The 72,089-nt window shown below is 44.2% G+C and overlaps 1 long non-coding RNA gene across 1 annotated transcript; it reads left to right on the plus strand.

Annotated features, from left to right (window-relative positions):
- Window positions 1–15,377: 15,377 nt before the first annotated feature.
- On the plus strand, window positions 15,378–28,857 carry LOC127567498 (uncharacterized). Its single transcript, XR_007955886.1, has 3 exons — window positions 15,378–15,571; window positions 17,571–17,762; window positions 28,752–28,857. It is a non-coding gene; the product is annotated as an uncharacterized LOC127567498 (long non-coding RNA).
- The last annotated feature ends 43,232 nt before the right edge of the window (window positions 28,858–72,089 follow it).

A 72,089-nucleotide genomic window follows, 5' to 3' on the forward strand; every position in this document is an offset into this window, starting at 1 on the left:
GCCAATTAACTTACCAAGCTGCATGTGTTTGGGATGTGGGAGGAACCTGGAGTACCCAGAGGAAACCCAAATCATCACAGGAAGAACATGCAAACTCCACAAGACGGCATTGGAGGGCAGGATTGAACCCAGACTGTTGGAGCTGTGAGGCAGCAGTTCTAATAGGGGCACTGTTGTGACACCCCATGTGTCTCATAGTTAATGGAGTACTTTTAAAGTGTGGGAACTCCAGTGCAGAAAACCCATCAGACATTTGCACATAGCCATGTCACACAGACAGCAACCAGATAATCTGTTTTAGTGACATCCCTGGATGGGAAGTATTGGCCAGGACATTGAAGAGAACTCCCATGCATTCGTTCAAAATAACGCCATGGGATAGTTTCTGCTCACTTAGTTTAATGTCTCCTCTGAGGAGTCCAGGCTGTGGTATCTGCTTGAATGATGTGCTGAAGTCTCTGGGATGGCGCTTAGACTCAACCATCTGACTCAGAAGTGAGAGTGTTACCAGAGATCCAAGACTTGACACCAGAAGTCTTTCAAAAGAACAACTAATTGGTTAGAATTTGAGGAAAGGATAAGCAGTTTCTGGCACAGTGTTCCGTACATTTCTTAACATTATGACACCACTGCAGATAGAGGCAGATAACAAGGTGCTAAATGTTTTTCCTGACAACTATATGCACTGTGCTATGTTTATATTGCCTAGAGTCTAATGTATTTTAAAGAGACATGCATGTCTTTGTGCTTCTGTGAAGGCATTACTTGGACAGAAATAAATACAAGCCCCCTGGGCAAACCCTTCCCTTGACCCCCACTCTACATCTTTTCATGGACCTGTACATCCCTTGGAGGTGCAGAGGATGCATTCCTGTATGTGACAGCAGAATCAGTATGGACCAGACAGAATATCCATTCTGTTCCCCTGCAAAAGCTGCAGGCAAATATTTCTGTTAATTCCTCAGTTCCAAAAACACCCATGTGCATTGTTGACATATCTTTGGGCTTTGAGGTCCGGGGAGGGGGGTTTCATTGAAGAGCTCAGAGGAACGAGGGTGGATGGAGGGTTTCAAGAGCATTTGCAGCTGTACTTACTGCTGTGAGTATGAAAAACAATCGAGGCTTGGAGTCTGCTATCAATCAGTGCAGGGTGAGGACAGGGAGTGCAGAGTACCACCACTTCCTCACTGAAAACAGTCTGTGTGAAAGAAACCTTTTCTTTAGTTTGGGTTTAAAGCAGTTCCAAATTTCAGATTAATCCACAACATGGAAATTTAGTGAAAACAGAAATGTCTGGAAATGCACAGTGCTTAAAGGAGAAAAGGGAGGAGGTTAACACTTCTACTAGAACACCTTATGGAGGCTGGAACTTTACAAAGAGAACTAGGCTTTGTCCCTTCTCCTGCCACACCCATATCATTACCATTAAAGCCCCTTGAACATCTATCCTTTGTCACTCTTCCTCTCAAGCCAATGTCACCCTAAGCAACATCATACGTGGGGCTAGCTTTCAATAATGACACTCAGCTTCACCTTTTCAAAAGCTGCTTCAACCATTCCATCCTGCCTCAACATTGTCTGACACCTGGTGACACAAAAAGATTGCAGATGCTGGAATCTGGAGCAACACACAAGATGCTGGAGGAACTCAGGGGGTCAGGGAATTGGACGGTTGACATTTGGGGTCGAGACCCTTCATCTGGACTGAAAGGTAGAGGGGAGATAGCCAGTAGAAAGAGGTGGAGGGAAGGGGTGGGGCAAGAAGTAGCAAGCGATAGGTGGATCCAGGTGAGGAGGGGAGAGTGGAAATATCATCAGAAGCTGGGAGGTGATAGGCGGAAGCGACAAAAGGGCTGAAGATGAAGGAACCTGATAGGAGAGGGGGAGGTGGGGAGGGAAGATGGAAACAGTGGGGGAGGGAAACCAGTGGGACGAGTGTGTCGCTGACGGGCAGATGGAGAGGGCGGGGAAAGGTGAGTGTAGGAAGGAAACAGGTTAGATCAGGAGGAGAGAGAAAAGGGACAGAGGAGGAGCAATTTACTGGAAGTTGGTGACATTCGGTGTTAAATCAGGTGCAAACTTTTCCATCTAAACATTTGTCAGAATAATGCCGCGTGGAATCTCACAAACAGCGAGGGTCCCGGATGTACAGCCCGACAGGATTAAGGAAAACCCCAAGGTGTTCTACAAGTATGTGAAGAGCAAGAGGATAAGATGCGAAAGAATAGGGCCTATCAAGTGCAGCAGTGGGAAAGTGTGCATGGATCCAGAAGAAATGGCGGAGGTAATTAATGAATACTTTATGTCAGTATTCACCATGGAAAAAGATCTGGGGGATTGTAGTGGGGACTTGCAGTGGCCTGAAAAGCTTGAGCATGTAGGTATTAGGAAAGAGGAGGTGCTGAAACTTTTGGAAAGCATCAAATTGGATAAGTCACCAGGGCCGGATGAGATGTACCCCAGGCTGCTGTGGGAGGCGAGGGAAGAGATTGCAGAGCCTCTGACGATGATCTTTGCATCATCAATGGAGACAGGAAAGGTTCTGGAAGATTGGAGGGTTGCGGATGTTGTTCCCTTATTCAAGAAGGGGAGTAGGGATAGCCCCAGGGAATTATAGACCGGTGAGTCTCACCTCAGTGGTTGGTAAGCTGATGGAGAAGATCCTGAGAGGCAGGATTTATGAACATTTGGAGAGGTATAATATGATTAGGAATAGTCAGCATGGCTTTGTCAAGGGCAGGTCCTGCTTTACGAACCTGATTGAATTTTTTGAGGATGTGACTAAACACATCGATGAAGGGAGAGCAGCTGATGAAGTGTATATGGATTTCAGCAAAGCGTTTGATAAGGTACCCCATGCAAGGCTTACTGAGAAAGTAAGGAGGCGTGGGATCCAAGGGGACATTGCAGTGTGGATCCAGAACTGGCTGGCCCACAGAAGGCAAAGAGTGGTTGTTGAAGGGTCGTATTCTGCGTGGAGGTCGGTGACCAGTGGTGTACCTCAGGGATCTGTACTGGGACCCTTACTATTTGTGATTTTTATAAACAACCTGGATGAGGAAGTGGAGGGGTAGGTAGTAAGTTTGCGGAGGAAACAAAGGTTGGGGGTGTTGTGGATAGTTTGGAGGGCTGTCAGAGGTTATGGAGGGACATAGATAGGATGCAAAGTTGGGCTGAGAAGTGGCAGATGCAGTTCAACCCAGATAAGTGTGAAGTGGTTCATTTTGGTAGGTCAAATATGATGTCAGAATATAGTCTTAATGGTAGGACTCTTGGCAGTGTGGAGGATCAGAGGGATCTTGGGGTCCGAGTCCATAGGACGCTCAAAGCGGATGAGCAGGTTGACTCTGTGGTTAAGAAGGCATATGGTGTATTGTCCTTCATCAATCGGGGAATTGAATTTAGGAGCCGAGAGGTATTGTTGCAGTTATATAGGTCCCTGGTCGGACCCCACTTGGAGTACTGTGCTCAGTTCTGGTTGCTTCACTACAGGAAGGATGTGGAAGCCATAGAAAGAGTGCAGAGGAGATTTACAAGGATGCTGCTTGGAATGCAGAGCATGCCTCATGAAAGCAGGTTGAGGGAATTCGGCCTTTTCTCCTTGGAGAGACGAACGATGAGGGGGGACCTGATAGAGGTATATAAGATGATGAGAGGTATTGATTGGGTAGGTAGTCAGAGGCTTTTCCCCAGGGCTGAAATGGTGGCTACAAGAGGACATATGTTTAAGGTGCTGGGGAGTAGGTATAGAGGAGATGTCAGGGGTAAGTTTTTAACTCAGAGAGTGGTGAGTGTGTGGAATGGGCTGCCGGCAACAGTGGTGGAGGCGGATACGATAGGGTCTTTTAAGAGACTGTTGGATAGGTACATGGAGCTGAGAAAAATAGAGGGCTATGGGTAAGCCTAGTAATTTCTAGGGTAGGGACATGTTCGGCACAGCTCTGTGGGCCAAAGGGCCTGAATTGTGCTGTAGTTTTTCTATGTTACTATGTTTCTATGTTAACCCTGGGACTTACTCTCATGGAAGTGATAAACTGCAGTCACAGCCAAGATGATGTGGCTCACTTCTGGTCAGCTCTTGTTCTTCTGCAGTGCTAATCACTGCCTCATTTTGCCATTGGTTGTAAAGCAGTCTGTGATGTCCTGAGAGGGATGTGATAGGTGCTACATAAATGCAAGTGTGCTATTCAGTCGTTAATCTGCCTCTCCTCAATTTCACATTCTTTCTTCCACCAGCAAGTTCATCTGAGTTCAAGAAACATCTCTTACTATACAGCTGTAGCCTCCAAGGAGTTTATCTATCATCTTTATGCAGCCTTTCACATAACCTATAGACCAGCCAATCTAGTATTAAATAATTGATTACTACTGCTATTAGATAACACAAGCACAGATTGGTCATCAGTCATCCTGAAATTTATGTGGTGAGGATATTGTGGAATTTACTAGTTGTGTTGGTTCTTTGATTTAAATTCTGGGCATGTAGAGAAGGAGTGATGCTATGGAAACATGCATTTAGCAAGAAATGTTAAACTGCAATAAATTCAATCACCTGTCCCTGGTGATTAGAAACTGGATTTTTCACACATATAATGGCAGTTCTGAAGGGCCACAAAGCACTATGATTAAAGCCACTACAAGTTATAAGTAAGATTTTGGTTAATAATACAGCATCAGCAGAGCAAGATAAATGGAAGTTTTGAAAGATGACGTTAGATCTAGGAAAATAAACCTCAATCGTGATTATAATATCAGATGTTGTTAAAAGCTGAACTGGTCACAGGAGCATTGAAGGAGAAAATACTCCCCTGGGAACAGTCCTTGAAATCACCATCACAATTCCAGTACCCAAGGAAGCTGGTAGACATTTTGTGGAGCATCTGCTCTCTGTCCATAATGGCCACCTTGAACTTATGGCTTCATCTCCCCTTCCCATTCCCACACCGACCTGTCTGTCCTCGGCCTTCTCCACTGCCACAGTGACGACAACCGTAAACTGGATAAACAACGTTTGTGTGGACGGCATGCAAATCAAAGTTTTTCATTGTATATCATTACATGTGACCACAATAAACCAATTACCAATTATTCCACTTGGGTAGCCTACAACCCAATGGTATGAACATTGATTTTCTACTTTCAGGCAGATCACACACTGTGTTCCTGTCCCCCTCCTACAGTTCCACCTTGGTTCTCTCATCCTTTGTTCATCTTTTCCATTTCCAACCCCTCCCTTCCTCCCACCCCATAACCTTCCCCCTTCCCTCCCTCAACCTGGCTCCACTGCCCATATTTCTCCTCATTTGTCTCCACCTATCACCCACCAGCCTCTGTCTCAAACTACCCCCTTCCACACCTGGCTCCATCTGCCCATCATCCCCCCCCCCCCCCCACCTCACCTGGTTACACCTATCACCTTCCAGCCTCTGTCCCCTCCTGCTCACTTCTTTATATTAACTCTCAGTCTTGATGCAGGGTCTCGACCCAAAACGTCCACCATCTCGTTGCCTTCACATATATTGCTTGACCCGCTGAGTTCCTCCATCAGTTTGTTTTTTACTCCCTCAGCATTGCCCTGCTGGGTCAGCCTAGATCCTAGACTCTGAACTACCTTCAGCTTAGTTTGTTCATGGATTTGATACATGAAAAGTGACTGCTCTGGAGGAGTGAGTAAGCAGCCCAACTTTAATCTGGCCCTCTTCGTTAAGCTAGGAGGAAATAGGGATCAGATTGAGCAATCTCTGCTTCTTTCAGTAAGCATTAATGATGAACACTAGCACTTTAATTAAAGGATGGCAGCTCTGTATACCAGCTTCTGTGCTTGTCTCTGGCAGACTGGAGGGGTGGACCTTCTGAAGCTGAATACAGTGCCTCAGGTCTGAGAAACATCAAATATTGGTCCCATTTTGGGTAAGATGCTATCGCCATGGCCACCCCTTGCTTCCTTAATGTGTTGTGTAACTTTCCACAGCACGTTGGCTCCTAAACAAACACGAGTCTGTTATAAATAGAATGAGTCAGGATTCTGTGGAAAGGAACATGAAATGGAGCAATAAAAATGAAAATGAGGTACCAAAGAGTAAACAAAATAGCGCTAAATCACTTTAAAGATTAGACTAAATAAAAACATCATTTATATGTTATAGACTTGCCCTGTATAAAGTACTAGGTTAAAAATGTTTCCTTTTCATCCAGGAACTCCTGATGTATCTGTGCTGGATTGTTGAGCACTCTTATTGAGAAAGTCCTGAATAAAAACATGAAGGTTCAGATTGGTGGCTTGGTTTTCTCAAACATCCAAATCAATGGATGTGCACAGTTTAAGAAGAAATACTCAGAGGTGTTTTCAGGAAAAGGAAAAGCATTCACATTTTTATCGTACATCTTTTTAGAACTGTCCCAAAGAGATTCACGGTCAATGAAGTACTATTATTTTTTGTAATACGGGAAACCCAATAACCAATTTACACACAGCAAGCTCCCACAACAAATAAAACTGTTTTCTAATAATGTTTTATGAGGGATAAATATTTGCTTGTACACTAATGTAACTTTCCTTTTTCTTCTTCCAGGTGGTGCTCTGGCATGTATTACATCCACCCAGGAGAATAGGTGGGGTGTCAGATGAACAGTTCATTTGAAAGCTAGCACCTCTGACAGTGCTGTACTCCCCAGTACAATGCCCAGTTGTTAGACAAGGCTTTGAACTACCTTTAGTCTACATAGGTTCCTCAGTCTGACTGAAGGTCCATGCACTGAGCACGGGGTGAGACAGCTTTAATTTATTCTGGGCTTATTTGTTAGGATGGGAAATTATCTCCCTCAATCACCTCTCTGATATACTGGAAAATCATTAATAATTTAAAGTAATAGTGAATGTATTTTATGAGCAGAAGAGCTACATTTTTACTGCAGCTTTCTTCTGAACAGACAGCTTCTAGGACTTTCTGCATACATTGCAGCAGCCCAGAGAACGTTCAGTCAATCCTTACAGGGATGACAGCGATAAAGCAACAACTATTGTTGACCGATCGATATTACATATCACACATTACCCTGCCAGTACTAGCTGTTTGAAATCAAAGAACAAAACCCAAGCTTGGTGTCAGCTCATCACAATTTTGAGCTTTACATCACCTTCTTTCACACTGTATTTAACCAGTATGTCCTTCTGCATTTGGATTTTGTGCTCACACTGGTTTTTCAACTACATGTTAATTTCTTCATCATGTATAAGATAAGATTTCTTTATTAGTCACATGAACATTGAAACACACAGTGAAATGCAGCATTAAAATAAAGAAAAATACTAAATCAGAATCAAAATATGTTTCCTAATTCTTTGTCGTTGCTCACAGGACCAAAAGAAGCTGGGTGAATGAGCTCACTTTAAATAATCCATCCACTGAGATTTTAAAATCCCCTCATTTCACAGCTCTGAATCTTTCTTGAAAGACTGCGGCATTTCTGGCCTTCATCATTCCTTCTGGAAATCTAGTTCACTTGCTAACCTCTACTGTGAAGAAGATTCTACCTTGAGTTCTGGAGTAAACCATCTCTTAAATCTGTGGCCCCTTGACTAACCCTTTCAGTGGATTGAAAGGAATATTCTGAATTTGCCTTTTCCTTTCCTTAACATCTTATAAGAGAAGCTTCTGCTTGGATTACAAACTTCTTCAGCGTTTCTTTGTAACTTGGATGTTTATCACCACAAATGGAGGAAAATTGTTTAGTCTCATTTTAAGGCACAAAATGATGGCCATAGGGTAAACTGCAAAGGACTGAGGCAATAGACTCTCCTTCAAATGATCCAAATTAAAGAGCGGGTTGGAATAATTAGTCTCAATCTACATTGCAAATTCCCCTTTGAGATAGATCATGTTAAAAAAAAGTTAACATTTATCTCTGGTTGTAGTCATGGAGTGTTGCGATAGGGCTACACAATATTAAAAAGGCCTGTCATGTAATGATAGTTTGATAAAATTAAATATACTACAGTAAGTTTGCCTTTTCACTTTCACCCGCATTCCATTCCCTGACCACCAGGTGGCTCTGCAGCAACATGTTAGGTATCAGTCCACAGTGCCAAGAGAAAATATCTTTTAACATTTTTCATTGCATTTCCTATTCATTCTTTCCACTAATGTTTAATCCTAAAAGGTAAGTTTGCATCCTTATCGAATTGAGGAGGATGCCACCGATTTAACTGGTCACGACTCACAGAAGAAAATAGGAACAAGAGTAGACAACCTCTAGCCTGCCCTGCCATTTAATGTGATCATGGCTAATCAGCCCCAGGCCTCAGCTCCTCTGTGCCAGATCTTCATTGCCCTCAATCCTCTGATCTTTCAAAGATTTATCTACCTCCACTGGGCAAGGAGGTTGGCATGGATGTGGTGGGCTGAAGGGCCTGTTTCTGTGCTGTGTAACTCTATAACTTGAAATACTTTCAATGAGCGAGCATCCACAACTCTCTGGGGAAGAGAACTACAAGCATTCACCGCTGTTTGGGAGAAGTCCAGCAGGCAACGCCTCCAGTGTCATAGGTTCAAAACCCCTTCCCTGAATTCTGCCACCCCTTCCATCCTCACCTCACACACTCCCGGCTCCCCACATACACACCAGCAGCCACTGAGAAGAATATCTGGGTGGTGAGAGGGTTGACAGGATCAGATTAGATTGCATTACATTAGTTTACTGTCATATACACCAGGGTACGATGAAAGTCCTTGTTCGCTTGAAGCTCAGGGTAAACTGCAGACAAGGTAATAATAAATACAACAATGAATACAACGATGAGCGCAAAGCAGCAGAATGGTGCAAAGATAGTAGTGCAATCTGAAGTAGTGCAAAGAAGAACTGTTGAAGTGACAACAACAGAATAACTGAGAGAGGTAGAATTAGGAGTCCAAGAAGGTGGCAGCACCACTGGGAAGGGGGTGACAGGTCTGGGTTTGACTGTGACCAGCCTGGGTTGGACTGTGACCGGCCTGGGATGGACGATGACAGGCCTGGGATGGACTGTGACCAGCCTGGGATGGACTGTGATGAGCCTGGGATGAACTGTGACCGGCCTGGGATGCTGCTGATGGAATCTCACCCTGACTGAGAGGATTTTCCAGGCCAGAGTGAAGGTACAGCTCACCCTATGTATCCCACTGCTGGGATCTCTTCCCAACTTCCTCCCTCCTCCCGTGAGAACACTTTGGTTACTGGGGGGCAGCTTTCACTCATTTCACCAGTGCTATCTACAGAGAAACTGCTTGTGCCTTGAGAGAAAGTCTAGCTGGAAATAATCTCCCCTAACCCCACCCTCACCAACTGCTAATTGCCCTAACTTTATCTTGCAGTACCATTTCCCCCCCATTCCATCTGCTCCAATTCCACTCCAGTGATGTTTTTACCTGAACTACATCAATGCACTTTGTACTGACTCAGTGTAACTGCACTGTGTAATGAATTGACCTGTACGATCAGTTTGTAAGACAAGCTTTTCACTGTACCTCGGTACAAGTAACAATAATAAACCAATACCAATTTGAGAACGAGGATCCAATGCAGTACGGAGGGGACGGTGCACGGTGGGGGGTGCTGTCTTGTCCTGAACTGTCCTAAGCACACTCGACTGTAGCCTCACTGCACTGTGCTCTGCCTTTGATATTCATTCCACTGTAGTCAATGGACTGAGTTTCAGAGGCAGAGTACAATGTGCTAATGTTCATTCATAGTGCAGTTTGCATGACTAACTAGTTGAATTACTTGTAGATGCCTGTTTTACAGTTAATGATTTGCTGTGCATAATATTCCCTTTGCTTTAGATTCTATTAACATATGATATTTCACACCACTCCCATAGGTGAGATTAAAGTCTCTGCTGCGGACAATGCTTTGACTTGCTGTATTATCATGCAGGCAAATTGTTAACATTCACAGAGTAATCCTTTTGGTTTACTCCTCCCTACTGGTTTTACCACATACCCTCACTTTGCCTTTTTTGACTTTGAGGAGCAATAACACAACACCAGGACGTGACCTAACCCGTCAAACTAAGTTATTTAATAATAAAATAATCAGTTACAATAAAAAGTGGTTCTTAAAACTCAAATCTCTCAGTCCAGCAAAGGAAAGGCTTTTACTGCTGCACGGAACTATGATGCTGCAAAACTATAGTACTATGAAACTATAATACTAAAGCACTCCAGTAACACAAGAGCGGTCTTGTCTTGCGCAGGTATCCATCACTGGTCATTAAATACTAGGACAGTAGGATGCTGCATCGTTCTCTACCTCCATCATTCATTCTATTGAAATCAATGGACTGAACTTCAACAGAGGGTACACAAAGTATGCAGAGATTAGCCCTGCTTGTTTCTTTCACGTAGGCAGTAAAGGGTCAGATGAGTGCATTTTGGCCAAGGTCAAATAAGGAGCAAGAGGGAGGGTGGGGTGGAGAGGCAGGGCTGGGAAAACGATGATGGGAGTTACGGAGGCCGAGAGTGATGAAGAGCAATGTAAAGTGGAGAGGGGAAGAAGGAAGAGGAAGCAGTTGCGTGGAGGAGAGAAGAAAAGCAGGTTAGGGTGAGGACAGGGACGAGGACAGGGAACCGGGACGGGAATGAGGAGAAAGAATCAGAATCAGAATCGGGTTTATTATCACTGTCCTATATGACGTGAAATGTGTTGTTCTGCGGCAGCAGTACCGTGCAAAGACATAAAGCTGATAAGTTACAAAAACAAATAGTGCAAAAAAAAGGAATAATGACGTTCATGGACCGTCCAGAAATCCGATGGCGGAGGGGAAGAAGCTGTTCCTGAATCATTGAGTGTGGGTCTTTAGGCCCCTGTACCTCCTCCCCGATAGTGGTAATGAGAAGAGGGTGTGTCTTGGATGTTGAGGGTCCTTAATGATGGATGCCGCCTTATTGAGGCACTGCCTCTTGAAGCTGTCCTCGATAGTGGGGAGGGTTGTGTCCTTAATGGATCTGGCTGAGCCTATAACCCTTTGCAGCTTTTTGTGATCCTGCTCATTGGAGGCTCCATACCAGGCTGTAATACAACCAGTCAGGATACTCTCCATTATACATCTATAAAAATTTGTAAGAGCCTTTGGTGACTTACCAAATCTCCTCAAACTCCTAACAACATCTCAAGAGGATCTATCCTGGCCCCAACACATTGATGCAATCACAAAGCCGCCTTCTTCATGATTGCATCAATGTGTTGGGCCCAGGATAGATCCTCTGAGATGTTGATGCCTACCAATTTGAAGCTGTTCATCCTTTCCACTGCTGACCCCTCAATGAGGACTGGTGCGTGTTGTCCCAACCTCCCCCTCCTGAAGTCCACAATCAGTTCCTTGGTCTTGCTGATGTTGAGTGCAAGGTTGTTATTGTGACACCACTCAACCAGCCGACCTACCTCACTCCTGTACCACCCAATTCTGACCCAGTCCCAATTCTCAACCTACAAGTGACGTAAGAGCAGAGCTACAACTGACTGGCAGGTGGATGCCCTGCCCACACACTATGTGTGTCCAGGTCTCCAGTCTCAGGGGTTGGGATGTGTACTTTGGTTGTGCAGGGACCCAAACTGCTTATAATGGAATCTAGGCACCCAGCTCAGGTGAAGACGAAGTTCAGAGGAGACTCAGGTGTTTGTCAATGATTTAGGTGAGCATGTAGGTGGCATGATTAGTAAGTTTGCAGATGACATCAAATTAGTTAGTGAGGTGCGCAGTGAAGAAGGTTATCAAAGGTTACAGCAAGATATAGATTAACTGGTAGAGTGGGCAAGGAACTGGCAGATGGAATTTAACTGGGACAAGTGCAAAGTGATGCATTTTGAGAAATTAAACCAGGACAGGATATGAACGGATTGGATAAACTGGGATTGTTCTCAGTTGAGTATAGGAGACCGAGGGATGACCACACAGATTATTTATAAAATTATGAGGGCCTGAGATAGGGTAGATAGTCACAGTCTTTTTTCCAAGGGTAGAGGAGTCTAAAACTAGAGGTCTAAAGTGAGAGGGGAAATATTTAAAGAAGATCTGAGGGGCAAGTTTTTTCACATGGACGGTGGTGGGTATTGGTATTGGTATTGGTTTATTATTGTCACTTGTACCGAGGTACAGTGAAAAGCTTGTCTTACAAACCGATTGTACAGGTCAATTCATTACACAGTGCAGCTACATTGAGTCAGTACAGAGTGCATTGATGTAGTACAGGTAAAAACAATAACAGTACAGAGTAAAGTGTCACAGCTACAGAGAAAGTGCAGTGCAATAAGGTGCAAGGTCACAACAAGATAGATCATGAGGTCATAGTCCATCTCATTGTATAAGGGAACCGTTCAATAGTCTTATCACAGTGGGGTAGAAGCTGTCCTTAAGCCTGGTGGTACGTGCCCTCAGGCTCCTGTATCTTCTACCCGATGGAAGAGGAGAGAAGAGAGAATGACCCGGGTGGGTGGGGTCTTTGATTATGCTGGCTGCTTCACCAAGACAACGAGAGGTAAAGACAAGAGTCCAAGGAGGGGAGGCTGGTGTCTGTGATGCACTGGGCTGTGTCCACACTCTGCAGCTTCTTGCGGTCCTGGGCGGAGCAGTTGCCATACCAAGCCGTGATACATCCAGATAGGATGCTTTCTATGGTGCATTGGTAAAAGTTGGTGAGAGTCAAAGTGGACAAACCAAATTTCTTTAGCCTCCTGAGGAAGTAGAGGCACCGGTGAGCTTTCTTGGCTGTGGCATCTACGTGATTTGTCCAGGACAGGCTGTTGTTGATGTCACTCCCAGGAACTTGAAGCTCTCAACCCTCTCAACCTCAGCACCATTGATGTAGACAGGTGCATGTACACCGCCCCCTTTCCTGAAGTCAATGACCAGCTCTTTTGTTTTGTTGACATTGAGGGAAAGGTTGTTGTCATGACACCATTCCACTAAGCTCTCTATCTCCTTCCTGTACTCCGACTCATCGTTGTTTGAGATACGGCCTACAACGGTGGTATCATCTGCAAACTTGTAGATGGAGTTAGAGCAGAATGTGGCCACACAGTCGTGAGTGTATAGGGAGTAGAGTAGGGGGCTGAGGATGCAGCCTTGTGGGGCACCAGTGTTGAGAATAATCGTGCCGGAGGTACTGCTGCCTATCCTCACTGATTGTGGTCAGTGTATATGGAGCATGCTGCCATAGGAGATGATAGGACCAGGAATAATTTAAAAAGCATTTGGACAGATGTAAATGAAGGCAAATGGGATTAGTGTAGATGGGTATCTTGGTCGGTCTGGATGATTCAGGCCAAAGGACCATTTTCCATGCTGTCTGACTCCATGACATTGTCAATATAAGAGAGTCACCCAGAAATTGAATTGAGTTCTGACGAAGCTTCTTGATCCAAAGTGTGGATCTCAATCCCACAGCGAGTGGTTGAGGTGAACAGTATTGATGCACTTAAGGGAAATTGGACAAGGACATGAGGGAGAAGAGAATAGTGAGTCATGCTGAGAGATTTAGAACATAGAACAGTACAGCACAGAACAGGCCCTTTGGCCCACAATGTTGTGCCGACATAGCTAATCCCTCCTACCTACAGACTGCCCATATCCCTCCATTTTCCTCTCATTCATGTGCCCATCCAAGCCCCTCTTCGATGAAGGATAATGGGACAATACTCCAGTGGCAGATAAATGCTAGCATGGACCATTGGGGTAAACAGCCTGCATTTGTGTCCTACGTCCTATAAAATCTTATGTGGTTATTGCTTGGAAACTTCACTTCCAGATTAGATTTTGACAGAACCTTTTGCTCTTTCCATTTCTAGCTCTAGGGAGTTAAGACCGTGGTCTATTTGTAAAAAAATAAAAACAGAAGAGCTGGAAATACTCAATAAATCAAGCTGCATCTATGGGGAGAGGAACAGAGTTAACGTTTTTGGTCAATGAATTTTCAGTTCCGATATAAGGTCATTGACTTGAAAAGTTAATGTTGTTTCTCTCCCCACAGATGCAGCCTGACCTGTTGAGTGTTTCATGTTTCCAGCACCTGCAGAATTTTACTTTTCTGATTGTAAAGGTTGACTTTACACCAAATTTTTGCTTATTTCCAAAGGTGAATGTTTATGTTCCAACCTATGCATCCAGATCATTTGAAAATGTATTCACACTTTCAGCCTGCCTATCTCTTTTTAATTAAGAATAATATGAACAGCAGGATTGTTCAATAGAGATTCTTGAGATGTCCCTATGAAAGAATACAGGTTTTGTCAAGACTGCACTTCACTTTCCAGTATTTTTGTACTTAATTGGAGTCAATTATAACACCTTTTTTCAGTGTGCTCTTACAAAGTCATTATTGGTCAAATCCTAATTGAAAGATGGGGGCAGGAGAAGGTAGGAATTATCTTAAGATCATGCTATTAAGAAAATGCTGAAAAACCTCAGCAGGTCAGGCAGCATCTGTGGAAAGAGAAACAGTCAATGTTTTTGCGACCCTTTGTCAGAACTGGGAAAGAGAGCAATGCAAACAGGTTCTCAGTAGGAGGGAATGTAGGGGAGGATGTGTAGAACAAAGAGAGAATTGTCTGTGATATAAAACCAGGAAATGCTGGAAATACTCAGCTGGTCAAGATGCATCATTGGGAAGAAAAACACAGTTAATGTTTCAGGTCAAAGACCCTCTGTCAGACTTGAGAAAGAAAGAATTTAATAATAATAATAAAAATATTAAATAATAATTATAGTATAGTAAAGACCAGCAGTCACAGAATCACTTCTGCATAAAACATATCATTCATCTTCCATGTAAGTCAAAGAGATGTGTGTTAACGATCCTGTGCCCTCTGTACTCTTCCCCATATATTCTGCTGGACCACATTGCAACTGAATGAGAAGTGCAATTGATTTCTTTTAAAACAAATTGAAAGGAAAGTGCAGAGAAAATTGCATTTTCAGAGCTTTTAGACAACATCAGGACATCTTATGGATGCATATCAAGATCCCACAAACAGCAATGTGGTAAAGACCAGATCATCTCTTTTAACCATGTTGATTGAGGGATAAATATTGACTAGTTCACCTGTGCAGGCAGCCATCAAGGTTCCGGCAGTGGTAACAGCTTTACCTCAGTTAAACATTAAACAGGTCTAAACATTGAATTTAGCACTGGGACATGAGCACATGGCGTCGTGTCACTGCTCATTAATTCATGAGTCATCTTATCAATTAAAAGATTACGTTTGGCTTTAGAGGAGTTTTTTAACTCTGATGAACTCTCCTTTTGCTAAAGGCAGTGACTCACAATGCAGCACAAATCAGCAGCCTCACCCCACGGTAACACACAGTGTGCATGAGCCCAGGTTGGTGAGAATGAGTGGTCAGTTCCATCCAACTGGGAAAGAGACATGAGGGTCCAGCCTTGATACACTATGTCCATACATGTGTGCTCTTCAGGCAAGCCTACTGGGCATTCACAGCAGCAAAACCAGCAATCTCTCCACTCCCAGGCCCAGGGCACCGACTCTGAATTGAACAAAACAAGGTTTACGGCAAGATGAGATGCATTACGCACCATTGGTGAGTCACTGTAAAAGGAAAATGCATAGATGTTCAACATAAATCGGTTAGCATCCTGCAAAATAGCACAGTTGTTTATTAAATTAGAAGTTATTGTTTCCAGAGTGTCCTAATTGTCATGAATTGTTTACGATCTTGAAAGATATAAGGATTTAGAGAACCATGTTGTGAAGATAGAAATTTGACTGCACCCTTGGGATGGGCATTTGCTGGACTACAATATGCCTCCTGTGAAGGATGGTGCAGGAGACACATGAGATTGGTACCAGCAGCTCATTCTAAGCAGTTCGATGTGTTGTTGGCACTCCTCATTGGATGCAAGAGATTAGAAAATTTAAAGGTAGTGTCGGATCCGGTTATTTTCAAATCCGCAGGTTCTTTCAGGAGTCCAGGAATGAGTTGAAAACAACTTGGTGCTTCACAAAGTTCTATTGGAAAAGTTTAAAACAAAGCAACAGTCACAGAGCACATGACTTTACCACTGGTAGATGAGCTGAGACAAAAGGAACTAAAGATGAACTAGGACCGGTGGGGGTGGTGATGGTTGGGGGGGGGCGGGGGAGGTGGGGGGGTGCAGGGGAAGGGAGCAAGAGGAGGATTAACAAAAAATGACACCTTTTATACCTGAGATAAGAGGTACTCCTTAGCTAACAATAGTCCAATCAGGAAACCTGTTAGATACCAGTGGCCAAACCAACCAATGAGAACACACATAGTCACCTGATGGACAAACCAATAAGCTAGGAAATGGCCATTCCTTGTGCGGCCACTTGAGATGTATTAAACATTATACATGTTAAAAAACTAATTAAAATGGTTGAATCCAACAGTAGCCAGCACTTCCTCAAGAGGAAGGCATTCTTCCTGTAGGCAGAAAGGAAGATGATAGAAGAAATGAATAAACAAACACGGATTTTGTATTTAATGTCAACTTTGGCCCCATAGAACAATCCAGTGAAGTACTCCAGAGAGGCAGTTACTTCTGTAATATAGGAGCCTCAAGAGCTCAGTTGCACACAGTATGTTCCCACAAACAATGCTGATAAAGAGATGATAATCTGTTGGTTGAAAATAAATGTTGGCCAGGACACTGGGAAAATTCTGCCTACGAGGACATAAGGTCCTTTGTGACCAAGTGTGAGGAAAACTTAGCTAAATGTCTCAATCAAAAAACAGCACCTTTAACAGTGACGCACTACCTCGGAATTCCACGGGAGAATTAACCTGGAATTTGGGGTCGGAGCTCTGACGTGGAAGCCCTGTGGAGGGGCCCTCAAAGTTCCTGTGAAGCCAGACTGGAGACAGTAGTCCAGGCAGTGAACAAAAGGAGGCAACTCCTGCTTCTCCCCAGGGATAGTGGGGGAAGCAAAAGGGTAACAAAACATTCTCCAATTCTGCCTCAGTGGAGAGATCATTGAGCTAATAGGTGGGATTTTATCTCTCAAAGGCAGGGCTGTAACGCTGAGACAAATTCAATGACCTTGTGAAGGCAAAGAACCTGCTTTTACTTTGTCCTCTTGTTCTGTTATTACTCACAATAATTCTCCCTTATTTCCCACACGTTCCGCTTATTCACTCCCTACTTCCACCACCATTGCACCACCCCCCAAAACACCTTAGACATTAAACACCAACTGTTTGAGTATAGCAGTCAGTGACCTCACGAGCATGTTACTAACACACTTCCAGAAGAAAGCTGGGCACAACATTTTATTTATTTATTCATTACTCATGAGGTGGATGTGATTGGCAAAGCCAGCATTTATTGTATTAATTGCCCCTGGCTTGCTCGCTCAGCCATTTTCGAGTCAACCACATTGCAATAGGTCTGGAATCATATATAAGATAAGATCTTTATTAGTCACATGTACATCGAAATACACAGTGAAATGCACCTTTTGCGCAGAATGTTCTGGGGGCAGCCCGCAAGTGTCGCCACACTTCCAGCGCCAACATAGCATGCCCACAACTTCCTAACCTGTATGTCTTTGGAATGCAGGAGGAAACTGGAGCACCTCGATGAAACCCACGTAGACACGGGAAGAACATACAAGCTCCTTGTAGACAGCGGCTGGAATTGAACCGGAGTCGCTGGTGCTGTAATAGCGTTACACTAACCACTATACTACCGTGCAGGCCACACCAAGTAAAGATTGCAGATTTCTTTCCCTTAAGAGCGTTAGTAAACCAGGTGGGTTTTCACAAAAATTATCCCGAAAGACTAGTTTTATTTTTGGAACTCCAGATTATTAACTGACTTTAAATGCCACAGGGATATGTGCCAAATGTGGGCAAATGGGATTAGCTTGGATGGGAATCTTGGTCAGCGTGGACCAGTTGGACTGAATGGCCTGTTTCCCTGCTGTATGACTATATGACTCGATGACTCCACAGCTGCCAGGGTAGGATTTGAACTCAGGTCTCTGGTAATTCAAACACTGCACCAGCATCACACTTTCTGTAGAGGAATAACTAGAGTGGGCTAGGCCTAGTGATAGAGGAAACAAGGCTAAGACCATTGGCAAAGAATGTGTTGTTGCAATGAGGAATGGATCAAATGATACTCTTTTGGATGAGCAAGAGATCCTGGTGGTCAGTGGTGCTCTCAGTAGTGGGAGAGGTTGATCCCGCAAAGATATGTAGGACGACTATAGACGGATCATGGATGCACTATAAAAACTCCTGTCGATTGACCTTGGCAGCTGAAACATTACTTGAGCATGCTTGCTGCTTGATAATGATTCACGAGGTTCTTGTGGATTCCTGATAGGAGCCACAAGACTTGGCCTAATAGCCAACCTGTATCCTGACGGTCTCATTGGAATAAAGGAAGCACGCAAGGCTAGTGCTGATGGAATAAATCATGACTGCTGCCAGGAAACTGGCACAGACCTGCACTGCCTGTGGTCACCAACAAGCGGGGTATTGAGTGAATGAGTAAACTGCTGATGGAGACCATATGTTTCGAGTTACTGTTCCTCCTTGGGGAAACCTGCAAAACTGAGCCCTTCATACTGATGTGGTGATCATGAAAGCACATCAGTGAATGTACCTTCTTAGGTGTCTGAGAAGCTTCGGCTTGTCAGTGAGGATTCTCTCAAACTTCTACGGATGTGCTATAGAAAGTATCCTGTGGGGTTGCATCTCAGCCTGGTATGGCAACTGCTCTGCTCTAGACTGACAGAACCTGCAGAGAGCGGTAAACACTGTCCAGTCCATCACAGGCTCAGGACTTCCTTCCATCCAATCCATCTTCACGGTGTGCTGCTTCAGGAAGGCTAATAGTATTGGCAAGGATGCCTGTCCCCTGGCTGTTCCCGTTTCTCTCTCTTGTACCTTCTGGGAGAAGATACAGGAGCTTGAAAGCCCAAACGTCCAGACTCAAGAACAGCTTCTTCCCCACTGCTATCAGGCTTCTGAACCAATCACGTCTTTCACATCCCCTTCCCGGTGGTGCTGCCAAGTTCTCAGCCTCTTAGTTCTACTGCTCCTGGTTATTCCCTTATTGTCACTTCAACATTTCTTCTTTGCGTTACTTCAGATCGCACTACACTCTTTGCACCATTTTGCTGTTTTGCACTTGTCGCTGTATTTATAATTGTGTTTTTATTACCATGTGTTCTGTTAACTCTGTGAGCTTCACACGAGCAAGGAATTTCATTGCACCCTGGTGTATATAGTAATAAGCTAATCTGAACTAGTCTGAATCTTTGTGTTGCTACGTCCATGGGAAGGTAATGTAAGTGTTCCTCCTGGATCAGGGAGCCTTGATTATACTGATGCAGCAGTGAACCAGAGGGCAGAACACCTTGATGTCTTGTATCAAAAGCTGGTGCATCATTTGCTTCCTAATCATCTGCCTTCAGTGACTGGTGTGCAATTATACCTACATCCCTTTGAACATCTATTCTCTCAACTTTTAACAAATTGCTTTTCTGTTTTGGGCACAAAAACAGATGAACTCATATTTTTCCACCTTATATTCCATCTGAGATGTTCTTGCCCACTCACTCTACTTGTCTAAATCCCCTTAAAGTCTCTTTACATCCTCCTCCACCAAGTTTCATATCATCAGCAAACTTGGAAAGATGGCATTTCACCCTCTCAACCATTTCACTGATATCGACTGTGAATGGCTGTGGCTCAAGTACTGATCCTTGTGGTACTCCACAAGTCACAAGCTGCCAGTGTGATAGCCATCAATTTATTCCAAGCAACAAACAATCTGCTAGAAGAACTTGGCAGCATCTGTGGGAGGAAAGATGAAGGCTTTTGACCTAATGGAGGGTTTCGACCTGAAATGTCGTCAATTCCTTATTACCCACAGATGCTGCTCGACCCGCTGAGTTCCTCCAGCAGATTGTTTGTTGCTCCAGATCCCAGCATCTGCGGTCTCTTGTGTCATCAATTTATTCCAACTATTTGCTTTCTGTCCGATACCAATTCTCAATCCATGTTGGTGCATTACCCCCAATTCTATGTGTTCAAACCCTGTTAACCAATTTCCTGTGTGGGACCTGTTGTCAAAAATCTTCTGGCAATCCAAATACAGTACACCACATCCAGTGGTTCCCCCTTACTAATCTACTGGTCACACCTTCAAAGTGCTCCAGCAGATTAATCAAGCATGATTTTCCCTTCATAAATCCATGGTGACTCTGCTCAATCATTTCTATTCTTTCTAAGGTGTTCTGTAATTTCATCCTTCATTATAGACTCCAGCATTTTCCCTACCACTGACGTTAGGCTAACAAGTTGGTAGTTCCATGTTTTCCCTCTCCCTCCTTAAAAAGTGGGGTCATATTTGCTACCCTCCAATCCACAGGAATAATTCCAGTGTCTTACAGAACCTAAGAAGATAACAACCAAAGCAGCCAGTATCTCTTTCAAGCTTTCCATCTCACCAACTTCTTTAGTACTAATTTTGACTAATAGTTATTTTCTTCAGTTTCTTTCTTTCACTAGACCCTTGAATCTCTAATATATATGCAGGTTTTGTGTGTCTCCTTCTATGAAGAACAGGTGCAGAGTAGTTGTTTAATTCCTCTGTCATATCCTTATAAATTCTCCTGTCTCTATCTGTAAGGGGCCCCCACATACCCTTACTAGCCTTCGCTTTTCTACTGACTTATAAAAGGCATCAGCCATCATTAAGGACCCTCACCATCTGGGACATGCCCCCTTCTTGTTACTACCATCAGGGATGAGGTACAGGAGCCTGAAGACCTACACTCAATGATTCAGAAACAGCTTCTTCCCTTCTGCCATCAGATTTCTGAACGGTCCATGAATGCACGAATACTACCTTTTTCATGGACTGTTCAGAAATCTGATGGTGAGGGTCTTTAATGATGGATGATGCCTTCTTGAAGATGTCCTCGATGGTGGGGAGGGTTGTGCCTGTGATGGAGCTGGTTGAGTCTATAACCCTCTGCAGCGTCTTGCGATCCTGCGCATTGGAGCCTCCATACCAGGCTGTGATGCAACCAGTCAGAATGCTCTCCACCGTACATCTATAGAAATTTGGTGACATACCAAATCTCTGAGGAAAACTGGCATGTTGTCTGTGAAGTATGATGGCTTTGATGTCAGGCTTGACAGGATCGTCTCTTTCACTTTAGATACCAGTCCCCAGATGTGTGAGTGGAGGCTGGAGTAACTTTGTCATCTCCGAAATTGGTGCCGAGGCTGAGAATAGCTCACTCAGTGCACACTAAAGATCAAGCTGAATGTGTTCTTACTCTGCATGATCCACACCCACTCACAGCCACAACTTCCCGACTGTACCCCAAGTGGATTTCAATTTAATTAAGCTAAAATAATATCAATATATAGCACAGCCCAATCCCCTCAGGTACTTTTTCCCTGAAAATAATGTATTAATGCTCTATACATAAATATGTACCAGATCCAAGCAAAACACCCAAGTGCAGAGTTCCAATGTCCCCAAGCGCGAGCCATTTACTCTCATTATACAGGCAACCTGATCCAAGTATAACACTTCACTACAAAATCCCGATTCAGGGGTGAAATGTTTACCAACTGTTTTGAATGGTCAGCACACTAAAGATGGTGAAGCTACTTCCAAATTTTATCCTGAATTAGCAGAATCATTTAGAGATTAGAGAGTAAAAAAGCTACTGCAGGAAATCTGGAATCATGTTGGAAATGCACATGTAGCTCATGAGAAAGACAGGCAAATGGAGGTACATTGCAGGGAAGGAAAAGGCCTAATTTATATAATCTCTTGAAAGGCTTGAATCCCACCATCAAGTGAAATAAGGGATCAGATTTGGTGTGGCTGATGAGAGGGATTGTCCTTCAGTCAGGGAAACACCTGTGGTTTTATCCCATCTACCTGAAGGTGCATTTGGGTCTTTATTAATTGCTTCATCTGAAAGATGACTCTTCCAACAGCGCAATGCTTTCGCCTTACTGTACTCTGAAGCTGGATGTTGCTCGGTATGTGTTTGTGACCCAGAACATTATGATCCTCATGGACAGTCCCAATAGGGCAGACCTGAATACCACTCTGCTCTCTGCCACTTTAACAGTGACACCACTGGAGGTGGCCAGCTTAATGAATAACTTGGTGGATAATTTTTTCTTCAGGAAGGGCAAACTGGAAGAAGAATGCTCTCTTTGTGAGGTGTGCTTTGCCTGGTCAAGCATCTCAATGACTCCCTTTATAGTGTAAGTGGACATACCCGGACCCTCCAACCCACTCTAACATGGAACCAGCATTCTATGGTCAACAGTGCATACTCCCCAAGCCCAGAAGTTATTCTTGTGGCCAAGGAGGTCTCCATCAAAATAAAAACCCCAAACCCCATTCACATGGAGCCTTTAAAATAGCAAAAGCATCCCAAGGCTATGAAACAAAATTTTAACACTGAGCCATATTTGTAGGTGTTATTGTTGATGATCAAAGCCCTGGTCAAAGAGATACGATTCAAGAAATGTTTAGAAGGTGAATAGAGAGGTAGAGGCAGAGGGTTTATGGACATAAGTCCAGAATCTGGTGCCTTGGCAACAGAAGGCACAGCCACAAATGCAAAGTGATTTATCTCAGGATAACCAAATGACGTAACAGAAGGAGCACTGACAATAGGGAGGTGGAGAAACCAAGGATGGGAAGTTTTATCTCGAGGTGTTTTCTGAATGGGAACCCATGTACTTCAAATAACAGAGTGATTATACAGACTGGTGTGAGTTAGAACAGGGACAGCAGAGCTTTGGAAGAGAGAATGAGGGGATCCAGCTGGGAGCATGTGCAACGATCAGGTCTAAAGATAACAGAGGCACAGATGAGGGCTTCTTCAGTGGATGAGTGGAGGCAGAGTTGAGCTTACGCAATGTAACAAAGCGGGTATATGCTGTCAAAATGCAGCTCAAGGCCAAAATCAAAATCAAAGTCGAGTTCATTGTCATATGCACAAGTACGTGTGTGCACAGGTGCAATGAAAAACAAGTCGCAGCAGCATCACAGGCACGTAGCATCAGATAAGCTGCATTCACATGAAAAACATAAATTAAACATAAACTAGAACGTAGAACATAGAACAGTACAGCACAGAACGGGCCCTTCAGCCCACGATGTTGTGCCGACCTATATAAACACCTACTCCTTGATCAATCCAACCCTTCCCTCCTGCACAGTCCATAACCCTGCATTTTACTTACTCCCATGTGCCTATCTAAGAGTCTTTTAAATGTCCCTATTGTATCAGCCTCTACCACCACCCCCGGTATTCCATTCCAGGCACCCACCACTCTCTGTGTAAAGAAACTACCTCTGACACCTCCCCTGAACTTTCCTCCTCTGAACTTAAACTGATGTCCTCTGGTATTGGCCATTGCCACCCTGGGGAAAAGGTGCTGGCTGTCCACTCTATCTATGCCCCTCATAATCTTATTCATCTCTCATCCTGCATCACTCCAAAGAGAAAAGCCCTAGCTCACTCAACCTTTCCTCATAAAACGTGTTCTCTAATCCAGGCAGAATCCTGGTAAATCTCCTCTGCGCCCTCTCTAAAGCTTCCACATCCTTCCTATAATGAGGTGACCAGAACTAAACACAATACTCTGTGTGGTCTAACCAGAGTTTTATAGAGCTGTGACATTACCTCATGGCTCTTGAACTCAATCCCCCGACTAATGAGGGCCAACACACCATACGCCTTCTTAACCACCCTATCAACTTGTGCAGCAACTTTGAGGGATCTATGGACTTGGACCCCAAGATCCCTTTGTTTCTCCACACTGCTAAGAAACCTGCCATTAACCTTGTACTCTGCCTTCAAGTTCGTTCTTCCATTAGAACAAAAGAAGACAAAGTCCATTGTAGTGCAAAGTGATCAAAGTAGTCGTAGTGTTGCTATACTGAGGTAGTGATTAGGCTTGTGCAGGTTAGTTCAAGAAGCGACAGCCCAGTACAGGCCTTTCGGCCCACAATGTTGTGCTGACGTTTAACCCTTCCCTCCCTCATAGCTCCCCATTTCTCTATCATTCATGCATCTAATAGAACATAGACTGTTCTTGAACAATAGGACTGTGAACAGTCTGCTTCATTTTCAGACACTTGATAAGGAGAGGATCAGAGTCAATGACTGGTGAATGAAGATTGTGTGAAGCATCAAAGGCAATGGATTATACCTTCCTAATGTTTGGTTGGAGGAAATTTATACTTGTCCAGTACTGACTGTCATAGAGTTTGACAATTTAAAAAGAGTAGAGATGTTCAAGGAGTGGTGGTGAGGTTGAGTGGGTGCCTCAAGTGCACATGTGGGAGCCGATGCTGAGCTTTCAGATGATGAAGTTGAAGGGTAGCATGTAGAAGAGAAATGTCAGGAAACAAAGCATGGATCCTTGGGAAGCAGAAGAGATAGTGGCAAAAGTGCAGGAAGATGATACATTGGAGCTGATATCCCGGTCGTAAATGGATAGAAAAGAACAGAACATGGCAACTGATACCCACTCATCCAGAGGAGTTGGAGACGTATTGCCAGAGGATCCCCAAACGTGCCAAAGATGCTTACCTGCCTCTGAAGATGCTCTTTGCTCTGAGGAGTTCAACCTCAAGTTTGTCTTGTCCCTCCAGCTAGTTGAAGGTTTCACCCCAAGAGCCATTCCAGGTGAGTGCAGGTGAATACTTGATGAGTGCTAGTTAGGTGGATAGAGTGGATGTTTCCATTAATAGAGTCTAGAATCTGAGGGCACAGCCTCAGAATAAAGGGACATCCCTTAAGAACAGATGAGGAGGAATTTCTTCAGCCAGAAGAATTTGTGGAAATTGTTACCACGGAGGGCTGTGGAGGCCAAGTCATTGGGCGCAGTTAAGGCAGAGATTGATAAGTTCTTGATTAGCAAGGAGGTTAAGGGTTACAGAGGGAAGGCTAGAGAATGGGGATGAGAAAAAAAAATCAGCCATGTTTGAATGGTGGGGCAGAATCAATGGGCCAAATGGCCTAATTCTGCTCCTATATCATATGGTTTTATGGTCTTATTGGTCAAAGGACACAACAAAAATTTTCTTTTCATGTCTCATCCATGAAAATAAATGGCCAGGAAGCTTCCAGCAATCCCTCAAAGTGAGTGGGTAAGATGAAACTGGCACTAAGAGAAGGAAGTGGAAAAAATTAAAATGAATAAAATTAAACCTTTCCTTTTGTGTCAGTTTCTGTGGCCTGGTTAAATGCCACCCTGTTTTCTCTTTTTCATGGTGTGGTTGAATTGTTAAATAAAGGGGAGTGTAGTTAAAGCATTGACACAAGCCAAATCTGCACTTCTATAGAACCTCCGACTCATGTATAACCCTGATCCAACCATAACACTTCCAGATGATGTTTAATGTTGGATAGCAGCTCAATCCATTCACTGTCTTCTAATTAATGAACACGTTGCAGCTAGCCCATGCATAGCACAGACCTTGAACATGAGGCAAAACTTATCAATAGCTACTTAGCTTCTGGAACCACACAGCTTTTCCATTTTACAGTTACCAGTGTGTGTTGATAACTTTAGGTATATGGTTCCAATTTCTTTATCACATATTTTTTGGGATCTCAGTGTTGCTGGTAAGACCTAATTTAAGGCTCACCCTTAATTGCCGCTGAGAAGGAAGTGGCAAGCTACTCTTGTGAAACGTTGTAGTCCTCCTGGTGAAGGCAATACTGTTGGGCAGGGGGCTCCAGGATTTAGACCCAGTGATGATGAAGGGCTGGCAAGATGTTTCATGTCAGGATGGTGTGTGACTTGAAGGAGAACCTGCAAGTGGTGGAGTTCCCAGCTGCTTGCAGCCCTTTTCCTTCTTGGTTGTAGAGTTCATGTGTTTTGGAGGAGCCATTGAAGTAGTCTTTGCAAGTAACTACAGGACTTTTTATAGCTAGTATACACTGCAGCTTCTGCACGCTGGTGGTGGAAGGAATAAATGATTGGAGTGCTGGATGGGGCTCCACTCAAATGGGCTGCTTTGTCTTGGAAGGTGTTGAGCTCCTTGTGTGTTGTTGGAGCTGTATTCATCCCGATGAGTCCCTTGCTTTAGAATACCCAATCTCTGACCTGCTATTGTAGCTACAGTGTGGCTGATTCAAGTTGAGTCTCTGGTCAGTAGTGATCACCAATATATTGATGGTGGGGACATAGCAATGGTAATGCCATTGAATATCAAGAATGGTAGTTAAACTCTCTCTTGCTGGAGACAGTCATTGCCTTGCATTTTTGTGGTATGAGTTTTACTTGTCACTTATCAGCCCACGCTTGAAATTACAACATGAGATTCTTGCGGAAAGTTGAATTTCAGTCAAAGGTTAAACATTGGGCACCAGTTGTCCTCATCGTCAGACATTCAGTTCCATTCCATATAATATCATTTCAAGAGTTGCTTGATGGGATTTGAGCTCCCAGTAATCTGGAGCCTCTCTGATGAAGGGACATAACTCTGCCTCATGGAGATGATCCTGTAGTTTTGACCTTCAGGATAATCCATGGTTCCTGGGCAGATTTTTCTAAAAGTGCAGCGTAAATTACTGTTTTTTTGAGGAGGCAACATGGCAGTTTGGCAGGGTTATCTGGGACCTGGTTTTTCAGTCAGCCAAGCTCCAATTACTTTGGTGGAAAAATGACAGTGGAATCAGAACCTCAGCTCAGGATGTATAACCTTTACAGCGTGACAGGTACAGTGTGAGAGGTACAGCCTGAGAGGTAAAGCATGAGAGGTACAGCATGAGAGGTACAGTGTGAGAGGTACAGCCTGAGAGGTAAAGCATGAGAGGTACAATGTGAGAGGTACAGTGTGAGAGGTACAGCATGAAAGGTACATCTTGAGAGGTACAGTGTGAGAGGTACAGTGTGATAGATGCAGTATGAAAGGTACAACATGAAAGGTATAGTGTGAGAGGTACAGCATGAAAGGTACAGATTTGCAGGTACAGTGTGAGAGGTACAGTGTGAGAGGTTGAGTTTGGGATCTTTACTACACTATGCCACTGAATTCAGAACACTGAATCTGGTGTCTAATCTCCTCACTTTCACTTATGAAAGGATGGATTTGCAATATCTAATGTAAAACTAATAGATAAAATGATCAGAGACCAGCTATTATCAATGTGTTCTAGGCCTTCAATAATCTCCACAAAACTTCAGTTGTAACTATCTCACCTCTGAGTCTGAAAGTTCAATTTTTTATTTAGTTAGGTGGCATTAGTGACAAAGATTTGATACATGTGACAGATGATAGACAGTGGATAGATACATGGATGGGAGAGGTAAGTAAAGTGTCACAGCTACAGAGAAAGTGCAGTGCAATAAGGTGTGGGGTCACAACAAGGTAGATCGTGAGGTCATAGTCCATTTCATTGTATAAGGGAACTGTTCAATAGTCTTATCACAGTGGGGTAGATGCTGTCCTTAAGTCTGGTGGTACGTGCCCTCAGGATCCTGTATCTTCTCCCTGATGGAAGTGGAGAGAAGAGAGAATGTCCTGGGTGGGTGGGGTCTTTGACGATGCTGGCTGCTTCACCAAGACAACGAGAGGTAAAGACAGAGTCCAAGGAGGGGAGGCTGGTGTCCGTAATGCGCTGGGCTGTGTCCACAACTCTCTGCAGTTTCTTGTGGTCTTGGGCAGAGCAGTTGCCATACCAAGTTGTGATACATCCAGATAGGATGCTTTCTATGGTGCATCTGTAAAAGTTGGTAAGAGTCAAAGTGGACAAACCAAATTTCTTTAGCCTCCTGAGGAAGTAGAGGTGCTGGTGAGCTTTCTTGGCTGTGGCTTCTACGTGATTTGACCAGGACAGACTGTTGGTGATGTTCACTCCCGGGAACTTGAAGCTGTCAACCCTCTCAACCTCAGCACCATTGATGTAGACAGGTGCATGTACACTGCCCCCTTTCCTGAAGTCAATGACCAGCTCTTTTGTTTTTGTTCGAGAGGTCAGTTCAAGAGTCTTATAAGAGCATGATAGAAGCTGTCCTTGAGCCTGGTGGTACGTGCTTTTAGGCTTTAATATCTTCTGCCCAATGAAAGGGGTGAGAAGAAAGAATGACCGGAGTGGGAGGGGTCTTTGATTATGTTGGCTACTTTCCCGAGGCAGCAAGAAATGTAGACAGAGTCCACGGAGGGGAGGCTGGTTTTGGTGATGGACTGAGCTGTGTCCACAACTCTCAGCAGTTTCTTACTGTCTTGGGCAGATCAGTTTCCATACCAAGCTGTGATGCATCTGGGTAGGATGCTTTCTCTGAAAATTGATGACGGTCAATGGGGACATGCTGACTTTCCTTAGCCTTCTGAGGAAGTAGAGGTGCTGTGCACTTTCTTGGCCATAGCGTCTACATGGTTGGTCCAAGACAAACTACTGGTGAACCCAAAGGTGAATGGCACACATTACGGCATGTGGTGTGTGTGGGTGGTGGAGGGAATGAATGGTTAAGAAGGTAGAAGGGGGTCAATCAAAGGAGTTGCTTTGTCTGAATGGTGTTAGGCTTCTTGAGTGTTGTTGCTGTTGTTGTGAGTTCAAATTCCACAGCAGAGAACTGAGAACAAAATCTGGACTTTGATGCAGGACTGGGGATGGGAACATGTGCAAGAGTTTAAATCTGACTGTCTTTGGAGGGCATACTCAGATGATACATATTCAAGGGTACACATGCACCTATGGGACTCAAATATGCTCATTTTTAGCCATAAGGTCAGCTGACTCCTTGCAACACAGAACGACCTGACCCATTCCACGCTGGACTCACTGCTGGGTGAGGGTGCTGAACTACATTAGAATGTTGATTGGAGGTAAGTGGTTATAATTTTCTTCATGCTCCGAATTAACAGATAGCACCAAAGGGTGTTTTTAGATCATTAGGAGGGGCGGGTTTGCTATGCCCCTGCTGGGTGGCCCTGACTGAAGAAGTAATGCACTGTCAGAGGTGCCATCCTGTGGACAAGAGAAAGCAGATGGTCAGCACAAGATTTAACCCTCAACCAACATCACTACCTAATACTTATCCACATCACTGTCCTTGGGATCTTGTTGTGTACTACTTGCCCAGGCCAATTGCAGTAAAGCTCTGATAATCCAGTATCCACTTGCTCAGAAATCCCAATGGTTTGGCAACTGACTCGCTCCTTAGTAGATGACGTCTTCATTAACCCCAGAACTGCAAAGTTAGAATCAAGTTCGAGCTGGGTTAGGGTCAGGAACATGGGTCAGCTGATGGCTGGAGCCAGAGTCCAGAGTGTGGGCCAGGGTGTGGAGTGCTGATATATTTTTACTTGTTTGACGAGCTAAAACATACAAGCTGAAATTTACAAGCTGAAACTTGCTTGGTTCTGTTTCCCACGTTCCCTTTAAACTCACTGGGACTCATCTTTTCAATCCCTTTATACTTACCGGGTTCACTGGAAAACATATACTATTGTGTCACATGTAAAAAAAAATGGAATAAAAGTGAGTAGCATCCAATAGCCTGGAAAATTTGTCTCTCTGGCACCACCAAAATCCCAAGGGTGCCGGATTATCAGAATTTCACTGTAGTACTTTACAACAGGGAACACACTTCATAAAGTACTTCAATGGTTGCAAAGCACCTTTAGGCCAAGGTGAGATTGCAAAAGGTGTCACATAAATGTAAGCCTTTCTTCCAATACAGGGCCAACTCAAGCCAACACCTATGGACTGATCATATCTTTAGGTGCCTTTAACTTTTGCAAAACCAGTGCTGGAAGCAACTCCAAAGCAAGCTTAGATTTGTTAAGGCCTTTCGCCAGGGAAACCCAGTACAAAAACAGCAGTTAGCCTAATATAAAAGCAGCTTTCAAAGAACCTCAAAGAAAATTTTATGAACTATATATTTTGAAATGCAGCCTGAAACTATAGTAGTCCCAGGACTCACCAGGAAAAAAGGAGATTGATTTAGCTGGTATATAATATTTAGCCCACACACACATTTAGAATGGCCAAGAATGATATACATTTTATATACGCAGAGCCAAGAATAAAGAGAGTTGAAACGTGATACAGCCATCAATTAAATTGTTTGAAAATCAATGTGATTTGTCATATCTATTTCAGACAAATTTGCCCTCTGTCCCATGCTTCTCCTGTGCACCATATCTGTTAAAGACAAAATTGAAACTAAGGCCTTGTCCCAGGCAGCAACCCACTGAGCCTCAATTTCACAGTTTTCAAGACGGTATGAAAAATCACCAAGAACTTGCTCACAGGCCTCAGGATCTCCCTGACAACCACAGGCCAAGCGTACCGTAATTCAATTTACACACCAAACTCACAATTCTTCTGCAAGATTTGTCAAGACCTCCAATCCTTGGGAACTATTGTCAGACTCATGAACCTTTGACCAGCAAGAGAAAATAGGTGCTGATGTGAATCAGAGAGAGCATGTTGGGACTGTTTTCCTGTCCAATCTATGGTACATTTAACATTCACCCTATATGATCCTATCTCCATTCTGATTGAGAATAAAAAAACATTAAGCCTCTGTCACTGCTTGTGTTGAAAGCTGACTGCCAGGCCAAAATATTGAGGTAAATTGCTCCTTTCAGCCAGAAAAACTGCTTTGTGTGGAAATCCAGTGGCATTGCATCAGGCTTACTGGGAGACATAATGTCATGGGAAACATAAGCAGTGCTGACCCAGGACATGCACTCTAGGTTCATATTGGCATGCTTTACAGATTTACAAACTGTGGCATATACAGTCTATGAGGTGCTGATTTAGTAATGTTATAACCTAAACCCTAATACTTTTGAACTGCATTGAATGAATTAAAAAGAAGTTTGCTAAAATGAGGTGAAGTAGTACATAGTACATACGCAGAGCAAATGGGTTCATCCAACAATAGTCTATCGGTGTTAACTAGTTGCCTTTTCCACACGCAAAAAAATAGAACAAGTAGAAGACAATAAAATAGCACATGGGAACCTCTTTTCTCTAATGATTTAAATTTGATTAAATTTAAATTTGGTACCAGCTTTGCAGTAAAATGCCAATTGAGTCACGGTTTTTAACTTCAGCTTCAGTATTAAGCAATGCATAGTCTATTATAACTTTGCACTGACACCTCACCCGATCCCTTCATTTAGTTTGTTGAGTGACCTTTTCTGCACTGTTATTTTCTGCTCCAGACTCATTCGTCTGCATATCTCATTTATTTAAATTTCAGTTTTAGATTTTTTTTCCCTTTCTCTTTCAACCGTGGAATTCCAGGCTGCCTTTAATAAGCTTAGTCATGGGTGTATGATATGCCTTTGTGACAGATTAGGAGACATCAATGCAGCTCCTCGAAATCCTGGAAAGAATGCCCATAACCTTTTATTTGACTCTGTCATTCCCACTGCATTAGCACTGTGCACAGCTTAATAGAAATAGCTTCTTCTCATTGGTAGTACAACTCTGTCCAATTAAAAACTTAAGAGGCAGAAGCAAGGGCAGGCCATTTGGCCCTTCATCTGTTCTGTTATTCAGTAACATGCCAAATCTTTTACCTCAGAGAAATATTCCTCTACAGCCCAATATCCCTTCATTCCCTTAAGATCCAAAAATCTATCTGTCATTGAACTGAACATACACAGCCCTCTTGCGTAAGACCATGACTCCCATTCCTAGACACCTCAGCAACTATTGTTCATTTTCTGACATATGCAATTTCACAAAAAGGTTTTCTTTGACTGCATTAGCATTTTCAATGAGCTGTATATAAATGTGTCGTCATTTACAATGTATCTGATCATGTTCCTTGTCTGAGAAGAAACTTGAATAAAAGAGACAGGCATTTTCAAATTCACATGCTACACTGCTCAGTCTGCGTGTTCCTCACCAGAAACACACAGAGGTGTATAGACTACACTGCAGTAAGGATAGGATGACAAAGAATTGAACATATCAAGCAACTGTATACTCACATGGAAGGGTGAGTCCCCAAAACTCAGTGTCAGTCACAGTAACTTCAATGTGCAGTTCGAAGCAACAGAAATCAAATTCAGACTCGGGAACAAAAGAAATAATGGGGTAGACTTAGTGGAAGTCCTGTAAGTGGGAAAGTGAAAGATGCCACTCATACCCCGGGAACCTTGAATTTTATGATCGAGCAATTCAGGCTAAACAATACTTCATTAAAGATTAATAAAATTCTGATAATCCAACATGCTCAGGACTTTGGTGGTGCCAGTTTAGAAAATTTGCCGGACTATCGAATATTGTTTTTATTAATACCTTATGCTTTTAATTCACTTTTTTAATGTTATGCAACATGATAATTAACTGTCCAGTGCAACCAAGTAAGTTGAAAGGGAGCACCGGAACTGGAGCCCCAGTAAAATGAACCAGAATCAGGTTTATTATCACTGTCGTATGTCGTGAAATTTGTTGTTTTGCAGTAGCAATACAGTGCAAGACGTAAAAATTACTGCAAGTTACAAAAATAAATAAATAATGCAAACCAAGGAATAATGAAGTAGTGTTCATGGGTTCATGGACCTTCCAGAAATCTACTGGCAGAGGGCAAGAAGCTGTTCCTGAAATGATGAGTGTGGGTCTTCAGGCTCCTGTACCTCCTCCCTTGATGGCAGTAACGCAAAGAGGGCGTGTCTCGGATGGCAAGGGTCCTTAATGACGGATGCTGCTTTCTTGAGGCACCACCTCATGAAAATGTCCTCGATGGTGGGGAGGGTTGTGCCCATGATGGAGCTGGCTGAGTCTACGATCCTCTGCAGCCTCTTTTGATCCTGTGCATTGGAGGAGAGACCAGCAACCAAGGCCCTGGCGAGTGGAAAAGAAACGCAGGAACCAGGGACCTCATGAGTGGGAAAGCAACCCAGGTGTCGGGACCCTGGTGAGTGGGAAGGGAGCACAAGAAGCAGAGCACTGTTCAGAAGAGAATGTGGCAAACACCACCTGGTGAGCCGTATGCCAAATCATCAAGACTTCCGAATAGTCAGACTGCAGATTATTGGAGTTTTACTGTATTTCGTGAGTGGTAGTTCAGATGAATAGTAATGTGTTTTAAATATACAGTATAAGCCTATTTTGAGGTGCTTCTGAAATGTCTTAGTGTTTTAATATTGTTGCTGGAATGGAACAGCATTGTAAAGATTGTCAAGATTAAGATTAAGATTGTAAAATAAACATCCCGTGTATTAACTTTGCAATAAAATCATGTAAGGTCGAGATATGAATAAAAAATAAATAAGAGAATGCGCTGAATCAGGATTATGTTTAAAACTTGAAGAACGTGAAGGTCAGGAGACTAATTTATACTGTGGGACTGTGATGTTACATTGGAAACTGACAGATAGCCTGGGACAGAAGGTGCACACAGTTTAGTGCAAACGTGGCTGGCAGACAGACACTCAGCAGTCGGTACCATTGCTGTCTGAATTGTGCACCTCCACAGAATGGACCATAGAAGCTTTGAGGTCAGTTTTTAAAATGCCTGGCCTCACAGAGGAACTCATTTCCAAAATTAATCTGCAGTTCAGATTGGCACAGTTTGAAACATTTCTTCACTGTGACAGAGTCTGACATAATCCAATGCCCTACCCAAGTGAGTACTTGCCAGTACAGTGAAGGAGACAATGAAACATTAGTTATTGGACAAGAGATCCAAGCAATCCATAAGTCATTGACTGGCATTGTTTCTATAGGACGGTAGAGTAGCAGTTAGCGTAACGCTATTACAGCGCCAGCGATCGGGGTTCAATTCCCGTTGCTGTCTGGAGGGAGTTTGTATGTTCTCCCTGTGTCTGCATGGGTTTCCTCCCACATTCCAAAGACGTACAGGTTAGAAAGTTGTGGGCATGTATGTTGGCGCCGGAAGAGTGACGACACTTGCGAGCTGCCCCCAGCACATTATCAGTAATGCAAAAAGATACATTTCACTGTGTGTTTCGATGTACATGTGACTAATAAATAAATATCTTAAATACCTTATCTATTGCATCAGTTGTACAAGATATAGGTGAGACCGCACTTGGAGTATTGTGTACAGTTTTGGTTGCCCTGTTATAGGAAAGACATCATCAAACTGGAAAGAGTACAGAGAAGATTTACGAGGATGCTGCCAAGACTCAAGGGCCTGAGTTATAGGGAGAGGTTGGGCAGGCTAGGACTTTATTCCTTGGAATGTAGGAGACTGAGGGGTGAACTTATCGAGGTGTATAAAATCATAAGGGGCATAGATATGGTGAATGCACATCGTCTTTTTCCCAGGGAAGGGGAACTAAACACCAGAGGGCATAGGTTTAAAGTGAGAGGTGAAAGATTTACAAGGGACTTGAGGGACAACTTCTTCACACAGAGGGTGGTGCATATATGGAAAGATCTGCCGGAGGAAGTGGTTGAGGCAGATACAATAACAACACTTAAAAGACATTTGGATAAGTACATGGATAGGTGGGGTTTAGAGGGATATGGGCCAAACCCAGGTAAATATATGGGACTAGTACCATGATTGGCATGGACGAGTTGGGCCGAAGGGCCTGTTGTATTACTCTATGATACTATGACCACCCTGCATTCAACCACAGGATATACTCTGATGAAAATGTTGGGTTGCAGTTGCAAATGCAGACATTTGGTGCAACACAACTTGGAAAGGGGTGAAGGAAAAGAAGATGAACCGGAATAAGTGGCACAGTCATAAAGCTGGGAGTGATGTTTCAGGCGGAGTCTCTGTGAGAATACTCTGACTACAGGCTGTGGAGAATAGTCAAGATGGAAGCGTGGAGAGATGAGTCAAGAACTGCATGGTGAGAATAGTGAGAGATGTGGAAAGGTTCATGCTGATCAATTGGTTCATGCATGCAATATTCACAATTAAAATGATTAAGAACATGACCTAGAGGATGAACTGGGACACAGGTGCAGGACTGGTTCTATGATGCAGCCATTCATCAATGTAGCACATGGGTCAGCAGGCACTGCAGACACAAAACCAAGTAGATGATACACAGCCAAGGGGAGTAGGTGATCTATCAGAACTGAGGATGTTTGAAGTGGACTGAGAAAGACAACCTTGGAGTCTTAGGGGTTAAGGAAAACTGGACAAGTCCATCCACACCTTGGCTTGCCTCCCATGCCAAATGGAACTAAAGTCTCTGTTACCCCAGTTGATAACCCTTATTATCAACAAAACAGCTTCTCTGTGCTATAACTAATAAACCAAAGTGTTCAAAACAAATAAAAAGTACATATATCTTATTTAATTCCTCCATGCTTTTGCTCCAAGGTTGGCCACACCATCGCCCTGAGGACTAAACTTTAATTACTGGAGAATCCAGAATAATCCTGAAGAATTGGCAATCATTTGATTTTGTGCCTGAAAATCATACATCATTGGGGTGCAGGACTTAACTCCACATAAAAGAAAGAATGAATAAATTAATGAAGTAATTTCATTTTCTTATCACCTTTCACAATGTCAGGATGTCCTGAAGTGTTTTACAGCCAATGAAGTAGCCCAGCACCAATCCCCAACAGCCCACCCCAACCCTCCTTTCCTTCCCTTTCCTTGAACCCTCATCCAACCACTTGGATTCTCTCACCAGTTACTCCTAATTTTTTCTACAGCCCTGGGCTTCCCTGATTTGTTTCACCCATCCCCCCCTCTCTTCCCCACCCCCAAAGATAGGCGAAGGGATGCCCTGCCTCACACAAGGCCGATTAAGTTGTGTCTGGGAACTTATAAGCAACAGGGCCATGACCAAAATGGTTGATGGTGCACTGTGCAGCAACTGCATAACTTGTAGAAGAAGTTCTCATCCAACATACCTGATCCAGGAAGTTAGAGTATGATGGACAGAAGAAAATTAACCCCTGGCTACAGGTACTGATATCGCTGTTGTGTATCTGTGAGCCAGTACTGGCAGTGTCTTGGGACCAGTCAAGGATTAGTTTTTTGATCGGGCACCAGCAAGTCCATATGTGTTAGAAGGAAAACATTCAGCGGGGACAGCAAGGTCAGCTGGCCTAACGCAACCTATATGTAGATAGTATCATGGTTGCTTTGCAGACTTGACTTCAAGTTGCATTAGAAAACATTATTTGATATCTAGTGACACAAGGAGACATTAGCACAGGTTACCAAAAGCTTAATTGAAGAGGAGAGGTGAATAAAAAGGTGGAGAAGTTTCAGAAAATAATTCCAGAGTTTGGGACCTCAGCAGGCAAAGGAACGCAAGTTGTTAGGGCAATAGAAACCAGAGATTCACAGGCGGCTCTGATTGGAGGAGCACAGATCTCAGGGTGTTGCCAAGTGAGTGGAGAAAGTACAGATCATGATGGAAGTATTTGAAAAGACAGTCTTAATTTTCAGGCTTTGCTGCAGAGGTCAGTGAGATGGAGGTTTATGAGAGACCAAGAACTGAAGTAACATAGAAGATGTGAACTAGAGTTTTGGACAAGCTAAAGTTTCCAGGTGATGGGGAGTGAGAGAATGGCTAGAGGAGTATTGGGATAATCATGCCTGGAGATAACTGAAACTTTTGAACTGAGGCAGGTTAGAAACAGAGGCGGAAACCAAGGCCCTTGGAAAAAGTGTAGACATGAGGTCAGAAATGGCACAGAGGCGCAACTGGGCAGCACAGATGTGCAGCCAGTACAGCCACTGCCTCACAGTGCCAGAGACCCAGGTTCAATCCTGGGTGTGCAGCGTTTGGATGTTAACCCTGTGACCACATGAATTTCCTCCAGGTGCTCCAGTTTCACACACATCCCAAAGGCGTGTTAGTTGGTATGATAATTGGACGCTGCAAATTGCCCCTAGTTTGTAAGCCAGTGGCAGAATCTGGAAGAAGTTGAAGAAAATGGAGGGGAAAATAAATATTATGCATCCCCAAATGCCCCTGAACTGAGCAGGAAGTTAAGAGTCATTATGTTCATGAGTCCAGAGTCAAATACAGCCCAGACCAGGTCAGGACAGTAGATTTCCTTCCTTGAAGGGCATTAATGAACCAAATAGGCTTTTATGATGATTTGGTAGTTTCACAGTCACCATTTTTGAGGCTCGCATTTTAAAAAATACAGACTAGTTTCATTATTTGAAATAAATGTAATCATTGTCATGGTGGGATCTGAACTTATATCTCTGGATTAGTAGTTCAGAACATTGGCTATTAACTCACTTACTTCAAGTTCAAGTTTATTGTCATGGACGTACATGCCTAGGGTATAAATGCCATGAAAATGAGCTTTTTGCAGCAGCAGCACAGTATATTGCAAACATGACAAATATAAATTACATAATCTTAAACTAACATAAACTATACATAACTTACATGACACAATAAAAAATATATAACAACTTTAGGGCAAGTTGAGGGAAATACAGTTTGAGGTAGAGTCAGTTTAAGAACCTGATAGTGGGGGAGAAGCTGTTGTTGAACCTTGAGGTGTGAGTCTTCAGGCTCCTGTACCCCCTGCCTGATGGCAGCAATGAAAAGAAGGCATGGTCCAGATGATCGGGGTACTTAATGATGGATGTTGCCTTCCTGAGACATCACCTCTTGTAGATGATGGTGGGGGAGAGCTGTACCCATGATAGAACTGGCTGAGTCCACCACTCTCTGTAGCCTCTTGCATTCCTGTGCATTGGAGATCCCACACCAGGCCGTGATGGAACCAGTCAGAATGCTTTCCACTGTACATCTACTGCAGTTTGTCAGAGTTTGCAATGAACTGCCAAATCTCCATAAACTTCTAAGAAAGTAGACGCTGGCAGGCCTTCTTCATAGTTGCAACTCTGTGCTGGGCCCAGGATAGGCCCTCCCAGATGTTGATACAGGAACTTGAAGCTGCTCACCCTTTCCACCAGAGACCCTTCAATGAGGACTGGTGCTACTTCACCTGACTTCCCTTCCTAAAGTCCACAATCAGTCCTTGGTTTTGTAAAGGTTGTTGTTATGACACCACTCAATTAGCTGACTTATCTCACTCCTGTACGCCTCCTCATCACCATCCACGATTCTGCCAGCAATGGTGGAGTCATCGGCAAATTTGTAGATGGTGTTAGAGCTATGCTTAGCCACACAGTCGTAGATATAGAAAGAGTAGAGCACTGGGCGATGGTTAAACACTATGCTATGAAACCCTACCATTATTGATTGGGAAGGTTCCCTTCAATCTACATTTTAAACAAGTATGACCCAGAATTTTGCATACATTGCTTTAAACTGAGATAGATATTATAAATTCACACCAGAAATTGAAATTTGCAAAACTGGACTAAAACCTAAAATCTTCTGTGTTCTTTCAGAGCAGGAACACACCACAATTTATGGTAAATTTTCATTCCTTATTGTAGAAAGATACTAATCCGATAACCTATTGCTGAACTGTAGGTGCAATGCCTACATGATACTCCTACTGAAGTTGTCTCCTACACATCATCTCCACGCTGCCCGCACATGATTAAATCTAAAAACTTTATCCAAGGGAGGAGTAATATTCAGTTATCCAGAAAAATATTTTCAAGTTACAGAATTGAGCTGATGTTTCTTCTTGTGAAATAGTCAGGGAGAAATGTAAGTAAGCTTGCAGGTATCAGGAATGACCATTCCGCCTGATAAAATGACCAAATATGGTCAGGCACCAAGCTGAAACAAGCCTGTAATGAAGGAATTGTAACTTGCAAAGAAGCGTTTTGGTCAGTCCCCAGCTTGTTATTTTTAAGCTGATACAGGAGTAACCACAAGCTGCCGCATTAACATGAGATGTGAAAGGGGGAGTGTGTGAGACTAACACCAAGGCAATAATCCTATAGAGCATGGGGGATCTTGGTGAAAAAGCACAGAGGCAGGGGTGGGATTTTTTTGGAACATATCCCAGCTTGGCTCAGTTGTTTGTGTGCCCCTGAGTCAGTTTGTTCAAGTCCATTTCAGCACACCATTGAGACTATAAATTTTAATTTGGACTCAGAAACTGAAGGTTTTGTGTTGAAATATGCAGTTGAAACTGGTGAAGGGTGGGGTGATATTGATAGTAATGTGGAGGACCACACTAGAACACAGTAAAACCCAAACAAGCTCACAGTGTGGGAGGATAGTGAGGAAATTAAATTAAATATAAATGGTTCATTTGGTACATGAATAAGGAGGGGAATTATTCCGTGGATGGTAAATAAAATGGAATAGAGGAGCAAAGAGATCTGGAGAACAGAGATGTAAATTGTTTAAAGAACTAAAAGTAACACATCAGTATGGCAATAAAGCTTGCAAAGTGCTAGGGTGCATTCCAAAGGGCGGAAGTTCACAAAAGTAGGGAAAAAATGTTAAATTAGTGTAGAAATATGCTTGATTATATGACACAGGATGCACTTTACACAGCTCTGGTCTCTGTTTTACAAAAAAAAAGTTGAACCTCTGGAAAAAGTATGGAAAAGATTGTTGAAAGAATGCAGCCATCAGCAAGATTTAGCAGGCTAGGGTGATTTTCCTGTCATAGAGACAAAGAGATCCAATAGTATTTTCTTTTAGTATTCTTTAATATTTTCTGAAAGTATTCAAGAGTGTAGAAAGAGAGGAACTGGTCTGGAGTTTAGCCAGGAGCTGAGTTCTGTGCAGAGGTGAGGAAGGGATAGGGGTTAGCAAGAGTGAGGAGAGAGACTATTTGAAATCAGGAAAGCCACAAGGACAGGGGTCCCAGGTGTCCAAGAAGGATGTTTTTAACAGTAAGGCTCCTTTAACTTTTTTCCGTCTGTAGTCAGCAAGGTTCAGGTAAACTTTTCAATCTCAGTCTGGTAGCCTATTGGGCAGGGAGCCTGCTTCCCAAGGTCATATCCTCTGAAAACAGGGTGACATAGTGTGAAGGTGAGTGAGGGTGATTATGGGCTTCTTGATCCTGTCATCCTGGTAGGAGAGCAGACAGACAGCCAGTTGGGGTTGGGGTGATTATTTGTAGTTTCTGGGTAAAAAGCCTCCTATTCCTGCTGGAGGTGCACTCACCTTGTGAATCCAGACCTTATAATCTGATTCCTGTTCTGGCTTGCTCAAAGCCTGACACCTGGAAACCTTCCCCTGTGGTTCAAAATAAATTCATTGTTGGATGGCGTTGTTACATTGGTTAAATGACCACTTCACATGAGCAGTTAGGTCACCCACTGCTCACGCTTGCTCTATCAAAAGCTGAGAGGGTGTTTGTTCAATTCCTGTTTCTTTTTGCACTTTAAAGCTGACCTACTGGTTCCACCTGAGGGCATACCCTGGGACGGTTAATATAAGATAGGAATCAGCAGATTAAGTAAAGAATTTAGTTATAGAGTCATACAGCACAGGAACAGCTATAAGGACAGTTTGGACAAACTTGAGTTGTTCTCCTTAGAGTGTCAGAGGCTGAGAGGAGACCTGATAGAGGTTTTTAACATTATGAGAGGCACAGATAGGGTAGACAGTCTGAACCTGTTCCCCAGGGTAGAAATGTCAAACACCAGAGGACATGCTTTTAAGGTTAGTGGGGAGAAGTTTAAAAGTGATGTGAGATGCAAGTTTTTTATGCAAAGAGTGGTCGATGCCTGGAATGGTTCACCGGGGTAGTAGAGGTATCAGGCAGTTTGGTAGAGTTTAAGATACTTTTAGATAGACACATGAATAGACACCTGCTGCAACTTGCCTCCCGCCACAACAGGTCTACAGCGGATGTAATCTCACTGGCTCTTCACTCGGCTTTGGAGCACCTAGACAACAGCAAAACATACATCAGGCTGCTGTTTATCAAATACAGCTTGTCGTTCTACACCATCATCCCCTCAGTACTAATCAACAAGCTTCAAAACCTGGGCCTCTGTACCTCCCCTTGCAAATGAATCCTTGACTTCCTTATCAGGAGACCACAGTCAGTGCGGATCGGTGGTAACATCTCCTCCTCGCTGACAATGAACACAGGCGCACCTCAAGGATGCGTGCTTAGCTCACTGCTCTACTCTCGCTACACTCATGACTGTGTGGCTAGGCACAGCTCAAACACCATCTACAAATTTGCCAATAATGACACCACTGTTGTTGGCAGAATCTAAGATGGTGACGAGGAGGTGTACAGGAGTGAGATGGATCGGCTGGTCGAGTGGTGTAGCAAAAACAACCTTGCACTCAACATCAGCAAGACCAAGGAATTGATTGTGGACTTCAGGAAGGGGATGTCTAGAGAACGCACCAGTCCTCATTGAGGGGTCAGCGGTGGAAAGTGTGAGCAGCTTCAAGTTCCTGGGTACTAACATCTCAGAGGGTCTATCCTGGGCCCAACACATTGATGCAATCACAGAGAAGGCATGCCAGCAGCTCTACTTCATTAGGAGTTTGAGGAGATTTGGTATGTCACCAAAATCTCTTGCAAATTTCTACAGATGTACGGTGGAGAGCATCCTGACTGGTTCCATCACCGCCTGGTATGGAGGCTCCAATGTGCAGGACCGAAAGAGGCTGCAGAGGGTTGTAGACTCAGCCAGCTCCATCACGGGCACAATCCTCCCCACCATGGAGGACATCTTCAAAAGGCAGGGCCTCAAGAAAGTGGCATCCATTATAAGGACCCTCACCACCTGGGACATGCCCTCTCCACGTTACTACCATCAGGGAGAAGGTACAGGAACCTGAAGACCCACACTCAATGTTTCAAGAATAGCTCCTTCCCCTCTGTCAGCAGATTTCTGAATGGTCCATGAACCCATGAACTCTACCTCATTATTCCTCTTTTGCACCATTTATTTATTTATTTTTTGGTAACTTGCAGTAATTTTTACATCTTGCACTGTACTGCTGCTGCAAGACAACAAATTTCATGACATATGTCAATGATAATAAACCTGATTCTGATTCTGGTATGAAAGGAATGGAGGGATATGGATGATAAACAGGAGGAGGACAGTTAGAACATGGAGCACAGAACATTACAGCACAGTACAGGCCCTTAGGCCCACAATGTTGTGCTGATATTTTATCCTTCTCTGTTATCTATCTAACCCTTCCCTCCCAAATGTTAACAATTCCCTCCCACATAGCCCTCCATTATTCATGTGGCTCTCTAAGAGTCTCTTAAATGTCTCTAATGTATCTGTTCCCACAACCTCTGCAGGCAGTGCGTTCCATGCACTCACTGGTCTCTGTGTAAAAGAAACCCACCTCTAACATCCCCCTTATACCTTCCTCCAATCACCTTAAAATTATGCCCCCTCATGTTAGCCATTGTCACCTTAGGAAAATAGTATAAATCGGCATCAATATCGGCATAACATTGTGGGCTGAATGGCCTATCCAATGCTCTACTGTTCTATATTCTATGTTGCTGAAGAAAAATATCCATGCTGACCATCAAGTACCGATCTATACTAGTCCATTGCCTCCCATGCACTGGCAATTCAGGTGCTCATCCAGGTGCTTCTTACATGTTGTGAGAGCACCTGCCTCCACCACCTTCTCGGGCAGCCCGTTCCAGATTCCAACCACCCTCTGGTGAAAAAACTCCCCCTCAGATCTCCTCCAAACACCTTACTCCTCTGCTTAAACCTATGCCCTCTGGTCTTAGACACCTATGCAATAGGGAAAAGTTTCTTACTATCTGCCCTATCTACACCTCTCTAATTTTTCATACCCCTTTCAAGTCCCTCTCAGACTCCTCTGCTGCGAGGAAAACAAACCCAGCTTGTCCAATCACTCCTCATAAATGAAACGTTCCATCCCAGGCAACATCCTGGTGAATCCCCTCTGCACTCTCTACACTCTAGTTACATCCTTCCTATTTTAGGGGGGATTTCTTTGCATTGGGATTGCTGAGCTCGTGGAAAAAACTAATACATGCGACCCCCACATTACAGGGAGGGCTTGTGTTCCTGGTAAACGGTCTGTATCGTAATTTTCTGTAATGCAAAACTGCATCAGCTGCGCATGCATCAAGAAATGCAAGTCTAAAAACAAAATTGTGTTGATTTATTTACTTTTTTTCACATAAATTCTGTAAGAGTGAATTTTTGGGCATGATTTGTGAATTCTGTAAGGATGAATTTCTGTAACCCGAATGGCCATAACGTGGGGGTTGCATGTACTGATGCATTTAAGAAGAGTCTTCATGCATACCAAAGAAAGATAGATATGGATATCGTAACTAGAGTGGGAGAAGATATGTGTACTGCAGAAATCCTAGTGTAGACCCTTTGGGGTAAATGACTAGTTCTTGCAAACTCTGTGCAATTTTACGCATTATTAGGATTAAACATGCCCAAAAATTTGAGATACAGAATAAAATTCACTCAAAGAAGAGTAGCGACTCTTGCAAATTTCTACAGGTGTATGGTGAAGAGCATTCCGACTGGTTACATCACCGCCTGGTATGGAGGCTTCAATGTGCAGAATTGAAAGAGGCTGCAGAGGGTTGTAGACTCCGCCAGCTCCATCATGGTCACCACCCTCTCCATCATTGAGGACACCTTCAAGAGGTGATACCTCAAGAAGGCAGCATCCATCATTAAGGACCCTCACTACTCGGGACATGCCCTCTTCACATTACTACCATCGAGGAGGAGGCACAGGAGCCACACTCAATGTTTCAGGAACAGCTCCTTCCCCTCCGCCACCAGATTTCTGAATGGTGCAGGAATCCATGAACACTACCTCATCGTTCCTCTTTTGCACTATTTATTTATTTTTATAACTTATAGTAATTTTTATATCTTTATGTCTTGCACTGTCCTGCTGCTGCAAAGCAACAAATTTCATAACGTATGTCAGCGATAATAAATCTGATTCTGATTCTGAGTCATATTGACTGCCATCAATGATTGAGTCTCCTCAGCTATCCAAGGTGGAGAATGCCAAAGACTGACATGCCTTTGAATGAAGAAATTTCTCCTCATTTCAGTCCTTAATGGCCCATCCATTATTTTGAGACTATGACCTCTGATTCTAGATTCGTCAGTTTGGGGAAACATCCTCCCTGCATCTACCCTGGAGAGCCCTTAAAGTATTTTATATGTTTCAATATAGTAATCTCTCATTCTTCTAGGCTACTCAATCTCTCTTGATATGAGAGAGCTGCCTTCCCAGGAACCAATTTAGTGAATCTCTGCTTAACTCCCTCTGTGACAAAGTATATCCTTTTTTCGGTGAGTTAACCAAACTGTGCACTATACTCATTGTGGAAGAGACACTGTATGTATGCTCCAATAAAATAAGGTGAGAGAAAAGGTTCGTGGAGAGACCTTGCAATACTGGGGCCAGCCCAATTAGCCTGACTGATTTCTTCCCTTAAGTAAGAGCTCCATTTGAGGAAGTGAAGGGTTAAGAATTGCAACCATACCTATAACTGGTAAACAAAAAAAATATATATATATGCATTTATATTTCTCTAGCAAGGACTAGCAAGCTGCTGACCCACTAGTTAAGTTGGAATGTTAAGTACGTTAACTGCCTTTGTTTCGGGTAATGGACCATTCCGTTATGTCAGACTGTGGCGATACTGAGTGTAGTTAACATCGAGGTGGAGGCTTGGTCTAAACAATGAAGGGTGACACCTGCCTTTGAATGCCTTGATTATAACTCAATTATACTAAGACAAGAGGTGTGATAGCTGTCTCGAGATCTCTATAGCTTGACTGAAACTCGCAGCGCCGTATGCATGGGATGTGCATGACAATTCCCGTGTAAATGTCTGTCTGCCCTTTGTGCGGGGAGAACTCGGGAAGCGACTCTTAGTGAGTGCTGAAGAGAATTCTCCTAGTGGTGCACTGCTAATAAAGGTATTTGTTCAAATCGACCTCGTGGCACTGTGTTACTTACAGCGGACAGAAGGGGAAAATTAATTTCGGGACGACAATTTGGTGAGCCAGCCAGGAGTCCAAGATGAGGTTTCGGAAGCGGTGTGAGCAACCGACAGGGATAACGGCCACCTGAGACGGAAGGGCCCACATGGTACGATTCACCTTGATCCCTCTCAGGGAGTTGGACACCTGATCGATCCCTTCGCTTATCGAAAATCCTCTGACGGACTCCTCGCGAACCTGTCCGAGTGCCACAGGTAAGGAGGGGTTCGAGTCCCCATTTAAGTTAAGTTCTGTTCGGGGTTCGAGTCCCCAGTTAAGTTAAGTTCTGTTTGGGGTTCGAGTCCCCAGTTTCGGTTTCGGGGTTTTAAGTTTGTGAATTTCAAGGTTTTGAGCTCTAAGTTCTGAGCTCTAAGATCTTATAGGTAATCGCAGCGATTCGTACTGTCCGATCAGGAAGAATACAAAATGGGACAAACTCTCGATAAGTCTGGGTCCAATACCCCACTATCTAAGTTATGTAAAGATGATCCGAAGAACGAGAGTAACTTCCGTGAATTATCAGCATGCCTCAATAAGAAATTGGGAAATGAAATATGGCCACTGGGGGGATCTTGGGACGTAGGTAAATGCCTAAAGGCAGATAAGGCAATTTGGGAGTGGAATACAGGGGAAAAATGGAAAATATTAATGTCCACTTGGAGAAAAACGGCCAAAGACCTAACAAATAAATCTAAGCAGGCTAGCTGGGAACATAATGCCTGCAGAAGGGGAATTAGTGTGTGTGATGAACAGGGAAATCCTAAGAGTTGGGAAGTCCTGAAGTCTCAATGCAGAGACCACAATGCTGAAAGGAGCAGAGGGAGAGAGAAGAGGTAAATGAGGTGTATAAGGAGAAACGCAGAAATAAAAATAAAAGAAGTAAGGATAAAGTGGAGGTACCTCCTAACATGTCTGGCGTGCCCCTGTTGTTCCAAAGTAATGATACGGACAAAGAGGAGGAGGATTGGATGGTCCGACCCACAGCCCCTACCTACCCCCCGGTTTTCATTGCTGCCCCCATATAATGCGGCTAGCCCGCAAGCCGTCCCGCCCTTACCACCAACGACTGCTAGCCAAGTCCCGCCCCCGGGACAAGTCCATGGCCCTATTGCATCCCGAACCAGGATGCAGCTTAGACGAAGGGAAAGTCCACAGACGGGTGGCTCTAAGGCCACAGACAAGTGACGAAACGTTTTGGCTGGGGACAGTCCTTCAATAGATTCTCAGACAGACACCGACTCTGATTCTACCACTGATTATGGCGACCCTACAGATCCCAGCCCACCACTCATGTTGAATGGGGTTAAGGGAGCCAAGGTTAAGAAACAATTCCCCAACGGGACTGTTCCCAATCCCGATCCAGCCCAAGCCAGTGCTAATCCTACAATCCAAATTTACACCCCTTGGAAGCGTCAGGAGATGTGCTTAATCATGAGTCAGGCGCCCAACCGTAAAACCAACCCGAAAGATTTCATAGGTTATGTGATCGGAACAATCACAGGCCGCCCCCCAAGACCTTTTCAGTCTTTGTTGCATGGCCCTTACAACTAATGAAGTGGCATGGTGGAAAGAACACCTGGGGAACTATGCCGACTGGACAGCCTTTCAGGAGGCCATCCGGCCTCAGGACCAGGTGGCCACTATTAGAACTGCCCTTCACAAAACCCTTCAACAGCCTATTGACATTACTAAGGTTTTAGAATGCCGACCGAAACAGGGTGAGGACGGCCCAGACTTTTGGGACTGTTTCTGTTCACTTTATGGTACCTATGCGGGGGACGATGCCTACAACAGAGGCAATGCCTCCCTCCAGTTTAACGCCCTCCTATTACAATGCATCCCTGAGGGAGTGGCGTCAGCCATCCACACTAATAACATGAACTGGCCTGACCACACACTACAAGCCATGAGGAGGGCGCTAGTCCACTTCTGGAGTAATGGGCTCGATTCGAAAGCCACAAAGGTCAAACAGGAAATGATCCAGAGACCCCCTCGTCCCCAACCTCCCTACTCCGACAATACGGGCTATCAAATGGAGCGGCAATTTTGCGTTCCAGAAGGGGTTGACCGGTCCGGTAAAGGATACCCACTGTACCCCAATGACTTAAGAGCCCCAGTGTACGGGCCCCCTTGTGGGCCACCACCACCACCCTCTCGTAATTACCTAGGACCCAGGGGATCCCAACAACCCTCACCGGCGAGCACGAGGCCGACAGGATGCTACCTTTGTGGGGCACCTGGCCAATGGCGGAGGAACTGCCCCCACTACCGTCATCAGCAGACGAGACCCCCCCGGTAGACAACAAACTTTTTCAACCAACAACCCATTTTCTGCCTGACTAGCCATGGAGAGTAGCCTTTCCATGTACCCTGCCCTCACCGATAACCCAGACGATGAACCCATCATCAATTTCTTAGTTGAAGGAAAGCCGATTCCCTTTATGATAGACACGGGAGCAAATACTTCGACCCTCGAAGCCCCTTGTATTGCCCAGCATGATTTTAAACTGTCCACTGCTTCAGTTCCATTGAGCGGGCTGGAGGGACAGGAAAGATCCTACCCCTTAACCGAACCCTTACAAGTTAAATTTGAAGATCGGGAATGCTTGATCCAGTTTGCGGTAACCACAAACCTGGGGGTTAACCTAGCCGGGAGGGACCTGCTCTGCTCCCTCCGACTCAAAATACAATGCCTGGATGAAGGTATTACCATTACTGGTCCTAAAACCCATAGGGTCCTCTGGATTCACCAGCCTCCTCAGTGGTGGACGGTGAACTTCACGAACAGCGATTTTGACCCACCCTTGAAAACCACTGACCTGCATGTGACACTAGCTTATGACCCCACCGGGGCCTCAAGAGAGCTAGAAGGGTTGTATGCTCCTCTCCTGGGTAGCATGGTGACTGTCACTATTTTAGGGGAAGTAGTGGGAAAGGAGGGGGCAGCACTTCTAGTCCAAGTGCCTAATGAATTGTGGAATCAGTCAGGCTTGATGTCCCCTCACATTACCCTGTCAGTTAACGAGGGACATAAACCAAAGGAACTGGGATTCCTAGCCCACCGGCTTGAGGTACAGCCTTTTTGGGGTTCCTGACACTCTGCCAGAGGGGACCCTGACCCTTTCTCGGTGATGGGCTGTTTACACCATCACCAGCCCCATCGACTCCCTTCGGATGAGCCCACCCCCGATTTATGGGCCGCGTCGAAGTCCGAGGTAGGGTACACCCCAGTGACCCCAGTCCAGATCTGTGTAAGACCAGGAGCACAACTGCCTTCCGTCCCACAGTATCCCCTTCGGAGAGAGGTAGTTGACGGAATAACCCAGTTAATAGATTCGTTCTGCAAACAGGGCATCCTGGTTCCTTGCCAATCACCTTGTAATACCCCCATTTTACCCATCCCCAAACCCGGACGGACAGAGTGGCACCTTGTACAAGACCTACATAAAGTCAACGAGATAGTAGAGCCACTACATCCCGTGGTCACGAATCCAGCTACGATTCTCAGCAGTATCCCTGCCAACTCTTGCATTTTTACCATTGTGGACTTGCAGCATGCATTTTTCGCAATTCCCGTCTCTCCCGACTCGCAGTACCTGTTTGCTTTCACCTTCCAAGGTCAGCAATACACTTGGACGCACCTCCTGCAAGGTTTTATACACTTCCTGACTATTTTTTCCCCAAGTTTAAAATAAATAACTCCAAGGGCTGCACCTTTCTGATAAATCCACCATTGTCCAGTATGTAGATGACCTTTTACTAGCAAGCCCCTCGGAGCCCGCCAACATCGCGGACATGAATAGACTACTTAACGCGCTCCACTCTTGGGGATACATAATACCTCCACAGAAAGTAAAGTGAACCTAGCGCCAGGTGAAATCTCTGGGCACCATCTTAAGTGCTACCAAGCGGCGGCTCACCCCCAAACGTATTGCACCCATCATTGCCACCCCACCGCCCGCTACCCCAAAGGGTATGCGCGCCTTCTTAGGTTTAGTAAATTTCTGCAGGCAGTGGCTACCTAATGTGGCGCTCCTTACTAAGCACCTCACACCCCTGGCCTCAAACCAGTCTGTGGGACCCTTTGAACTTACGAAGGAACAAAGGGAGGCCTTTGATAGCCTCAAACAGGCCCTTGCCAGCACCCCGGCCCTGGGACGCCCTTTGTACGATCGCCCATTTCAGCACTTCATGAACGTCCTAAAGGACTGTGCTACAGCCGTCCTTACTCAAACCCATGGGGATAGGAAAAAACCGATGGCATACCACTCCACTCGGCTGGACCCAGTTGCGAGGGGACTTCCACCATGCTCACAGATGCTTCCAGCCATTTATTCCCTAGTAACAGCAGCCTCCAATATAACCCTGCAACAGGCAGTGGTGGTTTATTCCTCCCATACCGTAACAGCACTCTTAACCTCTCACCAGACGCAACACCTTACCCAGGCCCGCTTAAACAGATACAAGGTAGAACTCCTGAATAACCCACTCCTCACTTTTGCCTACTGTACGACCATTAATCCTGCCACCTTCCTAGAGGCCCCACCTGGGGATCTTGCAGACCCACCTCATGACTGTCTAATGCGTAACCACTTTTTAACTGCACTCCTTCTGGACCTTTCAGATAAGGCCATCCAGTCAGCCAACTCAAACCTGTACGTCGACGGTAGTTCCTACATTTCTGAGCAGGGCACCCGCCTTTGTGGCTATGCCGTGGTAAATGACTCCCAGAGTGTGGAATCTGCATCTCTGCAGCCCCCAGTCTCTTCCCAAAAAGCAGAACTCTTTGCCCTGACCCAAGCTTGCATTTTAGCCAAGGACAAAGTAGCTAACATCTCCACTGACTCCCGCTATGCTTTTGGAGTTGCCCATGATTTTGGCCAACTCTGGGCACACAGGGGATTTCTGACCTCTACAGGTAGCCCCATACAGAATGCGGCTTACGTAAAGAACCTCCTCCAAGCCATCTCCTCCCAAACAAATTGGCCATCATTAAATGCTCCGCTCACCTTTCAGATGCCTCCCCAGTGACCCAGGGCAATAACAGGGCAGATACAGAAGCGAAATTGGCAGCACGCCAGGGGTCTAAAATCGTTTCCACTGTGGAAAAACAAGCAGTTGTTTGCAAGCCAAAGATAGCAACGCCGGGCACCCCAGACATGGTCACTGTGCAGCACTTACAGGGGGATGCCCTGACTCAGAAAAACAAATGTGGAAGGCACACGGGCGTACGCACTCTGCGCCACACGGCCTCTGGATTACTCCAGTCGGTCAAGTATGTGTACCTGATTCTTTGTTACCAATGCTTATTGACTGCCTACATTCTGACACCCACCTTGGCAAGGAGGGAATGAGTAACATTTTATTACGTACCTGGTGGCACCCCAGATTGGAGGAAGCAGCACAAGACAAAATACGGTCGTGTTTGATATGCCAACAAACCAACACTGGGAAAGGGGTGAAGTGCACCCCAGGCAAAACCCCCTTGCCAGGTGGTCCTTTTGAATGTATACAACTCGACTTTATTGAATTACCGCGTGTACATTGTTACAAGTACTGTCTCGTTATTGTTGATGTATTTAGTAGATGGATTGAAGCTTTTCCAACCATCAACAATAAGGCCTCAACAGTGGTAAAGTTATTGCTTACAGAGGTTATACCAAGGTTTAGGGTACCCCGATGGATAAGTTCTGACAATGGCCCCCACTTCATAGGGAAAATAAATAAGGAATTGTGCGAGACACTGCATATCGAACAGCAGTTCCACTGCACCTACCACCCCCAACCAACGGGTGTAGTAGAGAGAGCTAACAACACCCTTAAGAATAAACTAACCAAATTAGTGTCAGAGACAGGTCTAAACTGGTTGAAGGTTCTCCCCTTAGCATTATACCACATGAGAATCACCCCCCACTCAGCCACCGGGGTATCGGCTGCCGAAATCGTCTATGGGCGTCCGGGAAGAACCCCATGGGACGCCGACACCCAACCCCCCACACAGGTTGACCTTAATATCATGGGGGATGAACTACAAAGGTATTTCAGACAACTTACGTCCTCTTTAAAGTTTCTTCATTCACAGGTGGAGAGTGCCTTTAAACCACCTGAAGGGCAGAACACGGAATTGCCTGACCTGGAAATCGGAGACTCGGTATTGATACAGGATTGGGAGTGCCCTAAACTGGGACCTCGGTGGAAAGGCCCCTTCCAGATACTACTCCAAACACCAACGCCGTGAAAGTAAAAGGCCAGGAACGCTGGATTCATCTGAGCGACTGTAAACGATGGCCACCGGAGGAAAGATAATACTTCTTAAATTTGGACTCCTTACCATTACCAGTACTCTTGTGTGGGTGTTAGAGGATAATTTGTTTTACAAAATACATATGCAGCTACATGGGAATTGCACCGTTTGTTACCCCTTGGCAGAGTCAGTGGAAGGCCTTTTTGTAGCCACACCAAGCTGGAGCCCCAGGGTCCTCTTGAAGTATGAACTTTCAAAAACAAAGTGTGTTGGGCAGACAGGAACTTACAGGAGGGGGCTGCCGGGTAAATGCTTGCAAGGAACAGTAACAGGACCTAGTAATACAACCCACCGCCAGTCCTTCTTCCACTGCTTCACCGGCACAGGGTAGGGTTGTGGGCTAGCGATTGTACAGCATACGATATTACAGCATAAGGCATTATACGATTGTACAGCATACAGCATGTGCCACCACTACCTGTACAGAGAGGAATTGTGGGTTTAAGAAGGGATGGTTTAGCTGTGAGTGCGCTGCCACTAGGTGTGTTACATTACTTGCAGGAGAGTGATAGGCTTGTGGGGAAGGGAACGGGACCCATGTGAGATTGTCTAATGTCTCTTTAGAATGGCTAACCAGGGAGAATTACCTGAGGGAGCATGGGAGAGATGTTGCTGGGACCTCTTGGTATTCTCAAATGCCCAGTCCACGGCAATTGGGTAATGTAACCTGCTACCAGGCTAAGGAAGGGTATGTGTTCCTCTTTAATGGCACTTACACCACAGCCAACCCCTCTCTGCCAGCCTGGTTTGCAATGGGAACGATCGGGCCAGTCACGGTCCCCTGCCCCCAGAAGGCTCATGTCCGACAAAGACTTGTGGTGTGGTCAGTTAGTGAGGAGTTCTGTGAGGATTGGAGGGATCATATGTCATTGGGATCTCCTTTGGCATCATTAAGCTATGGATTCCTGAGTATTCTTTCTCTGGGGGGTTCGGCAGGAACTATAGCCGCAAAAAACCGGAACTACCTTATTTGTAGACTGGCTACACTGGGAAACAGTACTATGGAGGGCCTGAAGGCAGTGAACCGGGAACTGGCGGAGCTTCGACTTTATGTCCAGCAGACCCGGTATGCTGTGGACTACCAGTTGGCTCAGCAAGGAGGAGTATGTACCATAGTTGGGGACAAATGTATCACCAACGTGAGAGACGAGTCCTACAACATCTCCCATGCCATTCAGGACATTCAGAAGCAAGTAGATAGCTTTAGGCAGGGATTTACAGGAGGGACAAGTTGGTTGGGGTGGCTACTAGGAGGGTCGTGGGCATCATACCTACCGCATGGAGCTGTGGGACTAATTGTGATTATAATAGTATGCTGTGTGGTGCTGGCCTGTCTAAATACTTGTTGCAAGGTCCTTATTAATAAGCTCTCGGCCCCGTTCTCAGCGTCGTTCTAGTTTATCATGAAATGATAAAAAGAAGGGAATGAGGAAGTGAAGGGTTAAGAATTGCAACCATACCTATAACTGGTAAACAAAATATATATATATATGCATTTATATTTCTCTAGCAAGGACTAGCAAGCTGCTGACCCACTAGTTAAGTTGGAATGTTAAGTATTGTTTCGGGTAATGGACCATTCCGTTATGTCAGACTGTGGCGATACTGGGTGTAATTAACATCGAGGTGGAGGCTTGGTCTAAACAATGAAGGGTGATACCTGCCTTTGAATGCCTTGATTATAACTGAATTATACTAAGACAAGAGGTGTGATAGCTGTCTCGGGATATCTATAGCTTGACCGAAACTCGCGGCGCTGTATGCATGGGATGTGCGTGACAATTCCTGTATAAATGTCTGTCTGCCCTTTGTGCGGGGAGAACTCGGGAAGCGACTCTTAGTGAGTACTGAAGAGAATTCTCCTAGCGGTGCACTGCTAATAAAGGTATTGGTTCGAATCGACCTCGTGGCACTGTGTTACTTACAGCGGACAAAAGGGGAAAATTAATTTCGGGACGACACATTCATTGAAAGGAAACTTGTGGTGGGGTCCCCTGAAAGGTCAACATAGGGAATGGAGTTTAATCTCCATGGGACTGCTGGTATCCCAGGGAAAAAAGGTCTTTAGGCCATTTGATCTTCTTCAAATCATTGATGAAAATATTAAAGCTAGTAATTAAATCTGTCTGATGGCAACCTAGATTTAATGTACCAAAGAAATGGAAAGGTCTATTCACCTTCAGTGGGTATGTTGCTGAGGCTCCAACTACCCTGTCTATGTCTATGGGAAGGGTAGTTGGAGCCCCAGTACTATGTTTAACCGGTGTTTGTAACCCTGACAAAGAATCATGATGCACACCAGATTGTTCAGAAGTACGATGTTCCAGTTCACAAGTACTGGAGCCGAAATAGGGATGTAGAACTGGTTCCAATTGTTAGCCGTGAACTTTCCACTTCCACCCAGTTTTGTATAGTGCACTTTCAAGAGTGACTTCCACAAGCTTTGCTTCTTATTGCACAAGTAACCATGCAACAGGACACTTCAGTGTTTGTGGAAAGGTGTCTAATTGCTGGAGTCTCCCAGTGGAAAAAAGATGTCAGCTCCCAAATGAAAGCCAGCACCATGAGTGCATGAACTCAGCATTTACAGTAGGCTAAGTGGAATCTGCCAAGTGGTCAGTGAGAGAAGACAGTTGACTCCAGTCCATGAACTGGATTTAATGCCAACTCTCCATGTGGACAGAAAACTGCTATTCCTGCAGGCTGTGCCAAATGGCAATCAGCTCCTTGTTCCTTACTGCAGCTTAATCAACCTGAAGGTATATCCATGGAGTTGCCTTCTAAATGTCACAAAGTCTTTAAATAATAAACAACCTTTTGCTTTGTATCCCTTGTCATGCATAATTATTTGTAATTCAGTGATATGTTTGTTGGAAAATAAAGATGTTTATCACCTCACACTGTCACTCTCTATACCCTTTGAACAGCTATATGCTGGGCTAAAGAGTATTAAATTTCTATTATTGCAACAATATATTCACCATAAGCTTTACAGTAAATACGATTTTTTGGCACAAAGTAAACTCCAGCCTCCTCGCCTGCACCTGGGGAACTTATCCTGACATGCCAGCAACCATTTAGCATGACAAGGAACCAGAGGAAAATGTACCTCAACATGTCAGGCAATGAGTAAGAGGCCAGTACAGGATCACTTTGTACAAGAGTTCTCTCAGCATTACTGCTGGTGTAAGCTGAATCCGTAATTAAGTCTATGCAGCAAGACGTTTCCCAATATTAAAAGTCACACCACACTGAGAACATCAATAAACTGAAGTAAAACTTTATATTTTCAGTATCACATTATATTTTTCAGCTTCTAATTGATACACAGGGGTCAGGTGCGATTGCCTTTGACTGTTTTAGTGAGACAGTGGGACAATAGAACCTATTTTGGGGGCATGTTGCTCTATTTTGTAAGGGATTACTGCCTGCTACCCAGAGGAAACTATTATAGTCACAGGTAGAGCATGCAAACTCCTCACAGACAGTACCAGAGGTCAGGGTCAAACAAAAGTCACTGGAGCAATGAGGTAACAGCTCTACTAGCTGTGCCACTGTGCTGCCATGGGAGATTTCCTTCCCTGAAGAAAATGAATGAGGCTAATTATCACATGAGATCAGAAATAGACAATAAAATCAAAGTGGCCAATCGAAGTTAAGTGCTGATAAATAAACTCTTCTGCTCCTGCTCCAGAGCCCCCTACCTCCAGATTACAAGCACCCCACAGAGCCCTCTCAATATTCCTCGCTGGTGGACTGCAGCAGCCCAATTCAGAAGCTCATTTAAATGGGGTGAAGTTTTCAGGCCATGGGGTTGCTGTGCTGTAAGATGTGCTAACCAGCGTAGTCCTAGTCAGTGTGCCACATGTCCAAATGGACTTCATGTTAAGAACACAAGAGCATAAGAAACAGGGCCATTTAGCCTGTCGAGTTTACCCTACCATTTGACAAGATCATGGCTAATCTTCGACCCCAACACCCTACCCTCGTTCCCTTGAGATTCTTCTAATATCCAGAAATCTATTGATCTCTGTTTCTCAATCCATGAGTGAGCCTCCACAGTTCTTCAAAGAAGAGAATTCCAAAGATTTACCATCTTCACAGTGAAGGGGTTTCTCTTCAGTCATAGTCATGGAGTCATACAGCACAGAAACAGGCCCTTTAGCCCACCATGTCCATGTTGGCCATCAAGTACCCATCAATAACTCTCCCATTTCCCCCAGCACTTGCCCTTCTATGCCATGGTACTCCAAGTGCTCATCTAAATATTGAAGGAGTAACTGGCTCCACCTCTCCATCAGGCAATGAATTACAGTCCTAAATGGTCTACGATTTATTTTGAGCCTGACTGTACAAATCAGGGGAAGCATCCACCCAATATCAAGCCATCTAAGAACTTTGTTTGATTCAGTCAGTGCCAGCTGGCTTCAGAATTTTACGATAACCAACGTGCCTGTCACAAGATCATAAGATCACAAGACAAAGGAGCAGAAGTAGGCCATTCAGCCCATCGAGTCTGCTCCACTACCTCACCATGAGCTAAACTATTCCCATCTAGCCCCAATTTCCGGCCTTTTTCCCATATCCCTTGATACCTTGACTAATTAGATACCTATCAATCTCCGCCTTAAACACCCCCAATGATTGGGCCTCCACAGCTGTATGTGGCAACGAATTCCGTAAATCCACGACCCTCTAGCTAAAGAAATTTCTCCCCATTTCTGTCCTAAATGGGACCCTCTAATTCTAAGACTGTGCCCTCTAGTCCTGGACTCACCCAACAAGGGAAACAACTTAGCCACATCTACTCTGTCCAGTCCCTTCAACATTTGAAATGTTTCTGAGATCCCCTCTCATAGATTTTCTATGAGGTCCCCTGTCATATGATTTATAATGAGCTTCTTGCTAGCTATCTTGTACATGCTGGCTTATTTGCTCTAAGGAGATACAGGGAAGCCTGAACCAGTATTCCCAACTCCTAATATGTTATTTATTTGAACCAAATTTTTCCTGGAAAATAGCTAACTTTGATTTACTGGGCTTTTGCATTTTACAGAACATCAAGAGAATGAACTCCAACCCACATAATTGCATTGCAGTAATAAACCAAATGGCTGCATTGCATTGAGAAGTGATTACAAGATACTTTTGGAAATAATGCTGATGTCTAATTTCCAGTCACTCACCAGTTTTACCACACTGATGCCCACAGCTACGTCGATTACAACTCCTCCCACCCTGTCTCTTGCAAGGACACTAGCCCTTTTCTCAATTTCTCTGCCTCGGCCACATCAGCTCCCATGATGAGGCTTTCCACTCCAGGACATCCGAGACGTCCAACTTCTTTTCTAACCGGGGGCTTCCCCCCATCTGTGGCTGAGAGAGCTCGCACCCGTATCTTTGCCATTTCCCACACCTCTGCTCTCACCCCCACCCTTCCCAGACCCAGCAAGGATAGGGTCCTCCTTGTCCTCACATTTCATCCCACCAGCCTATGTATCCAACACATCATTCTCCGCTTCTTCCGCCATCTCCAACGGGACCCCACTACCAAGCATATCTTCCCCTCCCCACCCCTTTCTGCCTTTCGCAGGGACCACTCTCTCCGCGACTCCCCCCATCCATCCCGCTCCCACCCTGGGAACTTTCCACTGCCCCCTCCATAGGTGCAACACCTGCCCCTACAACACCTCCATCACCTGCACTCCGCCCATAACCGCGATCTTCATCTCCCCGTTGTCAGTCACTTGATCTCCCCCTCCCACTCTATCATAGCTATGTCAGTCCTCGGCCTCCTCCACTGCCAGGAGAATTCCCAGTGCAAACTGGAGGAACAGCACCCCATTTTCCATCTTGGAACCTTGCAGCCTAACAGCATGAACATTGAATTCTCCCACATTAAGTAATCCCCACACCCCTTCCCCACAAACCCACCCCCAGCCATACCTCTTCTTTTCTTCCCTTTCCTAGTCTAGCTCTCTTTTTCTACCCCGCTTTTTTCCTTCTTACCTTTGATCCATCCCCCGGTGGATCTGCTCTCCCCTCCTCCCCTGGCACCTGCCTATCACTATCTCTTACCTGCATCTACCTATCGCTACCCTGTGCCCACCCCGCCTCCCCTCTTTGTACACCAATCACTGCTCTGCTTTTCCCTCCAATATATTGGGCTTCCCCATTTCCTACCTTCAGTCCTGAAGAAGGGTCCTGACCCGAAACGTTGACCGCCTGCTTTTTTCCACGGATGCTGCTTGGCCTGCTGAGTTCCTCAAACATCATCATGTTTTTCATCTGGACTCCAGCATCTGCAGTCCTTTGTTTGTCCAGTATTGCTCCTCACTGAATTGTTTCATTCAACCACTTTGGCTGAGTCTAAGAGAACCAAGCTTCAGTGCCTATTGATACATTGGAGGGAAGTTTGGCAAAGGTAACTGAAGCTATAAGAGAATGTTGAATGTTGGAAGGGGGAGAACGGGAGGAAGAGACTTCTGGCATGTGAGATTTGGAAAACTGTTGTGTCCTACTTCACCTCTGCTAGAATAGTGGGGCATGGAACTGGAGACTGCAGGATTTGATTGAGACTTGTGAATCAGGAGGTGGATAATCATTAGGATAATCATCAGATCATTAGCAGGTACTGTACAAAGTACAAAATAGACCAACATTGGAATCAACATGAATTGCAGCCCTTCCACTTTAAATGTACAATTGAAAATAGTGAAGACTCTCTCAGTAAAAAACATATCCCTCACATCTGTTCTGAACTTACCCCCCTCTCACCTTAAATGCATGGACTGCTCAATAATGGGAAAAAGATGTTGCTTGTCCACCCTATCTATGCCCCTCATAATTTTATACACTTCTAACAGATCACCCCTCAGCCTCTGCCGCTCCAGAGAAAAGGGCCCAAGTTTGTCCAGCCTCTCCTGATAGCACATGCCCTCTAATACAGGCAGCATCCTAGTAAACCTCCTCTGCACCCTGTCTAAAGCCTCAACATCCTTCCTATAGTTAAATCCTGTGTGAGCAGAAGTTCACCAACTCTCAAGGCACAGTTACACATTCAAAAATATTTCTTTTTCGTGCAGCTGTGATTTAGCCAGATTCACACATTTAGCCAGATTGCAACAAGAAAAAAGTCCATTTACAACGGCTTGATGCAGGGTCTCGACCCAAAATGTCGACTATCCCTTTGCCTCCATAGATGCTGCCTGACCTGTTGAGTTCCTTTGTTCCATTTACAAGGTGCTGGTCTGAAGCTTACCAACAAAAAATATCTGCTCTGAGCTTGAGTGATGCCCCAAATGACTTGTTGTCACAGTTCTCTTCATCCAGTTTTGGAGTCCTGGAACTTGCTTGATCTAACAGCAACCCCCTTGTTTTCTATCATGCAAAAGAGGCATTCAGCCAATCTCGGGCAGTAGCTCCAAACCAAGTGGTAATGATTTATGGCAGTTGACATTTTCTGCTTATTAGAGACAGTAGGAAAAAGAAGTTGTTCATTTTGTAGGAATTGGCAGCTATCAATGTAAAATTGCAGACATTTGAATTAAGTTTGATGAGATGTTTTGGTGCTTTTGCTGATGCTGCTCCTTCCCTGTTAGCCAATATTCTGGGCCTGTGGTACACCCAGCCTTTCCACTCCCCACTCTTATCCTGCCCACCCTCTCAGACTGGGCTTGGGTAGTGAGGGGCTTCAGATAGGAGTTGCATCTCAAAATGTTTGCCGTGGGAAGTTATGTTGCAGTTATATAAGACGTGGGTGAGGACATACTTGGGAGTATTGTGTACAGTTTTGATCACTCTGTTATAGGAAAGATGTTATTAAACTAGAAAGAGTGCAGAATAGATTTACCAGGATGTTGCCTAGACTTGGGGGCTTGAGTTACAAGGAGAGGTTGCGTAGAGTAGGACTTTATTCCATGGAATGCAGGAAATTGAGGGTGACCTGACAGAGGTATATAAGATCATGAGGGGCATAGACAGGGTGAAGGCACATAGTCTTTTTCCCAGGGAAGGGGTGCTAAAAACAAGAGGGCATAAGTTAAAGATCAGCGGCGAGATATTTAAAAGGGACATCAGGGGCAGCTTCCTCACACAAAGGGTAATGCATATTTGGCATGAGCTCTCCCTGATGTCCCTTTTAAATAGTGGTTGAGGCGGGCACATTAGCAACATTTAAAAGCCATATAGATAAGTACATGGATAGGAGAGGTTTAGAGGGCTATGGGCCAAATGTGGGCAGATGGGACCAGCTCGCCGGGCAACACCGTCGGCATGGACAAGTTGGGCTGAAGGGCCTGTTTCCGTGCTGTATGACTTTATGACTCTATGGAAGCATTCTAGAGCACCTGCAGTACATGGGAGGAACTCCATTGTTGCTGATCTCTCCATACTATTAGGGGCTGTCATCTCCTCACAAAAGAATGTGAAGTGTAAGATTTACCTTTAGTCCAACATTCTATAGAGCTCAGTTGTCAACAGGCAGTTCATAATTAGTGTGATGACAAGTAAATGCATCAGGCAATTACACTTCTGCAAGACTCTTGTAGAAGGAATGCATGTAAGGATGTGAATAATAGAATACTTTCAGGTAGATAGGGACTGTGCAAAAATGCACCAAGATTGTCCACGGGCATAGATGTAGGTAATTCATGGGTTTAACAGAGTCTAAAGGAGAAATTACTTCTGTAAATGGCTGTTTTGTTTGCTCCGTTATCTCTTTATGAGGTGTAGCTGATTCCACTCAGCTTAGTTGAGCTGGTAAGATCATTAAATATTTACCAGAAGCAAATATCTTGATGTGGTGTTGTTGAATTGTTATCAAGTTTCAAGGTCCCTGAATAAATCTTGTTGTTCTCCTATATCTGGTCATTGTAAAGATACCTATTTACTTTGCCGTAACCTTCTTTAGTCGCACTTCAAAGCCAGAAGCTATAAAGGAAAAATGCTTCTTTAAAAACTTCACATTTTGCAAACGCACAACATAAAAGAGAAGTGGAGCCAATGTTTCAGGTCAAGGACTCTTCATCAGAACTTTTCATCAGATATCATCAAAATGGACAAATGGCAGAAAAGTAGCAAATGCAGTTCAGTGTTTTAGTTAAGAAGGGCAGCAGGAATAAGACAGGGAACTACAGGCCAGTGAGCTTCACATCAGTGGTGGGAAAGTTATAAAAAAACAATACAGCACAATACAGGCATTTTGGCCCACCATAACAGAAGGATTCTTTGCACTCAGAAAGGCAAGGAACTATTAGGGATAGTCAGCATGGTTTTGTGTATGGGAAATCATGGCTCATGAATTTGACTGAGTTTTTTGAAAAGGTGATCAAGAAGATAGATGAGGGTAGGGTAGTAGATGTTGTCTACATGGACTTCAGCAAGGCCTTTGTCAAGGTCCCACATGGTAGGTTGGTCCGGAAGGTTAGATCACACAGGATCACATTGAGCTAGCCAATTGGATAGAAAATTGGCTTCATGGAAGGAGACAGAGGGTGGTGGTGGAGGGTTGTTTTCCAGATTGGAGGCCTGTGACCAGTGGTGTGCCACAGGGATCGGAGCTGGATCCTCTGTCGTTTATTATATTTATTAACGATTTAGATTGGAATGAAGGTGGCATGATTAGTATGTCTGCAGGTGACACCAAAATTGATGGTGAGGTGGACAGTGAAGAAGGTTGTGGGAAACTGGGCGAAGGAATGGCAGGCAGACAGACAAGTGCAAAGTGATGCATTTTGGGAAGTTAAACCAAGGCAGGGCGTACGCAGTGAATGGCAGGGCCCTGAGGAGTGTTGTTGAACGGCGAGACCCTGGGTACCAGTACATAGTACCTTGAATGTGGCAACACAGGTAGACAGGGTGGTGAGGAAGGTGTTCCACACGCTTGCTGTCATTGGTCGAGGCACTAAGTACAAGAGTTGGTACATCATGTTGGAGTTTTACAAAATGTTTGTTAGCTCACACTTGGAGTGCTGTGTGCAGTTCTGGTTGCCACACTACAGGAAAGATGTGATTAAGCTAGGGAGGGTGCAGAAAAGATAGCAAGGCTGCTGCCTGAATTGGAGGGCTTGAGCTACAAGGAGAGGTTGGATAGGCGGGTCTGTTTTCTCTAGAGTAAAGGTGATGGAGAGGTGACATAATCGAAATATATAAAATTATGAGGGGCATAGATAGGGTAGATAGCAAGAGTCTGTTTCCCATGGTAGGGGTGTCTAAAACGAGAAAGCCAAAGTTTGATGTGAGAGGGAGAAGGTTTAAAGGGGACCTGAGGGGTAAATTTTTCACACAAAGATTTATATTGTCAAATTGGAGAATTTCAATAATGAGAAGGAAAATGCTGAATGAGGACAAGGGAAGAGAAGAAATACTGCTGGAACTTTGAAGTAAAAAATGCTGCAGTTGCTGGAAATCTGGAATACAAAGAACACTGCAAATATCCAACAGTTCAGACAGCATCTGTGGAAAGAAAAATAGTAAGTTGATATGACAGGTTGATGTCCTGTTATCAAAACTGGCCATTTCTGACACTAACTGGAAAGGTTGGTGATCTGATTTTTTTAAATTCAAAGTTGAGTGCTGAGTGCTGAAAAGAGGAGTTTCTCAAGCTTACACTGGGCTTCAGTGTAAGATGCCAAAGACAAAGAGATCAGAGTGAGAGTGGAGTGGAGAATTAAAACAACAGGGAACTGAAAGCTCAAAGAAAAGACGAACTGTTGGAGGAACTCAGTGGGCCAGGCAGCATCTGTGGAGGCAGAGGAATGTTTGACGTTTCAGGCCTGATACAGGGTCTCAACTTGAAATGTCGACCATCCCTCTGCTTCCACAGTTGTTGCCTAAATGGCTGAGTTCCTCTGGCAGTTTGTTTTTTGCTCCAGATTACAGCATCTGTTGTCTTTCGTGTTTCCAACTGAAAGCTCAAGGTCACGCTTGTGGAATGAATGAAGGTGTTATATGAAGCAAAAATCCAATTTTTGCTGGATTTTTTTTATCCTCATTCATTTCCCTCCATGTATACCTCTATTGGACAGATTAGTTGCAATCTTCTCTCAGCCTCCTCTCAGCCTCAGCCAACACTATCAACTTTTATTGCCTTGAAGTCTTTGATTTTTACCCTATTACTGACATTTCCTTTGTTCTTTCCACAGAAACCACTTCCCCCACACCCATTCACTTATCAGCATCCTAAAACATCTTTGATTTCTAACATTTCCCAGTTCTGATCAAAGTTCAACAACCGGAAACATTAATACTGTTTCTCTCTCCACAAATGTTGCCTGACCGGCTGAGGATTTCTGGAATTTTCTGAGGTTTTTTTTGGAGATTTTCAGTTATGGAGAAAGATTGGAACAGAGGGGACACAAGGTTAACTGAGGTGTGCAAAATTCTGATCGGGTGAAAAGAAGGCATCTATTCCCCCTTAGCAGTAAGGTCAATTACCGGGGGGGGGGGGGGGGGGGAAATAGAGTTGAGATAATTAACAGAACATTCAGAGGAGAACTGAGAAACATTGGTTCATTCAAAGAGCAGTGAACTCTCTGCCTGAAACAGTGGTCAACACTCATTACATTTTAAACATACCCAAATGAGCACTTGAAGAGCTCTGTGAGGAGGAATTGGTCTAAATAGCTCTTTCTTCAGTCTAAATAGCTCTTTTTTGACAAGCATGGACACACTGGGGCAAAAGCTCCCTTCTTTGATTCCAACACCTTGGACAATCAGGCTACTGACTGCATGCTAGCAATGTATCACGGCTTGGTATGACAACTGCTCTGCCCAGGACCGCAAGAAACTGCAGAGAGTTGTGGACACAGCCCAGCGCATCACGGAAACCAGCCTCCCCTCCATGGACTCTGTCTATACCTCTTGCTGCCTTAGTGAAGCAGCCAGCATAATCAAAGACCCCACACACCTGGATCATTCTCACTTCTCTTCTCTCCCATCAGGCAGAAAATACAGGAGCCTGAGGGCACATACCACCAGGCTCAAGGACAGCTTCTGTCCCACTGTGATAAGACTGTTGAACGGTTCCCTTATATGATGAGATTGACTCTTGACCTCACAATCTACCTTGTTGTGACCTTGCACCTTATTGTCTGCCTGCACTGCACTTCCCTGTAGCCTTGACACTTTACTCTGTACTCTGTTATTGTTTTTACCCTGTACTACCTCAATGCACTCTGTACTAACTAAATGTAACTGCACTGTATAATGAATTGACCTGTACAATCGGTATGCAAGACAAGTTTTTCACCGTACCTCGGTACAAGTGACAATAATAAACCAATACTTTCACTGTCACCTCCCATGCTCTAGCAAATTACCAGATGTATTGAATGATGGTTCATCCTGCTGGAAGTTGAGTTCAGGATGTCTACTACCATTAACACTATTACTAATACATAATCAGTAATATACCCAGAGATCTCATTTACATTCAAGTTGCCAACTCTCTATACTTGTCCTGGCATCTTCAGGAACAGAAGCTTAATCTTTAATACATTTGTGTCGAGGAGCAATAGAAATGTATAGAGATATTTAAAGAAATAGACTGTTTTGTTTTAATTTTATTTGAATGTTTTTATTTATTGGTTATTTGATGAGCAGATGAAAATGAACCATAATCAGAACCCTTACTCTCCATTCAGTCCAGTGTGATAGGGTGCACTGAAGTCTGGTCCAGGGTTGGGAATGCGTGATGCGTGCCTTTTGAATAAAGGATGAAATAACAGCTTTGTCCTTCACATGTGAGGAATTTTCTTTCCACTCACGTGGGTGAAACGTGGACATTTGTAGAACTTCCACTGCAGCCTTAATAAAAAATAAATTAAATTTAAAAAAAACAGGACTTTTTGGACCAGTGAGGTGAAGTTATTCTTGTGCAATGCTGATGAAACTGATGAACTGCCTTCCAGGCTTAAGCAATTTAAAAGCAAATCCCAGCCTTGAGACCGAGAGCAGATGGCTTGCACTTTGAGAGAAAGTTTCAGTGGGTAAACAATAACCAAAGGACAAGGTGAAGCAGGGGGCTTGGAGAATGTTTAGGGCCATGTGTGAACTGTCACCTTTACTCTTTTGACCTGTTCCCCCTCCACTCCCCCTCCCCGCCTGTTGGCTGGAAGGAGCAGGTGTCGAATCGCCTTCCTTTTGTCAGTGTAAACAGTAAATGATTATCTTTGTGAAAAGGAATCCCTGCAAGGGCGGAGAGTTAAAAGCTTTAGTGGGGATTTTCTGATTGACGTGCTTCTTTCAGAAAATTTGGCAGAGATCTGTTGTGCGTGATCACCACACATCTTACGTAACATGCACTTTCCCCAGGGTAGGGGAATTGTGGTGTCGAAGTGTTCATTTCAGACAGACTGAACCTTTACTTAACTAGTATATCAGTGCTAGAAATATCATGAAGGCTGTTTCATGTGGAAGTGTAGCACATGGTCACTGCATCAAACCAATACAAACCAAGGGTCCAAGGCAGCTAAGTCACAGTAATGCTGAGGATAGTTACAGAAAGAAGACAGTAATGTTAGAGTAAATATATTTCAGACACTCTCATGCATCTTTAAAGAAATACTTAAAGACTTAGAACTGTAGAATCAACGAATGAGGCAGCGCAGAAGGAAGCTGTTTGCAGGCTCTTTAAAAGAACAATTTGATTAGTCCCGCTTCCCTGCCCTAACTCTGGAACCCTGCAATTATAAAGCCAACGGGTACTTATTCAATTACTTTTGGAAAGTTACCATCCAATCTCCTCCACCATCCTTTCAGACAGTGCAGTCCAGAAAAGACAGTGCAAGTTCATTGCATTTGCAATGAAGCAACACACAAAAAGCTGGAGGAACGCAGTGGGTCAGGCAGCATCTATGGAGGGGAATGGAGAGTTGACATTTCGGGTCGAGACCCTTCATCAGAACTGGAAAGAAAGAGGGAAGATAGCCAGTATAAAAGGGTGGGGGAAGGGGTGGAGCAAGAGCTGGTGGGTGATAGGTGGATCCATGTGATGGGGGGTGGTGATAGGCAAGTGAGGGTGGGAGGAAAGTGAGAATAATATAAGAAGCTGGGAGGTGATAGGGCTGATGAAGATAGGGTGATGGGGGCCAGATTTCCAGCATCTGCAATCTCTTGTGTCTGCGAGAGACAATGTGTGTATCAGTGCCATCCATTCTTTTTGCCGATAGAACCATTACTGACTTCATTGAACTTCTTAATCAGAATCCATTAAACATCTGCACCACTCCAACTCATCCCATCTGAGATGTTTGGAAAAGAGGATGGTGAAATGAAAGATGTCAGATAGCTTGGTTCTGTTTTATCTGCACACTCACATCTGCATTTTACTTTCGTCAATGCTATGACTCTACAAATATAGAGAGAGGTTCCTCTTCCCAAGGGACAGCAGATCAGATGGCATTGTGAAGAAATGAGGATTGCTGTTTAATTTTCTGCAGCAAATAATTGGAAACCCATCTCTTAAAGAAAATTTCCCAGGGTGACTAGTACGCAGCACTCTGGCTGAACCCATCATGATATTACCATGGTCTTTCCAGCTGGAAAATGGGCAGCGATCTATCTTGCCAAGTCCCCACCCATCTTACATCATGCTGGTGTTAGAAGTGTTGGCTTCAAACACACGAGTTTTGTTTAAATATTAAGTTGATGTTGCATGAAAGTTCTCCATGCACCACTTACCTGGCAATGGCTGTGGAGTCATTGGTTCATGGAGTTATCAGATCATAGAATCATACAGGCATACAGCATGGAAGCAGGCCATTTGGCCCATCTCATCCATACCAACCAGTGAGCACTCATCCATATGATTCCAATCTTCCAGCACTTGGCCTGTAGCTTTTATACCGAGGTGATTCAAGTGCTCGCCTAGACACTTTCAAAATGCCGTCAGTGACTCTGCTTCCACCATTCTCTCTGGCAGTGCATTCCAGGGCACTCATCACCCTCTGTGTGATAAAGGTCCCCCACAAAAATCCCTCTGAATCTCTTACCCCTCACCCTAAATCTACGCCCTCTAGTTTTATTCACCTGCGACATGGGAGGTAGAAGTACCTTCATGGGATTTGGCTGGGCAGGCAGACATGCAGCTTCACCATCAGCTGCAAAGGCACTCAAGGATGACCAAGAGAGGTGGGGCCGATGTGGCAGTGTATCTGCTAACCAGAGTGGTCAGCAAAAGGCTTTCCACCTTCTTGCAGTCATGTCACCATGGGCAAGTGTCACTGAGGGCAACCCTACCTACAAACAAATTGTAGAGCTACACTTCCTCTTCTGGAGTGATCAGCCAGGGGATCAGGTGACAGGGTTACGCCCTCTATTGTCTGGAGGCCCACAGCAGCAGCACACGATTCATTTCTTTCTATTATTTTTAGTTCCTCCCCTTTCAGCTTTCATAAATAGGTTGAGTCTTTTCAAAGACTTTCAGGGCTGCTGCAAAATTGTGCTTCAGTTTTTTCCTGCCCCTTTAAATTCCACTTTCTGCGATTTCTAGCTCTGGTGTCCAGTGGGCTCCCACATCCAAATCTGTTGGTGGATAATTCTGACAATGAGACGAGATTGGAAGATTCCGTTAAAATATTATGCATTGACTCTACCGTAAGTTAGATCAATGTCAGGAAGCACTCTCCCCTTCCCATGCCACTACTAATGACATGTTCAGGGAATTTGCATTCAGTCTGCACAAAGTTCATGTCACTCAGCCCTTTCTCCACACATGGGCTTGGCTTCTGCATTGTGGTTCATGGGAGTAACAAAGTTGCAGTGGATGCCACAGTGAACTCACATTGAGATGCGACATTGCATTAAAGAAAGCCAGCCCTTGAAGCTACACTGAGGAAGAATGTCAGGCAAGCACTTAAGCAAATGTCTGAAATTCTTCTCTCCAAGATTTTAGTGACGGTTAAATTAACATCCTGCTAAAATGGCAGATGGAGGGTTTTCAGACAGTTGTACATCCCATGGTGCAATTTCAGGGCAGGCTCATGTTTATTTTTCTGACTGTAAAGTATGAAACATTAAATTCAGCTATAAAAATCATCAAATTCAAACTGTAAAACATGAAAGGACATTATTATTCTACACTTTTGCCACTCTTTTCCAATTATAGTAATGAACACATGGCATGAAAGGAACAAATAGCAGTTCCTTGTGGTGTCACCAGTGGTTCAGCGGGTAGTAGGATGCTGATCTTGAGTCAACAGGTTAATGCCCCATTCATTTAATTCAAACACAAAAATCTAGTCTGACATTCCAATGCACCACTGAAGGGCACTCCATGATAGTGTTTCAGATGAGATGTTAAGGCAAGGATCTCTCTGTACAAGTGTGCACAGCATTCTTTCTGAAGACGAGTAAGGGAGTTTTCCCTGGTGCCTTAGCCCTTATTTACGCTCAAACAAAATGCATAAATCAGATTTTCTGGTCATGAACACATTCCTGTTTGTGGGAGTTTGCTGTGTGCAAATCGACTGCTGCGTTTTGTTCATTACAACAGAAACAACCTCAACGTTGTTCCTAATCCTGTATCCCAGAAGTTCTTCCCAATCCCGGCCTAGCCTGAGTGTGCTACTTTTACTCACCCCTGTCATTTCAAAGCTCTGATGATTTTACAGGTGATTTTCATGGCATGAAATGTTAATGTTGCTGAAGCAACTCTGGTGCCTCAAAATAGTTACTACTTATTAAACGAGAAAGACCAGTGCAACCACTAACATCAGAGTGACAGCTGCATACAAGCTTCCACATGTAAAGCATTGTTCAGTTATTTCATTGCACCTTCATCCTGCCTGCTCTCAAGGGTTTGGGTTCTCCAACATCATCAGCAATCCTTGGAAATCGGCCTCAGATTGTATTCTATAGATCCCATGTTTACTTTTATTTTCTCGAAGGAGCAAAAATTAATCTGGTCAGCATGTAAATAAGGTTGTGAAGGTTTCCGTTGGTTGATATGTCCAGCAAAATCCTCAGTCCACAGCTTCAGTGTGCGGTTATGATGCAAATATGCAAAACAGCAGGCACTGTGTTGCTCCACCTACCTTATATTTACATCTTCAGTATCTTCACTACAGCATAAAGCGCTTCCAAATCAATCTAGCACTTCTGAAGAGTAGTGAATATTGTAACATAAGCAACATGGAATCTCATTTGTGCACAGAAAGATGTCACAAACACAATGGGACAATTGCCAAGATAATTTATTTATGTTTCTTGGGAATAAATGGTGGGCAAGGTACTGGAGAACTCCCTCACTATTCTTCAAAGGTTGCCTTTTTATATCAGCTTGAGGGAGCAGACTAAAACAAAAACAAAAACAAAATGCCAGAAACATTCAGCAGGCCAGGCAGTATCCATGGAAAGAGGAACAGCCAACAGTTCAGCTCCGGTTCCCTTCATCAGCCTGACAAAGGTCCTGGATATTGGCCGTTTCTCTCTCCACAGATGCTGTCTGAGCTGTTGAATGTTTCCAGTATTTTATGTTCTTGTTTTAGAAATAAAAACAGTTAGTTATGAGGAGACTAATTGGAATGTTTCTTCAGGAACTACGCTTCTCTCTTTCTCCACATAATCTCATATTCTGCTTTTCCCTCAGCGGACAATAAACTTCCCCAGGCAACAAAATAGAACAATGTAAAGAAAGGAGACATAAGAGAACTGCAGATGCTGGAATCTGGAGCAACAAGCAATCTGCTGGAATAACTCAGTGGGTTGAGGAGCATCTGTGGGGGGGGGGAGGAACTGCTGATGTTTCGAATCAAAAATCTGCTTGAGAACGAAGAGTGGAGAAGGAAGATGGCCAATGTAAAGAGGGGAAGGGGAGGGGTGAATGATTGGTGGACTGAGAAGAGGTGAAAGATGATGGGCAGATCCAGCCAGGTAGGGTAGGCAGAGGGTATTGGTATTGGTTTATTATTGTCACTTGTACCGAGATACAGTGAAAAACTTGTCTTGCGTACTGATCATACAGGTCAATTCATTACACGGTGTAGTTACATTGAGTTACAAGTGCAGTTACATTGGGTGGAGCTGGGGGACAGAGGCAGGTGGATGATAGATGGAGGCACAGGGCAGATGGAGCCAAGTGGGGGAAGGAAAGAGTGAAACAGGAGACAGCTAGGAGGGTGAATAAGCAGGAAGACAAAGGCTACCAGTGCTGGAACCTGATAAGTAAGGAAGGTGATAATGGGAACCATCAGGGAGAGGTGAAGGGAAGGTGGAACCAGAACCAGATGGAGGGTGAAGGGAGGAGGGGAAGGGGGGAGGAGGATGTAAAGAAGAGTCGTGTTTGATTAGATTGAATATTGAACTTGGGTAAATGAGATTGACTTTTCAAGCTGCTGAAATCAGCCATTATTGATTCATCCACTGTATAGTTGATGAGGCTGCGCAGTTAGAGTTGCCAACCCTCCAAAACTGTCCCAATGTTTTTGGGAACTATAAATTAATCTCCAGGAGCCTGGTCATAAAATACAGGAGTAAAATCATAAGGACAATAAAAAAATATTGTATTTTCCTCATTGACTTTTGAAACGTTTTATTTACTTGTTGCAAAAGGAGGAGTTAAAGTGGGCTCTTTGTCTCAACAGATGGATACAGATGACCCCCACATTACGTGGGGGTTGTGTTCCTGATAAACGGTCCGTATCGCAATTTTACATAACGTGAACCCATGTGCATACATCAAGAAATGCAAGTTGAAAAAAATAAACTTTGTGTTTATTTACTTGTTTTCACAGAAATTTCGTAAGAGCGAATTTTTATTCCATGTCCCAGATTTTTTGGTAGTGGTTTGTGAATTCCATATGGGTGAATTACCATTACCCAAACTGCTGTAACACAGAGGTCACCTGTAATGAAACCTCCAGATATCAGTCACAGGTGGCAACTTTAAATACAGCAACATGTTGGTTGCAGCTATATAGGTCCCTGGTCAGACCCCACCTGGAGTACTGTGCTCAGTTCTGGTCACCTCACTACAGGAAGGATGTGGAAGCCATAGAAAGGGTGCAGAGGAGATTTACAAGGATGCTGCCTGGAATGCGGAGCATGCCTTATGAAAGTAGGTTGAGGGAACTTGGCCTTTACTCCTCGGAGCGACGGAGGATGAGGGGGGACCTGATAGAGGTACATAAGATGATGAGAGGTATTGATCGGGTAGATAGTCAGAGGCTTTTCCCCAGGGCTGAAATGGTGGCCACAAGAGGACATAGGTTTAAGGTGCTGGGGAGTAGGTATAGAGGAGATGTCAGGGGTAAGTTTTTTACTCAGGGTGGTGAGTGCGTGGAATGGGCTGCCGGAAACAGTGGTGGAGGCGGATACAATAGGCTCTTTCAAGAGACTGTTAGATAGGTACATGGAGCTGAGAAAAACAGAGGGCTATGGGTAAGCCTAGTAATTTCTAGGGTAGGGACATGTTCGGCACAGCTTTGTGGGCCGAAGGGCCTGAATTGTGCTGTAGTTTTTCTATGTTTCTATGGATGTGGGTGTCAATCGCAGCAGCAAGAAGAAAGAAATCAGGGAAACAAGTGGTTAAACAAGGAAGTTCTCAGCTCATCTTAGAGTGCCTTGTGACCAATTCCATACTGAAAGGAACATGGTAGGGGCTCAATAAAATGGAGCCATCACCCTTAATGTCCTGGAGCCCTAGATATCTGTTAACGATCATTTTAACTGCTCACTGCAATCAAGTGGCAGAAGTGCCTAGTAGAAGGTAACATCAACCGAATAGGTCAAAGTGATCCCAATCCATTATAACAGGAGCTGGAGCGGGGAAACTGCTCTTCCAACTTTCCTGTACAGTGGACGAAAAAATAAAGCGGTTCACCAGGGTAAGTGAAATCTTTTCTGTGTGGGACCAGGAGGAGCAGAATCCTTCTGTGTGCTGTGTTCAATCTGACTTCCATCCCTGCCCAATGACCAGCTGTTACTTTCTGTCCAGTGGCAGGCAGGTGAGAAAGCCTGGGATTTCAAATTCCTTGGGATTTAAAGTCAAATGGAAAAGAAAATGGAATGGGGTGTCTGGTTCATTTACTTCCCTCTGCCAAGATTGAATCTTCCACTATATTACAGACTATTTTATAATGAGATGCATTTTCACAGCTCAGTTCATGGTCTTCAATGGGAAAGCCTGCATGAGCTATAATGTGATTTTGAGTGCCTTGGGTTTCTGGTTGCTGTTTCAATGGCCAGGGTCAAAACTGTGAAGGGAGGTCTGTGAAATAAAAGACTGTGAAAATCATTCACAGCAGGGCAACATCAAACCCTTTACTCCACTCAGCCTCTGTCTTCATACCCATTAACCTCCGGACTACCTATTTTTTTTCTTGTGGGACAGCTACATAATTATGGCATTGGAGTGTCTGCTGTAATAGAGTCATAATTAGAAGGAGCTAATGGAGAAAGTATGTATGTCCACTCATTAAAGCCACATTCGTTCTCAAGTAAGTTGGCAATAACATAAATTTTACAGCCCTAGCTGTTAAATTATGCAGTGCTTTTGGTTCAAGGGGTTACGTTAGTACTAACTGGGTCACAGGAGCAGGTGTGAGTATATCTTACATCAAATTCATCCATCAATAGGTTCAAATCTTTTCCATTGCCATGTACTACACTCCACACATATTGTACTAGTATCTGTAAAATCTTAGGCTGTTTGTGAAAGGCTGTGCTAGGCAGGCAAATTAAATCAGTGTAAATTAGTTGGTTAATAATTTTGACAATTGACAACTTAATTACTAATTTATGTGACATCCAGTTAAGCCAAAGAGATCCAAACAGATTGCTGGTATATATATCTTTGTTCCTCGCAGTACTGAAGTGATCAAATTATCTTATTTAACTGCTTAAAACTTGTTCTTTCCAATAGATTTCTTATAATTCCAGGAAATTCAAGCAAATGAGAGTGAAGGTTAATTGAGTGTTGCCACA

Source organism: Pristis pectinata, chromosome 2, assembly GCF_009764475.1.
Source record: "Pristis pectinata isolate sPriPec2 chromosome 2, sPriPec2.1.pri, whole genome shotgun sequence".
Classification (NCBI taxonomy): domain Eukaryota; kingdom Metazoa; phylum Chordata; class Chondrichthyes; order Rhinopristiformes; family Pristidae; genus Pristis; species Pristis pectinata.